The sequence below is a fragment of the Lycium barbarum genome, chromosome 6, assembly GCF_019175385.1.
Source record: "Lycium barbarum isolate Lr01 chromosome 6, ASM1917538v2, whole genome shotgun sequence".
Lineage (NCBI taxonomy): Eukaryota > Viridiplantae > Streptophyta > Magnoliopsida > Solanales > Solanaceae > Lycium > Lycium barbarum.
This window is the reverse complement of record NC_083342.1, coordinates 94,683,646-94,755,275: the sequence shown is the minus strand read 5'-3', so window position 1 is coordinate 94,755,275 and position 71,630 is coordinate 94,683,646. Positions and strand designations below refer to the sequence as shown.

General features: G+C 37.9%; 4 protein-coding genes across 8 annotated transcripts; 1 reads left to right on the top strand and 3 right to left on the bottom strand.

The window, feature by feature from the left end:
• The first annotated feature begins 21,183 nt into the window (after nt 1–21,183).
• Nucleotides 21,184–38,148, top strand: LOC132644885 (protein translocase subunit SECA1, chloroplastic). The gene is made up of 20 exons (XM_060361542.1): nt 21,184–21,719; nt 22,451–22,523; nt 23,014–23,220; nt 25,507–25,610; nt 25,731–25,910; nt 26,119–26,337; nt 27,119–27,232; nt 27,351–27,464; nt 30,162–30,329; nt 30,495–30,670; nt 30,986–31,052; nt 31,143–31,289; nt 32,177–32,272; nt 33,316–33,384; nt 33,500–33,601; nt 34,916–35,167; nt 35,262–35,329; nt 35,564–35,681; nt 37,213–37,452; nt 37,576–38,148. The coding sequence occupies exons 1-20, from the start codon at nt 21,318–21,320 to the stop codon at nt 37,708–37,710; spliced, it is 3,051 nt and encodes a 1,016-aa protein (XP_060217525.1). The 5' UTR covers nt 21,184–21,317; the 3' UTR covers nt 37,711–38,148.
• On the bottom strand, nt 37,871–39,991 carry LOC132644886 (uncharacterized). 4 transcript variants are annotated; one of them, XM_060361544.1, is made up of 6 exons: nt 39,804–39,991; nt 39,631–39,696; nt 39,491–39,548; nt 38,584–38,694; nt 38,254–38,421; nt 37,871–38,163 (listed from the first exon to the last, which is right to left on the bottom strand). In XM_060361544.1, exons 1-6 carry the CDS (start codon nt 39,833–39,835, stop codon nt 38,113–38,115), a joined length of 486 nt encoding a protein of 161 aa, XP_060217527.1. In that variant the 5' UTR covers nt 39,836–39,991; the 3' UTR covers nt 37,871–38,112. The 4 variants fall into 4 exon arrangements, with proteins under 4 accessions (XP_060217527.1, XP_060217529.1, XP_060217526.1 ...); XM_060361546.1 differs by having other exon boundaries at nt 39,631–39,678; nt 39,804–39,990; XM_060361543.1 differs by having other exon boundaries at nt 38,584–38,697; nt 39,804–39,988.
• A 9,345-nt stretch (nt 39,992–49,336) lies between these two features.
• Nucleotides 49,337–58,567, bottom strand: LOC132644222 (uncharacterized). The gene is made up of 3 exons (XM_060360800.1): nt 58,503–58,567; nt 58,253–58,461; nt 49,337–50,221 (listed from the first exon to the last, which is right to left on the bottom strand). Exons 1-3 carry the CDS (start codon nt 58,565–58,567, stop codon nt 49,512–49,514), a joined length of 984 nt encoding a protein of 327 aa, XP_060216783.1. The 3' UTR covers nt 49,337–49,511.
• Nucleotides 58,568–61,057: 2,490 nt separating this feature from the next.
• On the bottom strand, nt 61,058–65,036 carry LOC132644884 (protein S-acyltransferase 18). Of its 2 annotated transcripts, none has more exons than XM_060361539.1 (9): nt 64,851–65,036; nt 64,612–64,725; nt 64,195–64,521; nt 63,473–63,541; nt 63,309–63,380; nt 63,081–63,233; nt 62,921–63,001; nt 61,996–62,169; nt 61,058–61,864 (listed from the first exon to the last, which is right to left on the bottom strand). In XM_060361539.1, exons 1-9 carry the CDS (start codon nt 64,890–64,892, stop codon nt 61,301–61,303), a joined length of 1,596 nt encoding a protein of 531 aa, XP_060217522.1. In that variant the 5' UTR covers nt 64,893–65,036; the 3' UTR covers nt 61,058–61,300. The 2 variants fall into 2 exon arrangements, with proteins under 2 accessions (XP_060217522.1, XP_060217523.1); XM_060361540.1 differs by having other exon boundaries at nt 63,081–63,209; nt 64,851–65,034.
• Between the last annotated feature and the right edge of the window lie 6,594 nt (nt 65,037–71,630).

Sequence of the window (71,630 nt, the reverse complement as noted above, 5' to 3'; positions counted from 1 at the left end):
TTGTCATCTACCGGTTGAACTTGAACACAAAGCTTTGTGGGCATTAAAAAAATTGAACATGGATTGGGACGAAGCAGCCAAGTTGCGGTTGTTTCAAATTAATGAAATGGATGAGTTTCGGTATCATGCCTATGAGAGTGCGACTTTGTATAAAGAAAAGATGAAGCACTATCATGATGTCAAACTTCTGAAGAAAGATTTTCAACCGGGTGATTCGGTGTTGCTCTTCAATTCAAAGGTGAAGCTCTTTCCTGGCAAGTTGAAATCCAAGTGGTCCGGCCCTTTTACTTTGGTGAGTGTGTCACCCAATGGGTCGATGGAGTTAAAGTCCGACGATGGGACTCGTACTTTCAGGGTAAATGGCCATCGGGTAAAGCACTACCATTGGATAGTTGATGGAGACAAAATTGTCGATGCTCACCGGTTGAAACATGGCACCGGACCTTGACACCAAAAGTGGTATTACGTCGTGCCGCGACGTTAAATTGTGTGCTTCTTGGGAGGCAACCCATGTTCATTTTCGCAATATGTTTTTCCATTTCGTTGATTTTTGTTGTTGTGTTGTTTTGATATTTGTTGATATGTCGAGGAACCTAAGTGTTGAACCCTGAAATTGCCAGGAAAGCAGATCCACGACGCGCATTCGACGGACCGTCGATCTGTTTGACGAGACGTCAAATGCACCGTCGGAGTGGACCACCTGAAGATTCATCACTGGAAATAATGGCAGTTCGACGACAGGTTTGACGCTCCGTCGAACTGATCGACGGTCAGTTCGACGGGGCGTTCTTCTCTCTTTTTTATTTAGTAAAAAAAAAAAGAGACGACGTTTTCACTCGACGGAACGTCGAACCAATCGACGCTCTGTCCTTTTGACTCATCGGTTCGGGTGAGATCGATATAACCCCGCGTCGTCTCTCTCTCTCCCCATTCACTTCCATTGAAATTCTCTCCCTCTCTCTCTCTCTCTCCACCTCCCCCTCTCCCATAACCGTTACCCACGTCCCCCTCTCTTCACCACCCCAAAACCACCGTTCCCATCCTGCCCCATTACTCTGTCCCTCTGTGTGTGTGTCACCCTAGTAGTGACTATTTGTGTGTTTTTCCTTCCTTAAAGGCTGAAACCCAATCTTCTTTCCATTTTAAGGTATGTGAGTTCATGGATTGTTTGCTACCTTGTTCTTGCTAGTTGTTTGCTCGCATTCTATGACTTGTTTTGACTATTTTGCTTGCCTCCCAAATTGCTTCATGTTTTTATATTATTTCGCCTGGGATGCTCAATTTTTTGCTGGGGGTGGTTTGTTTTGGATGTTGATTTATTAGTCTTAAGCCGAGTCGGAGGGCATTACGACAAATACACCTCATTTATGAGATTGTTGTTGTTTTGCCCGCCACCTATTTGATGAAATGCCAAAATGTGGTGTTGTGTGTAACGATGGCTTGAAGGGCATTACTACCACAGAGTTGTTTTGCCCGCCAATTGTTTCCCCTATTCTAACCCAAGCCAACGTGGGGTGAAGTCTGAGTAACCCTAAACTACGTGAAGATTTACACCACGGCCTAAGGATTGTATTGAATTCGTTAGTGGAAGCTTGCAAAATCATTCGACGCTCAGTTCGATGGTCCGTCGATTCATTCGACGGACCGTCCTTCTCAACGTCGAATGAGCCCTCTTAGAAGTCGTAACCAAAACAAACTCGACGGTGGACTCAACGACCCGTCGAGTCAATCGACGGGGCGTCTTTCCCACCATCTTTAAGTTGCAAATTCCAGTGGCTAACAAGAGATCGACGATGAAAACGACGGCTCGTCGATCGATTCGACGAACACTTCGACGCTCTGTCGATTTGTTCGATGACTCTTGTAGAAAATCGACGGACCGCTGGCAGCCTTAACATTATCACATGTTTTGCACTTTTTTCTGGTTTTGCTATAGTTCTATGGTTGTCTCAACAACGAAGGGTGTTCTTTTTGCAGATATGCCTCCAAAGAATTCAGTTAAGCGGGGTGGTAGTCCCAGAAAAGACCGAGGTCGGGGACAGACAACTCTTACTCTTAGGGCTGAACCCTCCGATTCTGAACGTCAAGCGGGGGTCCCAACGACTAGAATGAGGGCACAGGCCACCACTCCCCGCACAACATCACCTGCCCCATACTCCTCCCAATCTGAAGAGTGGGCTTCATCCTCCATATCTGCTAGTGCTAGCGAGGCAGCAACAGAGCAACCTGCTGCCCCTGAGCGAAACTCAGATGAGGAACAAGAGCGGCTGCGGCTGTAAAAGAAAGAGGTAGCTGAAATCTGATTCCCTTATGAGGGGTGCCGAAAGTACTATATAAAGGGGGCGACTACAGTCAGCGGGCGTAATCCGAGGAGGAATATTCAGGAAGAAGAACAAATCAGTATGAGCGGATTGGACAGTTACCCTCGGATTACTAATCTTATCCAACACTATCATCTTGAGGCATTTACACAACCTTCGGGGGATTATTGCTCGACCATAGTTTGGGAATTCTATGCTACCTACAGAGTAATGCTAGAGCAGCGGCACAAGAACAAGAGAGCTTTGAAAGCTGCCCCTCTATTAGGCACAGTGTATGTTCAGGGTGTACATGTTGATATCTCAGCCCACACAATCAACAGGTTTTATTTTGGGGATGACTTCGTGGCACCGACCACAGTGTAATATGATGATAAGTTTGAAAGAAGAGCTGAGCAATCTGTGAGGGAATGGTTTGCGACGGCGATGGCTAGAAGGCCGGTGGACCAGGCCCCATGGGTGAGAAACTTGGTTGCCAAAATACATAAGGCGGATATCAGCTTGGAAGCTAAATTTTAGTGGAATTTCATAATATATCGGGTTCTACCCACGGGAGCAGATAACATAGTCACGCCGGACAGAGCAGTGGTTGTGGCTGCCATTCTATCCAGGTACCCAATGAACTTGGGTGAATTGATCAGTAGAGCTATTCGGGCACGCGTACCACAGGAGGCGACAACCTTGATATTCCCGTGCCTTATCACACAGTTGTGTAGGTTGGCCCAGGTGAGGCATATTGATACATTCACAGCCACTCTCCCTGCCACAAAGGTGTGTGACATCACACGGAGTAAGGATGATACCCTCCGTACATCTCAGGCCACCAGTACTTCATTGCTAGATCTCACGGATGAGCAGACTGCGCATGTTATGGATTCAGTGCCACAGGGCACAGTTGATATGGGGACGGAGGGACTGTCCACAACAGAGGCCTCCACACCATCTGTAGCTGATGCTACCCTTCCTTCAGAGGCACCACCTCGGCGTGCTGTCGCATCTTCATCTGCTATTCCTCCTTCAGTCGCAACATCGGCCTCTGAGGATCTTTTTTTCCTCAAAAGAGCCAACTTCAGAGAGTTTGCCATCAAGGCAGAGCGAGCTGATCAGCAGGTAAGCCGAATATTATTGCAGTTGGGTAGGTTTGTGCGCAAAGAGATTGCACCAGAGTTGGAGCCTCTTCAGGAGGCTATGGAGAGGCATCACGCTAGGGTGAATGCGCGACTTGACAGTTTAGAGATGTAGATACTCACTATTGAGAAGAAGAGTGAGAGTGGCACTTCGGGAGATTTGAAGACCGAGCTTTACCAGCTCCGAGCTGAGATTAAGGACCTTCGTGCCAGAGAGCAGGTTATTGTGGATGAGCCGACACTACCTGCGCCAGTCGCCAGCATTGCAGATTTGATCAGAGTGGTTGACTTAGTGACTGAGGATGAGCCTAGGGAAAGTCGCAAGAGAAAGCGGCCTGACACATTGGCTGATGATGATGCTGATGAGGGGGAGGATGACGAGGATGAGGACCCCGAGCTTCAGGAGGGTATTCGACGGTCGTTCCTGGACACGAGGTTTACCGGAGCATCTTCCAGCACTAGTGCTATTCCAGCACCAGTCGGGCCGATTACGATAGCTCCTCAGGACCTGCAGCCACAGGGCCAGTCAGCTCCACCTCTTGAGTCCACTGAACCAGCAGTAGAGAGGGTTTCCATTCACACTGATGCGGAGGAGGCACCTCAGCAGCAACAACAAGATTAGAGCATCTCAGGTCGGCCCCTCCACCATGGGGTGATGGTATGATTTTTGATGCATTGGGGATAATGCATCCTGTTTTTGCTGGGGGTGGGGTAATCTGATGTATCTTGTAGTGTATATATGTGTTAAATCTTGTTTAAAGTAATTGTGACTTTCATGGTTGTTGCATTTTGAACTTATGGCATGAATTTTGAATGAAAAAGGATATTGTGAACTTGAAAATGGATTGATTCGAAATTGACCTCTCCGAAAGTTTATTGCGTATCGTACGTTGTAATGAGTTGACATGTATGGTTCTTTTTGTGACATCATAGATATTAGAGTGTGTATGAGTTGAGTGTTCAAATCCTTATGTCATTGTGCGTGCGAGAACTTCTTGTGTTCATTGTTAGCATATGTGGATCTAGAACTTGCCTGGTAGGTTGTGCTGTATTGCTTAGGATAGTTGGTTGTGAAGTGATCATAAGCTTTCTTTGTAAATAGCCACGTTAACCTTAAAAATCCCAAAACCCGTTCTATATGAATATCACTAGTTCCCCATTTTTGAGCCTTTGACTTTTTTCTTGATTAGCCGTAACAAACCTTTTACCCGCTTCATGAATTCATTCCATCTTTACACCCGTTACCTCCTTGACACTACTAGAGAAAAGAGGCAAATCGCCTAAGCTGGGGGTGGTATATGTGTGAAGTAGAGGCCAAGAGCCTAAAGCTGGGGGTGTGTGAGTTGCATAGTCGAGAACTGGATGTGATAGCGGATCAAATATGAGAAAAGTGTTTAAAATATATATATATATATATATATAGATAGATAGATAGATATTTCTATATAATAATAATAATAATAATAATGTTGTCTCATAAAAAGATTGTAAATTCTAATAAGAATAAAATCACATCTTAGTCATGAGTTGAAGAATGAATAGAATGGGCATGAAAAGAAAGGTGAAAATCTGTAGTGTCGAGGAGGATGAGCCACTAATTCCCAAATGAATATCCTACCCATCCCCAAGCCTACATTGCAACCCAAGAACAAGTCCTATAGTGATCACAACTGAACCATCCGAAAGTGTTAGGCATTAAAATTAAAGGCAAGCATATGGTATCTGCACTTGTAAATCATGAACTTCTTTGTGAGCGAGAGTGCTTTCTATTCTCATCCATCCTTGTCCCGGTTCTTATCGTAAAATTGTGTGTGGGACATTCTCTAATCTAAGTGAGGGCATAATGGTGAATACTCGCACGCATAAATGCTTCTGATAATGTGATGTCATTGATTTAAGCGTCATGGTCAATTCTAATAAGTTATTATTGTTGACACCCAATTTTGTCCCGCCTTTCCTCCGAAATACCTATTTACGCTTCCAATATTTTTGGCAAATTAAAAAATATATTTTACTCTTATCAATACTGGCGTTTCATTAATCTATTACAGTTACTAGCTACTACTATTATTATTATTATTGCTATTATTATTATTATTATTATTATTATTAGTTCAAATACGAGCCCAATTCACCCCCAATATTTTCGGATTAACCCAAAAACAATTTTCATAGGCCACTACCCATTTTAATTCACCCCAACCCAATTTTCAAACCAGCCCACATCTTCAAACCACCATCTCAGCATTTTAAAACAATTAGCCCAACATTTAAAATAACCCAGTCCATATTAATTCAGCCCATATTTTCCCATTACCAGTCCATATTTTTGACTCACCAGCCCAAACAACAACACAACGACCAGCCCAACTAAAACTACCCAGCCTCACCCGTCCAACCCAAATAATTACCCACGACCCGGCCCAACTGCTACATCAGCTAAACAAAATCCCTAAACCTAAAATAATCAACAACGCCGTTTTCTCTTCCTCTTTCCCTACTCTCTCTCTCTCTCTCTCTTCGCTCCTTCCTCTCTCTTCTCTCCTCTCCACCACGCCGCTCCCCCCCACTTCCGTTTGTCGCTCCCACTTCCCTATGTTCCCCACTTTCCTCTGTCCCCCGCTCCTCTCTCTCTCCCGCTCCTCCTTCTCTCTTCCTTCAAACAAAGCGAAAAACCTATAAAGAGGGGGAGGTTGAATTAGTTAAGGGGACCAGATTTTTGAATGAGAAATCCCTTGAAGGAGATCGGATGGACTGGAAAATCCCCTAAAAACAACAGGTTTTTCCAGTGGTCAAAAATCCCCTGAAAAATTAAAGTTCTGGGAACAGATCGGAAACCCGAGGATTCTGGCTGGTCGAAAAAAAAAAAAACAAGTTTAAAACCCCAAATTCACCCTGCAAAAAATACAAGTTTTAGTTGCTTCAAATTTCCCAGAAATAACAATCTTCATCAATTTTTTTTTTTTTATATTTCTTGAGATTCAGTCAAAAAATACAAAAAAAAAGAATCATTTGTTTCTTTTTGGCCCCTATTATCGTTTCGGGTCTCAGTAAATTCAAACTCGGAGATTTGAAGTGGTCGAGGTATATCAGAGGCTCGCATCTCACTTCGCTGCACCCGAAGAAGGTAATTCTCCCTTTTTTTATTTCTGTTTTCGTGATCGATGTGTTGGCTTTAAAACAGACGGATTAGTTAGATTAGTTTAGCTCAATGGATAAACCTGTTTATACGTTGATATTAATCCAGATTTAATCAGTTTGTGCGATGGTTTAGTTGTTGAGTTAATTCGGTTTGTGCAATTACGTATGTTGGAGTAATGTGTAGTATAAAAGAGCATGTTGTTTCTACCCAGGTCCGAGCATACTATCCATTAGAAATTTGCCTATTCACAGTATGATTATATTATGCTAGCTAGGATATCTGTTTTGATTAAATTGTTAAAATACTTATATAGCATGTTTGATAGCTTACCAGATCTCTATAGGATGTTGTAAAGGGTTGTTGGGTATTTGGGTAGCATAAACTCATTTCAAGCATATATAAGCCAGTATGTTATCCAATAGAGATTGTATTTCAAAGTGGTGTTTGGCAGCCTTGATGATACACATATATTTAGTTCAAATTTGTTAAGTATAATCCAGTAACTAATCCTCGCTCACTGCTTGGTATGGCTGTTAGTATGCCTTAGTTTCATGTTTTACTATGCATTGGTTTGTATTAGGTGTATAAATTCGATTGGAACTATAAAGACTGTTTTGGCTTGAAATCCTTTAAGAGTGGTTAACCAAGATTGTGACCCCCCCATGACATTATCTGTGTGACTATGTGCTGGCCTAGGTTGTTCTGCCACATTAAGTGTAGTAAGGATAAGAGACAATAATAATTTTGAACTTGAGACCTGTTCCAGTTTGAGGGGATGTTATTGTTCTCAACAGATTATGAGTTTAAAAGCTTAAGTGTTTGCTTGGTCTTAGTAAGTATAAAAAGGGAAAGTTATGGGTGTTTACCTGTTAAAATGGAACTTGGAAAGTCTAAATGCAAGGCTAGTGAATGCAGTTGTGCAAGTTTTCCTGTCTTCTAGTGTTTGTGTTGCCTCTTATTCCGTGTTAGATTAATCCAGTTAGGTGTTTAATAGTTATGCTTGGCTTAACAGACTAGTATTGTTCAATTCGCATTGTCTATGTTTAGCTGTTAATTTCAGTCTACCATGCTGGAATGTCTAACTAGGATTATCTTGCTTTTAAGTTTCGATATGCTGAGTCATAGTGTAAGTTTAGGCTGTCCCTTCTAACTCCCATGGTTAGAAGGTTGATAGATGCCCTGTTTCCCTTTATGTGAGTTTTACACAATCAAGTTTTGAAGGCTTTGTCTTGTATGCACCCTTATTGGTTTGACCTTATTGTTTCTTTGACAACTGATTCATACCCACCTATTAAGAAAAAATAGTATGACTACTTGATAGAAAGATTACCAGATAGCAACATGATAAATCAGATTAGTTTAAGAATGACACTGGCATGTTACTAGCAGTTTTTAGGCTTTGTGTGGCCATTGTTTTGTCTGTTTCAGACTGGTTTAGATTCTCAGTGTGTTTGTAACTTATTTATATGCGCGCAATGTACTCTATGAACTGTTGAAAACATGTTTAGCGAGATCGAAGATTAGTTTAAGTTAAGTATTGGCCTGTGTCCTGTTGCCATTATTGTAATCCAAACCTAGTCCAGTTGTTAGCATGTGAGGGAACTCCAATGTGATTTAGCCTATGGTTCATTGATAAATTACAAGTTGGTAAAGTATGTAAAGAATTTCTGTCCATTACAGGTCTGTTAGGTTATCACTAGATTTATTTGTTGTCTAGGCCTAAGTCAATCTGAGCTGTAGGTTTGTTAATTTAATCACCATGAGTCATGTGCAAAGTCGTCAAATCTGCCTAAGTGTCAACGTGTTCAGTAGTATGCTCTTGGGTTTCCCTCTGTTGGATTTGAATCTATTCTCCCTCATTGCATATAGCTGTTATTCTTAGAATGTTGTATGAACACGTCAAATGCCTATTTTTCCTTCCGAGATGTCCTGCACAAACTTACAACTTTAATATTTGCTAGTTGCTATGTGAAATCGCCTTTCTTTACTTCTACGTGAGAAATGCTATCTTTATTTTGTTTGACTCCTAGTAGAATAAAACAGTAGAACTGATGGATACCTTCCCTAGTTTAAAGGTTGCTGTTACTGTTACTGTTAAGACATGCAACTGTGAATGTGTAATCGTTGAAGATCACTACTAGTAGGTGCAAAACTAATCAACTATTGTAGTCATTTGATGAGTTAGAAAGATTAGTTCAGTCTCGATATTATTGGGAATTTAATAACTGTTCCTTTCTTCAGTCTCGTTTCATTTCAATGTGATCATATTTATTTCATAATTTATGGGCAGTAGGTATTCGTACATGTGAATTATATATATGCGTGCATATGACAAGTATGTTCATGAAAATACATGAGATATACTTAAATATACATAGTACATACATAATCTATCAGATTGTTTTTTATTTTACATGTTTAACCGTAATCATTGAGTAGATACTAATCCATTTCCTTTTATTTTATGCATGACCTTCGCATACGAGTCCGAGGGACTCGTCATCCGCATTCAGTGTTGGGCCAAGGCCCAACGAAAATACTCTTCCTCTGTCCAGTTCTGTCCGCAGCCTATATTCAAAAGAAAGAAACGAGTTTTGGGCCAAAGCCCAATAGCATGATTAATTCGCAGCAGTTGGGCCCTGAATAATGGACCAGATCCATTCAATTTTCTTCCCCTCTACCTTATTTTTTCTTGTTGTGTATTTTTGATTTGCTTTGTATGACTAACACCTTGTCTTATCTTATTTTCTTAACTTAGATGAATTCAAGTAAAATTAGTGGGTTAGTTTTTAGTATAAAGGGTAGTTAATTCCGTGGGCTTCATTATTATTTGCATTATCTATAACATTTATCCTAAAATTATTTACATCATTTATAACATTTACCTTTGCTAGAATCATTGATTTTCAATAATAAGAACCCATGCTTTGAATCAGAGAATTATTCTTTGTTTATTTATCACCTTAGGGATTTGCATATCGTGGATATGCACAAAAATATATAAATCTAAGTATTGCAAGTTTGGTTTAATTACACATTGTTCTAATTAAGCATAGTTAATAAAAATAATAAAAGGGAGACAAAAACACATTAACTATTCTCGTATTTTGTTATACTTCTAAACCACATTAATATTTCATCATTTGAGTTGTTGCAAATATTTACTAAAGCACTGCACGACTCACATTTTCTTCTACTTATATGCAATTATCATATTTTGCAAATCTTATTATGAATAGGATTATCATACTTCCATTTAAAGGCATTAGCAACATTTATGAGTTTTATTTTAAAGTTTTCTTTTATGCGAGATTATTATATTTTGTGCAAGTCTTATTCTAAATAGCATTTTTATTTAAAGCATTAGTAATGTTTATAAAGTATTGTTTTAAATAGCACAAATATATTTTCCTTTAAAACTTTAGCAATATTTTTAAATTATTTTCTAAAGTTTAAACATTATATTTAGCCTTAATTAATTAACCTAAGTTTGGTCGGATAACCGTAGTTAACGGATTCTAAAGGACGCCTAACACCTTCCCTTTAGGATAATATAGAACCCTTACCTAGAATCACACTGATTAAGCAGACTATTGACGAGGTCTAGTTAGCTTTACCTTAGTTAATAAATTAGGTGTCCTAATTCACCATTAAATTAATTAGGTGGCGACTCCTTAAAATAAGCAAAAATAGGAATCACCAATATGTTGTACTCCTAAATTAACCCCGGTTAAAATGGGGGTATAACAATTATGAAAGAACCTTGTTTGGGATGACAAAAGAGGGAGTTGATTTGAAAAATGCACATGCCGGTAATGATGAGCAAGCACCATTGTAGTCACTTTTACTTTATTTTTAGTGTAGTTGTAGTTTTATTTTGTAGTTGTTTTGTCTGACTTGCTTGAGGACAAGCAAAGATCCTAAGTTAGGGGTGTTGATGTGCCGCGGATTTGTGGCACATTCGACGCCTTTTTACTATGAATTTTGGTTGTTTTCAAGTAAGTCTGGTTCTTGTTAATACGTTTTTGTTATGTTTTAGGAAAACGATGGCCCAAAATCAAAAACAAAGAACAAAGGAAAAATTGGCCAGAAATGGAGAATCGATGTCCCGTCGATCAGCCGACGGACCGTCCTTCGAAGCATCGATAAGCTCGATTTTCCAGTGATGGCCTTAGTTAAAGGCAACAAAGGACAGATCCATCGACGAAGCGTCAAACTGATCGACACTTCGTCGTTTGTGCCGTCAATCAAGATCTGTCGACAAGAAGAGAGAAAGACGGACTACTCGACGGAGCGTTGAACTAGTCGGCGGCACTGTCGAATGGATCACATCGCTAAAGATATAAAGGACGGAGGAATCGACAGATCGTCGAACGATCGACGGTCCGTCGATCTTGCTATCAGGGGAAATTTTGTCAGTCGTTGCTTTGCGTTTTTGGAGCCTATTTAAAGAACATTTTAGGTTATTTTTTGCAGCCAGATTTTATTGTGCACGTGAACAAAGTTCCATTGGTGGGTGAGCATAGATTACTCCACTTTTGGAGCTTAGTGAAGACAATAAGATTCCATTTTCCATCATCTTTACTACACTTTTGTAAGCTTTATGTCTCATTTATTGCTTACTACTTTTGTGACCATTATGTGTGAGTAGTTTCTTTAATTAAAGTTGTGGACCCAAATGATGGGTGTTATGTAATGGGTGTCTAACATTGTATATATATATATATATATATATAATGGGTTGTGATGTGTTTTATTATTTCTCATATTCATTGTTAGTTAGTGGTTGCAAACACTTGCTTATGCACAAACCCTAGTTTGTTTGGAAAGATGAACTAGGGTGTGAGTTGAAATAATATAACAAGGACTCGGGGCGCTAACCCTCGTTTAATGAACTCACTTAGGGATAAGATGAGCTCTACTTGGCATATTTAATCGATCTTACTTGCAACTTTTCTACATTTGGAAAAATCATGAAAAGAAATACTTTCTAACTATTGGAAAATATTAGGAAGTGCATTAGAGATTAAGTGCATACAAAACCCCGACCCATTAGAAATATATCATATTGATACCCATAGCATAACATCTAATCACAGCGGGGATACAACTTTGGTTCTTCCAATCCAAACAAATTCCAAATACTTCAAAATAATGAATACAAACCAAATCTCTCCTCTATACTGTTCGGAATAAAATTAAAGTTTCTAGAGATTAGTTACATAAATAATTAGTACCTTTTTCTCTCCATATTCCCTGTGGGATTCGACCCCAACCTTGTTTGGGTTACTATATTTGACAACGTCCACTTTACGTCATAAATAGGTGTAATTTGAGCGTATCAGTTCCCATTTAATAGAAATGGTGATATTTGGGTTAGGAGGGATGGGGTTTAGGTCTATCCTATGGCCTGATTGTAGATATGGGTGAAGGAAGGATAATCCTGTTTGCAGTTGATGAGGTTTTGGTTTCTGTTAAGTCATATTCCTCAAAAACAAAAGGGCATCAAGTGAGCCCAATGGATTAAGTGATCAAAGCTTTGCTTTCTTAATCTATTCCAGGTGCTAATCCAATTTGCAGTGTTGTTGAAAGAGCAAGTGTCAATGGTAAGGTTACATTTTTTAGTCACACAACTCCAAATTTTTTTGCTAATGTAACACTCAAAAAATATGTGGTTGATGTCTTCCTGTGGGTGACCACGAGATGCACAAATAGGGCTGATATTAATCCCAATGGAGTGGAGACAGAATGTCGTTGGCAGTCTATTATGGTTTGGGACCCAAAAGAAGAACTTGATTTTCTTTGGAGCCTTGAGTTTCCAGATCCCATTAAAGTTCATAAAGGCTCCAGGAGCACTATCAGTTGTTCTAGTATCCAGCATTTTATAGGTTGAGCTAGAGCTAAACTTGCCATTACTAGTAAGCTTCCAGTGGTTATAGTCTTCTTCAATCTTATAAGGGTTGATATAGGTATTTGACAATTTCAGGCAGCTCAAACGAGAGATTATTAAGATGCCATGTCCCATTATGGTTTATGACAGATATTTTTTGTAAATCTTCATTTCTGTTTAGGGGTCCCTCAATTACTTCCCTTAAGCTAGGACTATAAGGAATCCAATTGTCATGCGACAGATTTACCTTAGTACCCTTATTAACAACCCATTGGGTGACTTTTCTACAGCGATTGTATCATTCTAAGATATTTTTCCAAGTCTTAGTAGGGTGCCTTGTGGGGTTTAGTCTGCAGTTCTTAGCTATGAGGGTAGAAGCCCAAAGTGAATCAGATTTATTTAACAGTCTCCAAGATAGATTGGTAAGGTTGGTTTTGTTTTTGACTTCAGCTTTTTAGATGCCTAAACCCCCTTCTATCTTGGGTTTGGTTATGGTTTGCCAACCTAGTAGATTTATTTTTTTCTTCTCAGCTGTGGTTCCCCAAATGAAGTTCCTTTGGGCCCTATTAATTTGTTGAGTTATCTTACTGGGAAGTTTGATGTATTGCATAACATGGTTAGGGATACTACTTAGGCAAGCCTTAGTGAGGACAGTCTTACCAGCTATGTTCAGGAAATTGGTTTTCCAACTAGCAAGTCTCACTCTGAGATTATCAAGGATAAATTGAAAATCAGGATTGCAAGGTCTCTTATGGAGAATTGGAAGCCTAAGTATTTTCCTAAGTGGTTACTGGCCTTTATGGAGAGATAATTTGATAAGTTTTCCTTGTCACTAGTGCCGCAATTCTTAGAAAAGACAACTTTTGACTTAGCAAAGTTAATTTTCTAGCCATACATAGAACTAAACTTATTAAGGGTGTTCATGATAGAGTGGTAGTCTTTATAATTTGCTCTAGAAAATAAGGTAAGGTCATCTGCAAAAAACAGGTGAGAAAGTTTTGGTCCAGTTCTACTAGTAGAGATAGGGTGCCAATTTATAATATCTACTTCATGGTTAATGCTCTTAGAAAGTCTTTTCATGCTAATAATAAACAAATAAGGAGATAGGGGGTCACCTTGTCTAATACCTCTGGTAGGTTTAAAGAAGTTTTGTCTTCTCTCCATTTACAAGAACAGATATGGAAGAGGTAGAGATGCATGAGAGGATAAGCTTTATAAGGTCAGGTGGGAAATCAAAGAAGGTTTGGGTATCCTTAATGAAAGACCATTCAATTCTGTCAAAAGCTTTTTCAAGATCAATTTTCAGAATCATATTAGCATGTTTACCCTTTATGTTATTGAAATAGCTAATGTATTCCTGAACAATGATAGCATTATCAGCAGCCCACTTACCAGCTAAAAAACTAGCTTGAGTAGGTGCTATAATCTTAGGAAGGAGGGGTTTAATTCTATGAACAATGATTTTAGTGATGATTTTATACTGGGTATTACAGAGGCCAAGCAGTCTGAATTTCTTTAAGGATGGTTGCATTGGCACATTTGGGGATTAACCAAAGGTACGTAGTGTTCACCTCTTCCTTTATAGTGTTGTTGTTGAATACTTTTTTACAAAACTTTTCTAAAGGTCAGTTTATATGGTCCCACAATTTTTGGTAGAAGAAAGGATGTATGTCATCAGGTCCTGGTGCCTTAAAGGGTTTAAAGGAGAAGATAGCTTGCTTAATCACATCAGTCATAAGAGGTCTGCTAAGAAGGTTCCTTTCATCATCTGTTAGGCTATCTCTAATTGAAGGATTTGAGTTAAGGTGTCTGGTAGTTTGGTAATGTTCAGTGGTATAGAGTTTTTGGTAGAACATGGATATGGTATCTTTAATGGCTCTAGTTTTATATATCCAATTACCTGCATCATCTTTAAGGGCATGGATCCTATTCTTCCTTCTTCTATTCAGGGTAGAGGTATGAAAAAATTAGTGTTGGAATCTCCCTCAGTTAACCAAGAGATTCTGGATTTAAGTTTCTAAAATTCAAACTCTTGTCTTAAAACATCATGGTAATCAGTTTGAAAAGTATTCTCAAGGTTTTGGAGAAAGGAGTTGTAGGGATAGTTCACAGATTTCTGAATGCCCTCTAATCTGGATAGAATGTGTCTTTTTTTTTTTTTTTTTATCGAAAATGTTTCCAAAAGTTTCTTTGTTCCGGTGGGTTACCCTATGTTTGAAGGATCTGGTATCCCTGGTAAGGTCTTGGGGATCTTCAAAACTTTCCCTAACTATATGTTTGAAATCCGGATGGTTGCAGCACATAGATTCTAGCCTAAAGGGTTTATCATCAGGATTTAGTTAGGGGTTTATAAGTTTTATAAGGAAAGGACAATGGTCGGAATGAGTTCTTAGGAGATGGGTAACTGTAGCATCAGGGTAAAGTTGAAGCCACTTATCATTGGCATGGCATCTGTCAAGTCTTTCAAGAATAAGATCATGTATATTTCTGTACCTCTTATTAGTCCAAATATATCTAATACTTTTGAATCCTAGGTCAACTAATTTACATTGATTGATGCATTTCCAAAGACAGTTGGCCCTACTATTATTAATATTATTACCACCAAATTTATCAGAAGCTCTTAAGACTTTATTAAAGTCACCTCCTACTAACCAGCTACCATTAATGTTATCAGATAAAGTACAAAGTTGACCCCATAACAACTTTCTTTCAGTAAAAGTATTACTAGCATAAATAGCACTAAAGTACTATTGATGAGAAGAGCTATTTACCTTGACAATAGCATGGATACTCTGGTTGGTGATGGTAAGATCCTCAATTTTAAGGTAGTCATCTTTCTATAAAATGACCAGATCCCCAGAGTTTCCCACAACAGGGCTTTGGATTACCGAGCTAAAGCCTAGTTGTTGAGAAATGTGCTTATGCTCAGTCATTTTTGTTTCAAGGAAAACAAGCATATCAGGTTTATGTAAACCTATCATGGCAGTGCAATGCCTTCTAAACTCAAGGTTGTTGGCTCCCCTAGCATTCCAAATGATAAAATTCGTAAGGTTCAATCTTTGTGATTTTGGGGTTTCCTGTCACACCCCAAAACCCACTCTAGACGGGACCGGCATCCGACGTCATGAACAACATCGGAAGAACCTAAAAGATGCACAATGACACTTGAACCCGCCAAGTTCAATAATCACCTCCAACAGTTTATAAAATAAATTTAAACTAGTCATGATATAAGAATAAAATCAGCGGAAGTCTTTATAATTTAAATAATTCAACCAAAACATGATAGTGTGCCTGAAAGAGTTAAATAACAACTCTTCTTCTACCCACATTCGAATGTATACTAAGGAGCTTCTAAGAATAAGGAATAAATGTCTAACTCATCGGGACGCAGCCCGGATGCATAAATAAATGGAATCAATAAATAGGGTGTCCCACGAACAAGCATGTGGGCTCAATAAATCAGCAGCATCAACAAGTTCTCCTAAACGTTCTGAATGTCACGAACCTGCTCTTCTTCGTTACCTAACATACTATAAAAAATAACAATGGTATGCCTGAGTACTTCGTACTCGGTGAATGCCTCGGGGACAACAAGTGATATGAAAATAAAGTGTAATAACATATAAAGAAATCAATTCTGAGGATAGTGTGACACAATATGTAAATAGTTATTCAGCTTGTTTATCTCAATGAAAGACAATTATCAAAACAGGTTATAATGTCCTTGTCAAGTTCCAACCTCCAAATATGCCATTTAAGTTGATCATGATTATTAACAACAGTTCTATTAAAAGGTAGGAATACCACACTTTCCAATACAGGCCCAAAGATCAATCATAACGAAGGGATGACCTTTGAGGCTCCTTAATCATAGCAGCGCATCACACCGGAATATGAAATTCAACGGTGGCTATCCTTCCTCCCGAATAGCTAGGCACAATCACACCCCAGCTAGCGAACCCGGAAGTGGCCACTCTTTCTCCCGAATGGCTAGGCATTATCACCCTAGGATCCATAGTGGCTACCCTACCTCCTGAGTAGCTAGGCAAAACACAACAACCAGTTTTCATAGCATAGAAGCCAATTCATAATTCATTTGTAATGTAGTCACATCATCAATTGTCATTAAGGTTCATTATGCCATATTGAAAGAATAAGTCATTTCAATCAATGTTTTGAAAATGTTTAACTTATTTACGAAAGATTTTCATGTCCTAATTCATCAATGAGAATATCATTACCAACCCTTAACCATCATTATTAAGCATCTCTTATAGAGGAAAACGTTCATAATATCATATACATATACAAGGTTTGTTACAATCTAGGCTTAATGTGGGGTTTTCCCCTCACACACATTAACCACCATTTAGACATGAATTAGAGTTCAAGAAACATAAAAAGATTACTTTTCTTTTTATCCATTAAAGAACCTTGAATGAAATTTATACTTCCAACAATAGTTTCAAAAAGTGATTTTCATTCAAAATAAGTTTTCAAAAGAGAGACATACCTTAATATGTTAAACGAAGTTCAATTCACTTTTCTAATGAAGAGCACCCAAAACCCTAGCTTGAATCACTTTAGGAAGAATTATGTTGCAAACCCTTGTTGTGGAAGGTTGATAGGAGAATAACACATTGTTCTAGGGTATAGAGAATGAGGAAAATCTGATTTTTCCAGGGTCCGTGCTTGGCACGAAAGTGGACGAGAAAAGCTGAAAGCTGATTTTTCCCGTCTCGCCACCATCCTCGCGAGGCACAGACTTGGGCGAGCCGAGAAAAATCACTCTCGCCTCATTTTCTCGCCTTGGCCTCACTTTACTGTTTGTGGCACTCAAAATAAGCTTAGCTCGTCCCATTTCTCGCGCAGCAAGACCTAGAAACGAGCCCGGAAGTCTACCAACTTGTCTGGCTCGCTAAGGTTCATGCTTGGCAAGACTTGAAGACGAGCCAGGACAAGCTTCCTTCATGAATTCCTATGCATGAGAAATCCTTAGTACAAACTCCATATCCACCATACGAATCAACATACTCTCGAATCATGGACGTGGCTTAGCTTAGAGGTACGAGGAGTTACAAACTACTTATCACCAAAATCATCCCGAAAGGCTTCACATAACAAAAATATAATATGCCAACCCTCATTTATTCATTCACACTTAACCCAAATCTACGGAATGTTACATTTCCCTTCTCACACCCTTCCCCTTCCCCTTTAGAGCTGGGTTGTTCCACAGATCTTCTTTGGTTAGCTTGTCCAGGGTTGGATTCAAGACCACAACAAAGTTTGCTATTTGAGAGTCTACTGGAAATTTTAACCCCATCCCAAAATTTAGTAACAGTCTGGGACATATTACTATCAGGAGCTCATTTGGAGGGCCATTGAACTCCACCATATGAAGCTCTTCCAGAGTTATTGCCGATGATTTCGGCACTTGCATGGAGGTCAGCATTGCCTCCAGGTCCTGGTTTTATGCTCTCAAAGCTTGTAAGGTTGTGGTTTGGGAGGAAGAAGCCTCTGAGGTCTGAGGGGTGGTGGTTACTATGATGAAGTCCGTTTACATGTTGTCTTGGGATAATGTAGGAGTCCATGGCACAAAGGTCGAAGGAAAGGGTGGTAGCAACTGGTCCACAGGTGGAAAGAAAGAGACTGAGTTACATTCTTCATAATATTCTATAGGAGATTTGCATGCACATCGGGGGTCGTTAGGTGCATGGTTTGTAACAGGGTTTGTATCCATACATTGTGGCCATTTTTGGCCATGCCAATGTTCAGCCCTTGCGTCACAATGTGGGCTAGAAACCCTGCATCTTTCACTATCAGAAGTACATCTCTCCCCTCTACCTGGATATGAGAGCTACAGAGTGTCCCTGCAGATCCATCTCTAGACATGAGGCTGAAGATGATCTGGAGGTGGTGGAGTTATGATGAACACAAGTGGTAGTGGGTTGTTTGCAAAGTTCTCTGCCATTGTTATTTTCAGAAGAAGGTTTACAAGAAAAGTGATTAGCAGAGATCTCGTTGATATTAGTGTAAAAGTTGTGCTTATGCAAACTAGGCATCTTTATAAATACAAGGAGAATTTTTTGAAAAAAACATGGTATTTAAATGTCAACTCCTCATTACTGGAGTTTATATTCATGTATGGCCCAGCGTAATGATTAGTTTGGGGTGGACGTGTGATATCTCTCATCAGATCTGGGAATTCCGGTGAGTTAGCTTTCAAATAAGTGGTTTTGGGGAAGTGAGGAAATATTTTAGAAGGAGGGAAAATATTTCTTACCTTGTTATTGTTAAGGTTTGGTTTTGATTGGCTGATAGGTCCAGCTGACTTAAAAGAATTATCCAGATTTCTTTTTTTTTCTGCTATGGCCCATTATTGTTTTGAAAAGTGGTTTAAAGAAAAACTGGTGTTGGGCCTTGGGCCATCTGCATTTGATCCTTCCTTGGCTGGTTTTCCCCCTGATTCCTTGGGCCCAGTTTTAACTTACCCAACTGGGCCTTTGAGGATTGGGCTTGGTCCGCTTTCATCTCCTGCCAAAATTAAAAATAGAGTTAGTAAGATTTGGGCTTTGTAAAAAAGGCTCATTTTTCTTTTGGGCCATGTCAGCTGGCCCAAATTCCTTTAAAGCCTAATTAGTTGGGTCATTTCCATTTGTGGCGTTTGGCTGGCCTCTAGGGTTTGCCGCCGCTCCCTTCCCCTTGCCAGAATTTGACCGGTTTTTGTAATGAAAATACTGAGAGTTTTGAAACTTACTGGTTATCCCATCGTAGGAATTTACCTGGACTTTGTTACCTTTCAGATGGTGACTTACCGACCCATCTTTTGCTTCTGGCTTTCTCTGAGGACTCTTCCTTCTTTCCCCAAAGTTTACTGTTTTCCATTCGCTTTTCTCAATCTTTATTGGTTCAGATAATTCTTCTCCTGGTTGATTTGGTGTAATGGCGGGTGGCTTAAAGGTGCAGGCTTCGACAGTATGACCTATCCTACCACAACCCATGCACATAATCCCCTCCCCCTCATACACCAAAATTTGTTTGTGGTTCCCAATCATGATGGAAGTCTTGATAGGAACATCAAGACTAACTTCAACACATATCGTAACATATCTTCCTCGCAAGGTAGCCGAGGTACATGCATCTATTTTAAGACCAATTTTTCTTCCAACTTTTTCAAGAATTCTTCTATCATAGAATTCTGTTAGTAGTTGTGGTAGACACACCCATATTGCAGCGATGTCAATTTTTGAATCTGCTGGTACGAAATTTGGTTCCCATCGTCTAACCTATAGGAATTGACCCGCTACAAACCATGGTCCCTCGTATAGCACAGTGTCTAGACTTGCCTCTTCTTTAAATTTTGCTACGTAGAAATCCGATCCCAGATCTATTAAGACCAATGGCTCATCGATATTCCAAAGGTCATCAAGTTTCCCTTTTAGATACTGATGGCTTAGGCGTTTGCCAAAAACTTTGACGATGACGGAGTATCTCCATGGTAGGTATAAACGATCTCATTCCTCTGAGGTGAGGGTTATAACATCTAGATCTAATGGGGGCTCGAGTGGATCTTCTATTTCTAGATTTTGGTACTGATTTGGTTCGTGGATGTAAGAGATTCCAAGCTCTTCATCTCTATCAAGAACAACGCTTTTGTAGGAAAGGGGTTGAGGGGGTGGAGGAGGGTTATCCTCTTCCATGACGGAATGGTGGGGATCTGGTGGTTTTGGGGGAATTTGGGGTAGGGGATCTGCCGATAGGCTTGTGGGGTGAGTCATATTTGGTCAAAGACGGTGGTTAAAGGTAGAGAGTTAGAGGGTTTGAGAAGGATCTAGAGAGAAAGGCTCTCAACTGTGGATTTAAGTTGTGGAAATGGTTTCCTCTCTCTCTAAGATTATCGTTTGATTTCGTCTTAGTTTTACTCTTCGAATAGGATCCATTTGAAGAAAAAAAATTGGGCAATGTGTGCTTCATTTTGTTTTTCCAAAAAGAAAGGAAAAAAAAAAATAGGACAACATTTGAGTCAATTTTCTCGAAATCTACCTTGGATTGGTTTTTGATTTTGGAAAATATTTAGTTCGACGTTTCGACATGAGTATGCTTTGGTTGAGATTGAAAAAAGTAGTATTTGGAAATCAGATATATTTGGAAGCTGAAATCCTATTTGGACATGAAAAAACATGTAAGTTTTGTGAGATGAAAACTTGAAAAACTCTTATAACTTATTCCGTCCGTCTCAAATTAATTGTCGTGATTACTAAAAGTAATTATTTTAAATTATTTGTCGTTTTAGAACTTTGAGGAAAAATTAATTAATTTTTTTTCATTTTACTCTAGTAAAATTTTGTCATTAATGGAGATGATGCATATAACTAAAATAAACATTTAATGGAGAGATTACAACTAGACATAAAAAATAAGGGTAAAGTAGTCAAAACTCTCTCCTAATTAATATTTCTTAAGAGGCGTGTAAAACAAAAAAACTTCAAATAATTTGAGACGGAGGGAGTATATTTTAAACTCTAAATCCTATATTTCAAGTTTGAAGCTGAAATAATGGACCTAGTTTGATAAACAACACTTACTTAAAATATATATATATTTTTTTTTAATATTTGAGCCAATATCCATGAATCTTATTTTTGGACATTAAAATCTAGTTATGAATTTAAACACTTTTGGTTCGTTCATTAGCAGTTAGTAGAGTATAAGTAGACCATTGGTGCCTTATCGGTTATCTCCTCATATAAATCCTCACCCCCCTGCTCTAATTCCAAATCATCACCTCCTCTTTCCTGTATATCTCTAAGTTAAACTTCCCACCGGAACTAATGGAGCTGGTGGTTTCACCACCGACCGCCGCCGTTAACCGCCCACCCTCCTTAGCCAACCGCCGTGGCACTGCTGACGACAAATTCCGAGGTTTAATTGGCACACGCAGTTGGCTACGTGGAGGAGAGAAACCCTTGTGTTTGCTTGATTTTGTGCAGAATAAAAGGAACCCAAGGAGAGTGATAAGTCCAGTTGCATCATTGGGAGGTTTATTGGGAGGCATTTTTTTTAAGTCTTCTGATTCAGGTGAGTCTACCAGGCAAACGTATGCTGCCACGGTGTCACTTATTAATGGGATGGAATCACAGATGGCTGCTCTATCTGATTCTCAACTGAGGGAAAAGACAGCTGCTCTGCAAGAAAGGGCTCGTCGTGGAGATTCCTTGGACTCACTTTTACCTGTGAGCTAATTGAACCAACTCACTGTTATATTTTCTACTTTCGTTTTGCTAATATTATGCCATGTCAGGTGTTCATCGTTTAGAAACATGGCTTCCTAAAAATGTTATCTTTGATCTTTCTCTACTAAATTTATGTCACACTCTTCATTTTTAAGTTGTTCAGAAAAGGATATCATTTTATATTTAGAAATAATTTAACTTTGAACTTGTCATTTTAGCATTAGGATGTGTTCCGAATGGAGGAAAACATCCAATTTTCCAATGTTCGGTTGGTGAAAATCTTTGGAAAACGTGGAAAAAGACTTCCCTAATGGAAGTAGGGAAAACAAGTTCCATTAGTGGCATTCCACATTGATTGTGTCCTCCCCACCCTGTAACTCCTATCGCCCCTACCCCCACCCGATCTCCCATAGTATTTGTCTAGATTATAGACAATTGCTTTTAGGATGCTATTTTTTGCTTACGTACCGAAGACAAGAAAATAAGTAAGAAACCCACTTATTTTTCTAGAAAACAATTTCCATGAAAAAACATTTTCCTTCATACCGAGCACACCCTTAATGAGATGATTTATAGCCATACAAATGTCTATGACTTTGATTTTAGAAGTTTCAAAAGCCTTTATTTCTTTCTTGAGGCAGGGACTGAGGGAGTATTGTTTTTCTGATTTTCTTTTACTGAAACTTGGACTGAGCTATTGTTTATGTGATTGAAGTACAATTTGTTTGCAGGAAGCATTTGCTGTAGTCAGAGAGGCTTCGAAAAGGGTTCTGGGCCTTCGTCCTTTTGATGTGCAACTTATAGGTAGAAGTATCCTGACTTTAATGATGTATAGGAGTATGAATTTGGATAATAGGAGCTTCTTCTAAGAAATAACTAAACATGAACGTGTCCACCATACTGTTAAATAGATTCTTCAAAGTGTTGCACTATTTGAAGGTAGCATATTTTTGTTTGCACATGATTTATATCTGTGAAAAAATAAGAATATGAAATGGTGGAAAATAGGAATAACATCGTGTGATTAAGGACATAAGCTCCTATTTTATGAAGTGACCTCTTAAACTTCTCCCGCAATATGGGTCAGTGAGATTAGTATTATGGAAAGAAAAATCTGACAAGGTTTCCTCAACAACCTTACTCTCCTTTACTTAGTGGAATAAATGGCATTTTCTTGTTCACGGCTTGCTTAGTTCATCATCAGTTATATAAGAAACAGTCTCATATAAAATGAAGCAGTTATTTGATAATCATGCAAGTGATATCACCTTTTTCCGTTTTATTTCTTGTATAGGTGGTATGGTTCTCCATAAGGGAGAAATAGCTGAAATGAGGACTGGTGAAGGAAAGACTCTCGTTGCCATATTACCTGCTTACTTGAATGCGTTGACTGGGAAAGGAGTTCATGTGGTAACAGTCAATGACTACTTGGCACGCCGAGATTGTGAATGGGTTGGTCAAGTTCCCCGTTTTTTAGGGTTAAAAGTTGGCCTCATCCAACGTATGTCTCGCTTTCTTACTCTATCTCAATTTTTTTTTTTTTAATTATTTCTATCTTAGCATTCTTATCTTTAAACTTGCAGCTCTTTCCATCACTTTTTATTAGCTACATCCAAGTTTTAAAGTTTCATCCATTTGTGTGTCGAGATCAAATTCGTCCATTGATGAGTACATAAGTACTCTCTAATAGGATCAGCCGAGGCCCCTAAGCAGAAGCCAGGGAGGCACCCTAATAGCAGAGAATTTGATCAGAAGAAGAATCTACGCTAGTTGAGTGCAAGAAAGCAGGGTCAAATGTCAACCGTTTGTGGCTGTAATCCTGATTTTGTGGAAGTTTTGGTCATATCATGGAATATGTTGGAGTTAAATGAATGATGTCAAAAACAATCAGAGAATGCTCTAGGGGGGGAGTTCAGAAGGAAAAAAAAAAAAAAAAAAACATAGAAAGAGAGCAGTGAAGTGGGTCCTTTGTGCTCATATAGATAATACCATAAGGGAGGATTAGAACATTGTCCGAAGGAGGAAAAGAAAGTTTTTCCAGTAGCGATACCACTTCTATTCCTAAACAGAATTTGGATTTTGAATCGATGAGGGAGACTCCTGTGAGTAGGGTATAAGAGCAGGGTTCACCATATTTGAACAAAAATGAATTAGGTTGTAGGAACTAAAAGTTTTTGTTTTTTTGTATATATTTGGAGCATATACAATCCAGCTGATATTGACAAATTGTTTAAAATTCTCTAGCTTTTGTATACGTCTTGTATACCAGAGATGAAATTAGTTGGGTGGGTTTTTTTTTTTGGGGGGGGGGGGGGGGGGGGAGGGATCGATCCAGAGTATAATCCTGTGGATCAAACTATTGTTAAGGGATTTATAGAAAGACATGCTAACTAGACGCTCTGCCAATTAACTATGAAATACAAAATTAACAAGATATCATTGACTTAAGTTTTAGTAATAAAAACTGACCGCTTGCTGAGATAAAAAGAAAAAGAGAAAGAGAAACCTATACTTAGAACCCACTAAAACATACCTCCAAGCATGCATATAAATATAGAAAGATCCTATTCTTAACGCTCTGGTGTTACATTTTAGCCTTTATCAGTATCTCAATTGTCTGAACATTTGAAGTTGAATGACTGTTTGTGCTCATATTTTCTGGTAAGAAGTCAATATACTTTTGAACATGACAGTCATATTGGAGTTATTCCAAATTTAAAAAAAAATAAAAAAATGAAGGAATAGCTAGTCTAAGATGTTGCAAATTGTCTCATTTTCTGCCATTCTGGCATATTTTTCTTATCGGTAAGCCACTTATAGGTCATAACTTTTTATTTCACATATTTTTTCTGACATTTGACTTACATCATGGACAATAATCAGTTCATACCATGGTCAATGAAACTATGTATGTTCTATATGTTTCATGTTTTATTATCTAACAGTTGCTCCAACAAAAGATTCCTTAGAGTTAATTTCCAGTTTAAATTCTGCCCTAATTTATTCTAAATATTTCTGGGCTAATTTCTATCTAAAAAAAGTCCATCCATGCTAATTTACGTGACACAATTTGTCGGGGCATGAAATTTGAGATGTTAACTGATTTGTAGATTGGATGAAAGAAAATATTGAAGTATTACTTGAAAAGTTACTTTTATAAATTTTAATATTTATGTGAATTTTAATTTTAAAGACTTTTGAATGTTGCTAAATAATCTAAAAGTAGAATGATATTAAACATGATTGGGACATTCCAAAATGGAAGGAGTGCAGATGAAATGGAACGAAAGGAGTAGCATTTCTTTTTTTTTGGTTAATAAATATTGGGAAATTATGATTTTAGTTAGTCAAAGAATAAGTTAGCTTACCGAGACATTGCATCATTCAATTATTGTGATGGTGATTGTTTGATTCTTTTAGCTTTTGTTCTTCTTTTCCTTTCTTTCCCTCCAACGTGTCATTTCCATAAAACTTAAAAGGTTGGATATATTTCACATCACTATTTTTAAATCTTATATTATTGTTATTGTCGTTATATTTTTGGATAGTCCATGAGTTTACTTTTTCTTCTTGTTAAGATCATCAAGTAGTATAGCAAACAAAATTTTCCCTTGCAAGGAGTCGAGGGTCATCTTTGTCCATTGTAGTTTCTAGTATCTTGTTAGCTTTGAATGCTCAGTTTTTGATCGCTAGCTTTTAATGCTAATTTGAAGTATCTGTAGTGTTCCATTTTCTAATTTTCTGAGGAGGGTTTTCAGTAATCTAACTTAAATTTTCACTGGAACAGAGAACATGACAAGTGAGCAAAGGAGGGAGAATTACTTGTGTGACATCACTTACGTGACAAATAGCGAGTTGGGTTTTGATTACCTGAGAGATAATCTTGCCACGGAAAGTAAATCTTTTACTTTGTTATAGTTTGGCATGTTTTGCTTCACGTTCTATGTGCTTTGAAGTTACCAGGATTTCCCACCTATTACTGGCCAAGTGATTGTGTCTTCTACTCTGCAGAGTGTGGATGAGCTTGTCATAAGAAATTTCAATTTCTGTGTGATTGACGAGGTTGACTCAATTCTGATTGATGAAGCCAGGACTCCCCTAATCATATCTGGACCTGCTGAAAAACCTAGCGATCAGTATTATAAAGCTGCTAAGGTAGCAGCTGCCTTTGAGCGAGATATTCATTATACGGTGAGAATTGAATTCTGCCGGATGATCTATCCATCTACAAACAGGATGAAAATTCTCATTTAGATAGTGATTTGACTAGGGATATTTTGCTATGACTTCATATTCTTGGTTATCTCTCTAGAAACAAAAGTTGCATACTAGAACATAATATTGTTGCTTGCTGTGTTTTGCAAATCAGTGTAGTTACATACTCCCATTGCAATTGCAGGTTGACGAGAAACAAAAAAATGTCTTACTGACGGAGCAGGGTTATGCAGATGCTGAGGAAATTCTGGATGTGAAAGACTTGTATGATCCACGGCAACAGTGGGCATCATATATTTTGAATGCCATAAAAGCCAAAGAACTTTTTCTTAAAGATGTGAATTATATCATTCGTGGGAAGGAGGTTCTTATAGTAGATGAGTTCACTGGCCGAGTCATGCAGGTGACTTTATTTGCTTCAAGTGTTTTAGCTAGACTAGGATAAGTAATTGAAGAAATTAAAAGAAGTTTTATGTCTAATTTATAGCATAATGTTTAGGTGCTATTGTGTCAATTCCTATTTTGAAACGCATTGATTAAGCTGTTAGATGTAAGTCTTATAAAGACCCATCTCCCACTATTCTGGTACATGACCATGCCATGGTATGTCTTAGGGTGAGCGACAGCTAACCCTCACGCTCCTTTTTCATGGGATGTTTGGTGGGGGTTGGGGGTGGGGGGAGATGTGCTAATGTAAAATAGAAGATGACAGGAGTTTGTAGGGTACACAAACTCAGAAGTTCCTCTCCTTTATTTTAACATGAGCTCTGCTAATCAATTGCTCATAATGCATGTTTTTGACCTTGGTTGTTTCATGTCATTACACCAATGAATGCCATCAGATTCATTGCCCTGGATTTAAGTTTTTTCGGCATTCTGTCTATTAGGTTATTGTTATTATTATTTTTTGAAGTTGCACTACAATAAAAGGTACAAATCTGCATGTATTGAAGTCACATGATTCTACTTTTGTCTTACCATTGCATGTGAAATTGCCCATCTTAGCAGAGATAATTCCCATAGCTTAACGTCAGTGTATTGTCAATATCTGTAATAGTATAGGCTTATGTTTTCCTCTAACCTGCACACCCTGCTCTTCAAGTTCATCTGGCATTTGCTGGACTGAAGGCTGGTGGTTAGCCTCTTAACGACATATGTAGTTACAGTCAATTATATGTTTTCAGGGGAGACGTTGGAGCGATGGACTTCACCAAGCAGTGGAAGCGAAGGAAGGCGTACCCATTCAAAATGAAACTGTAACCTTAGCATCAATTAGCTACCAAAACTTCTTTCTCCAGGTTGGGTTCCCTTGGCAGATATAGTACATTCCCATTTTGTGAAGTTTGTCTAGGGTTTTAATGATATCTGTCATTTTCGGAGCTAAAACTTGTGATATTTTGTTTAATGAGCTTATAGTTTCCAAAGCTTTGTGGGATGACTGGCACTGCCGCAACAGAAAGTGCAGAATTTGAAAGCATTTACAAACTCAAAGTAACAATGGTGCCTACAAACAAGCCAATGATAAGAAAGGTAAGTCTTATTATGGCTTCCGCTTTATTGATTTTTCTTCATTCGATGCTTTCCTTCTTATTATGCGAACATGAAGCTCAGAGGTAATAGCTGCAACATCCGTCAACTCTCCATGTAAAATATGTCTATGTATCATGAGTAAGAACGTGTCGATCGTAACATAATTGGCACGTTAAAATTAGTGCTCTTGTTATGTACATAATTGCCTGAAATGTAGCTTCTAAGGTAAATAGCTGTTGGACTAGGCCACAAAGCAGTCCAGTTGGCCCTGTGAATAATTGGCTGAGCATTGAAAAGTGGTCAATTGGGCTCAGGGCCTAAAAAGCATCCAATGTTTATGTAATAGTGTTAGCATTGTACCTTTCTCTAAACTCTGGCATCAGCACTAACCTGTCCCCAGTCCAACCAGTAAAAGTGACTTTGCAGTGAAACGAATTCTGAATCAACACCAGTCATGATATTTCTCGTAAGGACGCTGTATGCAATTTTTTTATTTTTTTTTGTGTGTGTGTATATATATTAAAGACTACACAAAACTGTGTAGCCCTCCTAATTACAGATTACAAAAGTGTAAGCATCTGATCCTGTGTCATCTCACAAAGTTTCTAAAACATCAGAGATTGATTCATTATCTTCTAAACCTATTCCTTTACACCAAAAGTAGAACAATCCTAAACACTTCATTTAATCTTCTGGAAATGGTTGGCTTTGTCTTCAAAACATCTTTGGGTTCTCTCTTCCCAAATGTCCGCCAAATGCAAGCTGGAATAATCTTCCATCTCATTTTCTGAATTGCATTACTGCCTTCTCTGTTCCAGCATACTAGCACATCAACTATCTTACTTGGCATGGTCCAGAGAATCCCCCTATAATTGAGGAACATCCTCCATAGTTGTTCTGTCTGTTTACAGTGCAAGAACAGATGATTAATTGTCTCAGGTTCCTCACCACATGCAGGGAATATTTTTCAACCAAGTATGTTGAAATGAGAGTGGATGTCTAATGAGTGATAGATTGATGTTAATGGGAAAAGGGGGAAAACAAGGAGGTAATGGAAAATGTGCTGTTTATTGAGCTAAAGACAGATGGTAGGAGAAACATTGTGGTTCGGAGCTTCCAATGTATAAGAGGCGATAGCAAATAGCCTGTGCATTTCGATGGTCCTGGAGATGATATAAAAAGAAAAATAGTGATGTGAAATAGTATTTTTTTTTTCTGAGGCTGTGGAATAGTATTTTTGTTCTGTACTTAATAGACTGTGCTGGAAATTTGTGTATTCATATGTTCCTTAAAATTTCATTATGCAATTACCAGGCTGTGCAATAAATCTGTATATTCGTTCGCTGCTTTAGATACTGAGAAGCGCAGCACATTATAACCACTGCTTCAGAGTGCAAATAGAGGTGAATTGGGAGGGAGAAAAAGACTACAGGAATAGGATAACAGTAGCGATGTCTCAAAGTGTTTTAGTTGTTGGGAAGGACCTCAAAAGGGTTAAGAGCATTTAGACCTATGTTGTGGTAGGTGAACATTAGAGTATTCCAGTTCTTTAAGAACAATGTATGACCTGAAGGAATTAGGTTGACTATAGATGTGCCATTAGAAACCCCAAGCATTCATTTAGTGTGTGCAAAAACAGAGTTTAATCTGCGTGCAGGTATAGTGTATGCTAAATGTCTAGCGTGAAGTCTATTAATTAATCCAAGTAGCTCTAGTATGCAAGGGAAAGTTAGTACAACAAGCCTAACAGAATAGGCAAAATGAAAAAAATTCATTGATGACAGGTGCAAATTAGGTAGACTGTTGATGTGCAATTAGAACCCAAAAGTTTAATGCACATGCAGGTAAAACGAATGCCACATAGCTTGAAATCTATTAACAGATTATTCTAAGTAGCTGTTATATCCTAAAAGAAGTACATTAATTTCAACAGAATAGGTGAATGAGACGAGTCATCCACCATCTCAACTATACTGGATAGTGGGTATTGGCACTTTTATTTGCATTTAGGACAAGTAGTCGAAACCTTTAGGGTTTTATATAACTTCTATGGCACAACTTTCGAGCAACTCTTGATTTTGTGTTTTTCTCAAGATAACATAAGAGACAAGTTTGACATTTAAATTGTTTTTAATGAGGCAATCTAGCAAACATGTAATGTGCCAAGTATGGACTTTCTAAGGTACATAAAATCGAGATGAGATGAAAACAAGTGTATAATAATCTTAAGGTGTTTTGTGCTACAAAAGAATTAATGCACCACCGAAGGCCTTCAACTTCAAAAATTTTGGGGCTTCTGTCTGCTATTGACTTTCCACAGATCATGGTGATGCTTCTATGCTGTGCAAGCTCCGTACTTCACCTTTTTTATGTGGAGGGGAGTTCTTCCTGAAGATTGATGGGGAGCAGTTGCCCATATTGTGTTGATAGTGGATAACCAATACTGAGGTTTTGGTCTGATTCTGTTGGCAACCATCTGGATAGATTTTACAATATGGCTTCTTCTCACTCTTAGTAGAAAAGTCTCTTAATGATTGCGAAGAGTAGATATTGAACTGTTAACTTTTTCATGAATGGCATGAATATTAACATGATAATCTGTGTGCTCTTAGTGTTGCTAGTTCATTTCCAAAAAAATTCCAAACGTGAAATTTTCATCTGTGAATAATTTTGTCTTCTTCTTTTCCCTTTTTCCAGGATGATTCCGATGTAGTCTTTCGCGCAACTTCTGGCAAATGGAGAGCAGTTGTTGTAGAGATCTCTAGAATGCATAAAATAGGGCGACCTGTGCTGGTTGGTACAACTAGTGTTGAGCAGAGTGATGCACTGTCCGAGCAGTTGCGTGAAGCTGGGATCCCCCATGAGGTGAGCTCTAAAGTTCGAATATGACTTGAAAGCAAGGATCTTGAAAATTACGGTCTCCTTTTCATGCTGATTTTTCATATATCTTTTGAACTTCTATTGGGTACTATCAAGTGCCCCAAGTTAGTTATCCTCTAAAGATTTTTGAATAGACATTGTTTATCCAAGGTTCTGAATGCTAAACCAGAAAATGTGGAAAGAGAAGCTGAGATTGTGACACAGAGTGGGCGTCTTGGTGCAGTTACCATTGCAACTAACATGGCAGGTCGTGGGACAGATATAATTCTTGGTGGTAATGCAGAATTCATGGCAAGACTGAAGTTGCGAGAAATATTAATGCCAAGGTTGTTGCTCCATGGATAATTTTATGTTCTCATGAATTGTCAATAGATGCACCGTTGAATGCTATTGCATAAGAATTAGACATCTTTTCTCCTAAGAGGAACAAATTAGTATTCCTTATAGCAGTTGGTGGCATACGGAATTGGTGTTGTCCCTTAATTAATTTGTCATTTAGGAAAATCAATACTAGTGTATACTGATGATAAAGTTGATCATTAGACAGAGAATTAAAGCACTGGCTAGTGTGAACTATTTTCTTACAATATGCCATTGCGTCAAAGTATTACAATGTTTTATGAATAATACGATTGCTGCAGAGTTGCCAGACCAGCTGAAGGAGTTTTTGTCTCTGTAAAGAAACCTCCTCCAAAGAGGACATGGAAGGTTAGTCTTGAGTCTGATCTTGTAAAGCAACTTCAGAAATATTCTTTGATTGTGATTTACTATGAGGTTGATATCCACATAATCATTCAGGTAAATGAAAGTCTATTCCCATGCACACTATCCAAAGAAAAGACCAAGCTGGCTGAGGAAGCTGTAGAGGTTGCTGTAAAAATGTGGGGTTCGAGATCGTTAACAGAACTAGAAGCGGAGGAACGATTGTCTTATTGTTGTGAAAAGGTGAAGATAAAATACGAATTATTTATACCGTGATTATCTTTGTCTTGACAAGGATAAAGAATTAGGAGTAGATATCTACTAGCACTCATGGGCTGGAGATATACCCTGTTGGTATTCTAAACCTTGTAACAAGCAGAGTGATTTTAATGTCCAATGAGGATAGCTAGCCCATAGCAATTTCTGCCTTTACAGAGGAAAATCCTAAATTGAAATCATGAATAAGCTGATTGTAGCATATTAATTATTCCAAGCTCTTGAAAATCCAACTTGATAAAATGCCTTCCAAATATTTCAAACTATAGAATATATTCTTACTTTTTCCTTCTACTGTTTGGAGCTAAGTTGCTTGGACTCTGGTGCGGATGTCCGATACGGGTGCGGATCTAGAGGTCGGATCCTTCATGATCTAAATTTTATAATTCAGGTGTACGGATCCAGGTATCGATACGGGTACTGGGATTCAGCTAAAAATAATTCAAATATCTAAAAATAGAGTTACAAAAATATGCCCAAATTATAGTGGACTATTTAGAAGGAAAATAATGCAGGAATTTTTGAGAGCAAGTTTGAATCTGTATATTATTAAGTACAGATGCATCTTTACTATTTTGGTATGACATGGCTATTGCAATAGGTCTAGCTTTTGTTTTGATTTCAGAAATCATTGTCTGTCACAAATTTCTCTATTGATTTTGGTCAAAGTACCCAAAATCATTTGACCAAATCGGGTACGGATCCCACACCCACGTCGTGTTGACATGGGTGCGGCACCAAAGGAAGATCCAAGCAAAGGTTTGGAGAGATACAATGAACTCAAGCATATTTGCGATAACAAATACATAGAATCTATTGTTTTTGATTACTCGAATGCATAATATATGTCGCAGGGTCCTGTTCAAGATGAAGTAATTGCGAAGCTACGCAGTGCTTTTCTAGAAATTGTTGGAGAATATAAAGTCTACACTGAGGAAGAAAAAAAGCAGGTAATTTCTGCTCTTTTAAATTATCTTGGGTATTCCTCTTTCATTTCGTACTGTATGTAAACTTATGAAATTTCCATTTCATAAATTACCAGCCTTCAGTTCAGCATGAACATCTCTTTGTTTCTGCTGCTCGAATATGCTGAACATGTATATGATTCTGTGGTGCAATATATCTGATTGAGACTGAAAATATGAGGCAGTGTGCGGGTTTTTTTTTTTTTTTTTTTTTTTTTTTTTTTTTTATCAAGTAAAAGTATTTTCATTCATAAACGTGGCCAAACTGACGGTATACAAGGGATATACCGTGCACCAAAAAGTAAAGAATCTACACAATATGATTCTCTACAAACTCCATCCAATCATCCATAGTTCTATACAGCAAGTGACTTTCTGATTACACCAGAAGAAAAAAAGGGAATGTAGACTACTCCTCAGCTGAGAGAAACTCGAGTCTACTCCTTCAAAAGCTCTCCTATTCTCTCTCCCCAAACTACCCATGTTAGCGCAAACGGCACCACATTCCAAGCCCTTTGTCTTCTCCTCCTCCTCCCCCTCTTCCAACTGGACATCAACTCTTTCATGGTTTTTGGCATTGCCCAAGGAGTGTCAAACCACCTAAACATATCCCTCTATAATCTCATGGTTAGCCCACAATGTAGCAGAAGATGATTCACGTCCTCGCTCGCCTCCTTACACAATAAGAAATATGATAAATATTAGTATGTAACTTCATCCTCAAATATAAATATACTTTTTGATCTTCTAACTTCATTTAGGAAACAAAACTTAATAAGGTGATGGCGCTAGAAAAAAAAAAAAAAAAAAAAAGAGAATACTGGAATTTTCGGGACAAGTTCTCCTCAACTTCCATTTGCGCCCACCCCCCACCCCCCAAAACTAACTCACTCCAATATAAAAGAACCCCTTCCTCTAAAAAGTAGCTCTAGCCTCCAAGTTTGACTCAATTTGTGCCCTAGAAAGTGTCTTCTCCTTTTTCCCTTTGATTGTATATTCTTCCGACTTATTTATTTCGACGTGCAAAGGTTATTTCAGCTGGTGGGCTCCATGTGATCGGGACTGAGCGACATGAGTCACGGCGAATTGACAATCAGGTACGATTTTGATATTGCTATTGCAGTATATCGGCACAAACCCGATAGTACTTTTCATCCCGTTGTTCATAGCTATTCTGTTGGAGTTCTGATTATAATATTTATATGGGCAAAGTTGCGTGGTCGAAGTGGTAGACAAGGAGATCCTGGAAGTTCCCGCTTCTTCCTTAGTCTTGAAGACAACATATTCCGCATATTTGGCGGGGATCGGATTCAGGTAAGTAATTGTGTGCTCTAGATACGGAAAAGGTCCAAAAATACCCCTGAACTATTGAAAAAGGCTCATAAATACCCTCCTTCCACCTTTTGGTCTAAAAATACCCTTCCATCCACCTTTTAGGTCTAAAAATACCCTTAAGGTTTGTTTTTGGCTCAAATATACCCCTCAAACTAACAAGTTAAAATTAACTCTTTTAAAAAGCCAAATGGCAATTTGTAATTGGTCAATAATAAAATTCCGTAATTTAAAAAAAAAAAATCCAAATTTAAAAAAAAAATTGCCAATAATAAATTTCCAGTAATTTAAAATTCCAGATTTAAAAAAAAAATTGTCAATAATAAAATTCCGTAATTTACATATTTGTTTTAAAAAAAATTGTGTGGAAACTTAAAAATTAAAAACTAAAAAATTTAAAAATATGAACGAAACTGTTTTTTTTTTTTTTTGCATTTCGTGAATTAATCAACGAAATATGTTTTTTTTTGCATTTCGTGAATAAAAAAACGAAATAGGAAATTATAATTTTTTTTGCATTTCGTGTATTAAAAAACGAAATAGGATAAAAAAAAATTTCGTTCATATAAAAACGAAATAGGATAATTTCTTTTTTTTTTCCTTCATATAAAAACAAAATTGGAAAATATATTTTGTCCAATTTTTCAATTTCGTTTTTATATGAACAAAATTATTTTTTTTATCCTATTTCATTTTTCAATACACGAAATGCAAAAAAAAATTATAATTTCCTATTTCATTTTTTTATTCACGAAATGCAAAAAAAAATAAAAAAATTTCGTTGATTAATTCACGAAATGCAAAAAAAAAAAATCAGTTTTGTTCATATTTTTTAATTTTTAAATTAAATAATATATGTGTCCAATCACAAAATGCCATTTGGCTTTTTAAAAGAGTTAACTTTAACTTTGTTAGTTTGAGGGGTATATTTGAGCCAAAAACAAACCTTAAGGGTATTTTTAGACCAAAAGGTGGAAGGAGGGTATTTATGAGCCTTTTTCAATAGTTCAGGGGTATTTTTGGACCTTTTCCGCTCTAGATATTATGTTCTCTCTTTTTTTTTTTTTTAATAACCTTGGTGTTCGGGCCAGCTTTCGCCCACATCAACTAATTTCACAGAGTACCTGCTACCTCCCACCAGCTTAGGTACTGGGTAACTCTGTCCGCTAAGGTTTGGACAGATGGGAAGCAATCTCCTAGTGTTTTACCTCCGTTGGGACTTGAACGGTTGAACCTGCAACCATTGACCACTTCATGGTTCTTCTTGTAAGGAATTATTATATTTATAACATTCAGGGGATGATGAGAGCTTTTAGAGTGGAGGACCTACCAATTGAATCAAAGATGTTGACAAAAGCACTAGATGAAGCTCAACGGAAAGTAGAAAATTACTTTTTTGATATCAGAAAGCAATTATTTGAGTATGATGAGGTATTGAATAGCCAAAGAGATCGGATATACACCGAGAGAAGAAGGGCCCTGGAAGCAGATGACCTCCAAGCTCTCCTTATTGAATATGCTGAATTAACAATGAATGACATCCTGCAGGTACATGGATTTATTAATTTCCGAACTCTAAAAGTCAGTTCTTTTAAATTTGAACTTGTGACATCCTTTTTTCTTTTCTGTTCAAATGTAACAGGCAAATATTGGTGCTGATGCTCCAAGAGAAAGTTGGGATCTCGAGAAGCTTATTTCAAAGCTCCAACAGTAATAATCTCGTGAAGAATCTTTACTGTGTCTTTTTGTTTATGACTTCATGCATTTTTCAGTATTTGTGAATCAAAGGAAAGGCTTTGGCATCTAAAGAGCATTGTAGCCAGTTGTGGGCTTGGTGTTCTCATATTTATTGTTATCTATCCTCCATTTCACCCAAATGTCCATCCAAATTCTGGATAGTACTGTCATATTACGGTTCTACTCTAAGCTGCTTGACCTTTACAGGTATTGCTATCTGCTGAATGATTTGACACCTGATTTGTTGGCGACTAATGGTTCAACTTATGAGGAATTGCAGCAGTATCTTCAGCTACGTGGACGCGAAGCATATCTCCAGAAGAGGGTCAGTTTTCTTTGATTTTACTTGCCAAAGCATTTCCTAAGTTTCTTTGCAGCTCTATTTCCACCGTTAGGTTGAGTATAGCTGATGCTTGCAAGATGAACGTAATAAATGGATTCTATAAGTATTTAAAACACCAAGCATTTGAAAAGAAAAGGTTGGTTGGAAGAGATGGAGTAATGCCTACCGGCAGAGTAGGGGTCAGATGATCAGACATGGACAGCTATTCTCTTGCACTTTCTCCATGTTTTACCTAATTAAGGTGAGATGAAAATTCTCATCCCTAAAATAAAGGTCATTTCACATAATCTGTTAGATCTGCTTGTAATGAGAGGATCTTGTTAATTTTAAATCAGAGGGCAGGTCAACTTAACATAAATTCGAAGGAACATGAAAGTAATTTTCATTTCTCGCAAAAACTAGTATTCTGTTGTGGATCTAAACACAAAAAAGGTCCTTTCTAACAATTTGCGATTTCAGATGACGCGGTTCACCCTACTCAATGAGTACCATTACTGGCAAAGATCCTAAGTTTTAAGTCCAGCTGCACCCTTCCAACAGAATATTTTCAAGTGGGTCAAACAGTTGACCTAAGAAAGAGAATCAGGACCTAAATTAAATTAATACAACGCCTAGCCTTTAGATGAGCCGGTTTACACAATTCTAAAATTCATTTGTTGGTAAGGTATAATCTTCATACTCCACATCATGTTGAAATGTGGAGTAGCCTTAAAATTCTTTTTAGTTGTTTATAGAAAAGTCCTTCATGTGCCTCAACTCTTACAATGATTAGATAGTTTGGGCCATCTCATAGGGTGCATGTTGTCGAGATGAAAATGGAACAAAAGAGAAGGGTGGCCTGAAAGTCCAAATGCTATCTCAAATTATTTCCCCCTTTTTCTTGCACATACACTCTGTGTGATAAGAGTGGTTACTATAGGCTGATGCTTAACGTGAAATGGTCTAATTACAATGAGTCTTTTGAGAAATACCGATGATTCACATGGCCAACCTAGACTATTTTGGGAAGAGGTCTAGTTGATTGATTTTTTAGGGCATCAAACAGACACTGCTCTGGGAACTGGCCAAGATAAGTACCTTATTGGTTCAGATTATTTCACATATTTTGATCAATATCTTTTCATCAGATTATTATATCACAAAAGTCTATGGTCAATACATTTTTGATAAAGTTAAATGCATTAAAAGTTTCCATTTTGTTAACTATAGACAGACTGCTGCAACCACACTTATCATGTTTTATTTAACTTAAATAGTAATCCTTCTACATAGATTAGATTTTGGTAATCAACACCGAAAAATGCACCGAGAACAGAAAAAGAGAAACCATTCACAGAAAAGGCATATGGCTAGAAATAGAATTACTAGGACATTTGTGAGCTCTATACTCCTCAATTTTCGAAGATTCTGAAAGGGGAATATCTCAGTTTCTCTTGATAATTCGGGGCATTGAATTGTTTCTTCATTTGCTTCCTTTTCCTCTTACTGTTGGATATTCATTGCTATCATTTAGGATATTGTGGAGAAAGAAGCTCCAGGTTTGATGAAAGAAGCAGAGAAGTTTCTAATATTGAACAATATTGATCGTCTGTGGAAAGAACACTTGCAAGCACTCAAGTTTGTTCAGCAAGCAGTGGGGTTACGAGGCTATGCACAAAGGGATCCACTAATTGAATACAAACTTGAAGGATACAACCTTTTCATTGAGATGATGGCCCAGATCAGGAGGAATGTCATATATGCTGTCTATCAGGTTAGTATTCTGACATTGAGATCTACTGATCTTCAAGGATTGTAGAGAATGCAATCTTTTGGTTCGCTCCTCCCAATTAACCAAGTCTGTACCTGATTTTTATTACTTGTTTCCTTTTGTCAGTTTAAACCAGTCATGGTGAAGCCAGAAGACCAGAAAAAGAGTGACAAGGCGGACAAACTCAACACAAATGGGAGGGGTAGTAATGGTGCTACCAATCCGTCTCCATCAGCTGTTGGCTCACAGTCTAGCACATAAGACATTGTTCTGGAATTGACTCTTTTGGAGAAAGCAGAAGCCATGTGTGGTTGGTTCTTTTACCAATACATAATTCTAGTGCGACGCAACCTAGATGTTACTTGCAATTGCAAAGAAAGTGCCCACAGGACTGATACATTGTGAATCAAGCAGCCATAACTTAGCTAACACTAAGATATATAATTCAGCAGGCCTCTGCAACATGTTATATAGTTCGGCACCAATACCATGTAAGTAGTCTTCCTTGATGTACATGTCATTGTAAAGATGATAAAAGCTTCTTGGAACTACATATTACTTCACTTTCACAAGGTTTGTAATAAAAATATCAGTTGCATCTCCACAATACACAATAGATCAAAGTCTCTGTATGAAGCCTCGGTTGCAATACGACATTCAGAGTTATGAAAGCATTTCGGTGCTGACAAATTGATTGAACTGGTTTCCTTTATCCTGCATGGAGCCATACCATATCACACATTTGAAGTTGGAAAATTCCAGTTCAATATGCACACACACAAAAAAAGAGTAGAATTCCCCTACCTTAACGCCAATGGCAATTGCAGTTTTAAGTTTAATCAGTTCACCCAATCTCAAAGAACCTCTTTTCTTGTCTTTGACAAATACAACTGGTACCTTTTTTGAATTAGCCAAGCTTTCCAGATGCTTGGTCAGCAACCGCGGATAACAATCAGATGCTATTAGTATTACCTAAATACCCACACTCAGCAATGTCAAAAAGTGTAACAAATTAATGCAGCATACAAAAGAACTTGCAATACCTGTAGGCATTGAATTGGGAGAATACACAAGTACAAGGAGGAACAGGAACTTTTAAGGCAAGGTTAAAATCACGAGTAGGCGAATTAAAACCTGAAGTCGAGTAGAATGCAATTTGGCCGATAGTGATGAGCGTTCATTTGTAGGAATTGGGGGCATTCTCTCAAGCACTCGCGTAACTTCATTCACCCCTACTGAGAACTGCTGCTGCATAAATATCAAATCGGTAACTTGAGTATGAGATGAAGAGAGCATATCATTTTAGCATCCTATATAATGGAAAACCTAATAAAGCTTTCCATTAAATAAATAAAAAAGTAAATTGTGAGTAATATTTGTTGGTGGATAAAGAGTCGTCCTTTCTACCCTTCTTCGCTTACATACCCAGTTTATGTTTGTGTCATGTGATGTACATATAGCCTACACATCACACGATTGCACTTATCAGTAGAGAAAATTATTGGGGCAAAATTAAGTTTAATTAAGCACTCAAGGCGCATTTTTGGTGTTGGGAGTGAAAGCCACTTGACTGTAAGGAGAGGAGAGATTAAAAGACGGAACATATAAAAGAGAATTCAAGGGCAAGGACGAGATGGTTTTCTTTCACAGTACCACTCCCAACAAGCTTTAGCTTACCCAATGATGTTGATGGATTAAGTGAAGAGAAAATGGTACTCATACCAGAGTTGTGATCAATAGCACCGCTATCAATGATACACCGTCCACTACTCGAGGCTAGAAGGCGGAATCTTTTCTACCTCTTTTCTACCTCTTTGGTGGTCAATTAAGTGGATTGAAAATGATGAGGCTTTAATTTAAATCTTACGGAGACAAAAATACTAGGACTATCCTGTATGGGAGGTAGCAGCGTCCAAACTGGCAATCCTTTTAAATTTAATTGGTAATATTTCCTTCCTAGTCATCTTCTTTTTAATAGAAGGCTGGATGGTGGACAACAAGTATACGAAAAGATAAAAATAAAAAGAGAGTGGGAACCAACCTTAAACCAAATTTTCTCAGGTATAGCTATGCCTGAGTTTCTAGCTATCTCTATCTCCCTGCGGCGAGCGTCGTTAATATCTTTCGGCAAAATAAAAAAGCGACAACTTGAGAAACAGGGAAAAGGATGAATAAATTTACCTTTTAATCGCTGTGAGGAGACGGTCCAGAACTTCACCTTCATAGCAACTGGGATTATATTTATTGCTACATTAGAAACCGCAGCCATCAACAATGCTTAATTACTACAACTAGTTTGACTACTCTATTAAAATCAATCAAAAGGAAAAGGGAACAATAAAAACGAGGTTTACATTGTTGTAGAAGCAGCAATTGGCATACTCATCTTTCACTTCTAGTCCTTTGCCCCCTCAATTGCCTATGGAAATTTCAGAATCTAACTAACAACTATTATGTTTTACCGTAAATTTATGAACGACTACGTTTTACCGTAACTAAATATAAGCTGGTGTGAACAACTATTATGTTTTACCGTAAATTTATGAACGACTACGTTTTACCGTAACTAAATATAAGCTGGTGTGTTGGAACATGGGCTCTGCCTTTCGGTCCATTGCCTGTGGTGAATCATAAGGGAAAGTTACACATTAGGCCTCACGCTCGGAAATATGGACAATTCGCAGTAATGGCCTTATTTTGGGGTGGTCTTTAATTTTTGGCCATCAAAATGAAAGTATTTAACTTTTGTGTTTCGCCTAAAACCTCAAGATTCCGGATTCGAACTCCTACTCAGACGAAAATTAAGAAAAATTCGCTATGCAGAGGTAGCCTACAAACTCTGCCCCATCGGGCATAGTTTGCCTGCAAAAATCTACCTTAAGGCAAAGTTTGTAGGCAAATTATGCTTGATGGGGTAGGGTTTGCCTGCAAACTATGCCTTAAGGTAGAGTTTTGCAGGCAAACTATGCCTTTGCAAACTCTACCTTAAGGTAGATTTCTGGCCAAAATTCTGCCTTACGAATCCAAGTTCTACTTGGAATTTTTTTAAAATTTTTTTGACTGAGCAGGGGTTCAAACCCGGAAACTAGGAGTTTTAGGCGAAGGAAAAAAAATTAAAGACCAACAATTTGAGGGGAAATAATTAAAGACCAGTGCATTTGAAAGGCACTCCGCACAAAAAAATGCGGAAATATATCCTTTATAGGGATAAAAACACAAATAGCCTAGCCCAATAGTAAAGTTTACTTTTAATTGGCCTTACAAACTTTAGCCATAAATTATATAAGCCAACAAGTAAACAAAAATGGAAAAATAAAACACTCCCTCTGAGACTATAGCTATAATCAGGGAGGTTTCCTGCATTATCTCCAAGAAAATTAATTCCTAAAATTTCTCCAACAATTGCTTAATTCATATCTCCAAAAGATTTGTTCCCAACGTTTGAAAAACTTAAGGTGATAGAAGGTATTTTTTTTTTTACCACATCTTCACCAAAAATTCAGAAAATTTATGTGTATAATAAATGTATAAATCAATGTATAATTAATATATAATGTATAAAACAATGTATAATCAGTACATAATGTATACACACTAATTATATACATATTATACAATGATTATATATGAATTACACAACGTATAAATGACTTCAAGTGTATAAATCAATCAGTATATAATGTATATATACACTAAATACGCACACACACACACACTGATTATACACGAATTACACAATGCATAAATGACTTATTTTCTCCGTCTCTTATCCTGTCTTAAAATATATATTTTATACAATGATAATATAAGGAATAACAGTGAAGAAAGACCGACAAATCTTGATGGACAAAATCACCAATCTTCCATTTTTTCATCTTCGTACAATTAAAATCAGTAGAGCAGAAAATATGAAAACACAACTAGAGGTTAGCGACAGTGACACAAATTATCAAAGAGAGAGCTTGTAGGGAATGGATGAAGTGAGAAGTGTAATCTAATCGAAGAGAGAGAAATATGGTATATGCTTAATGGAAAATAAATCCCTAAATTAAATGATGGAAGATTGTTTGGCTGATAGAGAAAACGTAGGTTTGTTTTTGGCTAAGAAAAGTTAGTCAAGTACTTAGAAAAGTTAAAGTTGGATGGTTTCTAAAAAGAAGGGTTATTTTGAGTTTATTTTTAATATGGGCTTTTAATCTAGTTAATCATCCATATTGTGGCTTTTATTTTCATTACCCAATATATATATATATATATATATATATATATATATATTATACACCAGGCATATATTTGTGACCGTTTATTTGAGTGAGCGGTTACTGAAGGTAATTTACCTTTCACCCATTACAAAGTTGCACAATATAAATTTGTTCGTTATATATCTTTTGGGTATACAATTTACATAATTGTATATCCGATTGGAGGGTATACAACAATTAAAAAAGTTGAATCACATTTTTATATACTCCAACTATTAAGGTATACTAATGAGAACTGTATACCCTGAATGTATAGATATCTTTTGGGTTTGAGAATTTCACTATATATCACTTGGCCTAAGGAGGCATGCCCAGAGTGTGGCGGCAACAGTGTGGTTCCAGATGTCATCTCTAGACAAGTACTTCGACTGCCCTGTAGCAGGTAAAGGCACAGAAAATTTGTCAACAATGTATGATCAAACAATTTCAAAAGAAAAGTTGAAAAGAGTAAAATTTGCTCATGTCCAAACGGGTCCTTAGAAAGATAGCTAGAGAAAAAATGAGGAGAAAAAAATTCTAACTAATTGATTTCACATATTTATTTGACTCCTACAGTTACAACTATTGTTTTGGTACAATCACAAAATTGTTTTGTGCGTAAAGTTTCAGTTGAGGTCCAAGATAAGGTTAGGCCTCGGAAAATTTTACTCCCTAGCAAGATAAGGTTAGGCCTGGGAAATTTTACTCCCTAGCTTGGTTTATTTCTGCATTCCATCAATATCGTCTTTAGCAAATACAAATTCAAGATTTAAATTTTATATATTCAATTTTTAATGCTCTTAGTACTGACTCAATATATTTTTAAAATTATGTGTTTAAATTTGATATTTATTGAAATATTAGTGTGTTTTCACATTATCTTCACATTATATCTCTACATCATGTCAAAAATATTAGATTTGTATGATCGTATTAGCGAGAGTTGTATCTGGCAATGAATCTTGAGTCCAACTAAAACTTCTTTTTTTGCGCGGATTGTCCTTCATATGGACTGGTCTTTAATTTTTGTCCCTCAAATCGTTGGTCTTTAATTTTTGCCCCTACTTCTCATTCAATGAAAATTTGTGGGCCAAAATAGCCTTATTCCTGGTCTACAACACCAGCAACAAAAAATAATTTCGCAAGGCAAGATTTCATAGAAACTATGCCTATTCGGGAAAATTTACATAGAAACTATGCCTTGTCCGACATAGTTCTGTAGAAATTAAGTCATCCGGCATAAGTTTATAGAAACATGCCTATTGGGGCAAAGTACATAGAAACTATGCCTTATCCGGCATAGTTCTATAGAAATTAAGTTAGGCCTACAGAACTATGCCGGACAAGGGATAGTTTCTATGCAACTTTGCCCGAATAGGCATAGTTCTATAAAACCTTACCTTGCAAAATTAGGTCATAGATCCAAAAAAAAAATATTGTTTTTCCAGTGTCAAGGTATTTTCGGCCACTTTTTTATTACTTAAAGTGCCGAAGGATAAAAATTAAAGATCAGCGATTTGAGGGCCAAAAATTAAAGACCACCCCAACACAGGGGCAATCGTGCGAATTGCCCGTCTGCAACTGGTGCTTCTGCATCAGGATCTGGTGAAACTGCATCAGGAGCATCATCTGCAGCACCTAGAGTTTGAGGCTCTAGATAAGGTGTGACACCAGTGATCAAATCAGTATTGACATTCTTTAATGTGATAGGATTTGCATCATTAGTTGGAGCAATGTTGTCATGAATCATGACTGAGGTCTCAAACATGTCATGTGAGGCAGAATCATGAGATTGTGCATAAGGGAACTGATATTCTCTGAAGCTAACATCTCTACTTACAAAGAACACATGATCAATCAGGTCATATAGCTTGTAGCCTTTCTGAGTCTCTGAGTAGCCTATGAACACAGATTTCCTAGCCATTGGTGCAAATTTATCCCCCTTTGGCAACTTACAAACTAAAAACATAGTATAGGTGTAAATTTTGTCGAATCTAGTTTTAGGCCCGTTTCCATTTGAGGTCCAGATTTCTTAAACTTGGTCTAAAAATAGTACTACAGTTACAACATAGGCCAATTTATTACTGTTAGTGAAGCAACACAGCCATCGATAATAGAGTTAAGGTTATGGACTCTGGACCACTTATAGTTGTTTATGTCAAGCAGGTCGGAGGAAAAATGCTGTTTGATGGTAGTAATAAAAAGAATACTAGGGCAATCCACGCTGCAAGCATGGCTGTGACAAGAAAGTGTGTTGCTACAATTATTTTACTACTACCATTTAGTAAAAGCTTTTTTTTTTCTTTTGCCATAAGATCGATATCATTCAACGAAGTCAAACAATTTTGTAGGTTGCACTCATTTTTTCTTGGCTAGTCGAGCCACAGGATTACTTAAAACATAAGTAGAGCCAAGAAAACTGATCACCTATTTAAGCAACAAACAATTAGAAAGTAAAGGGTCTTTCTAAGCTGATGCGTAGAAACTACTCTAGGCACTTAGATGAGTAGTCTCCTAATTAAAATGGACTTCCTTTGGCCATTGCTCTAGCAGATGTTGTAAATCAAGCAATTTCCAAGCTTAAGAAAATGGAGCAAACAAATAGCAAGCAAAAGCATTACTATAAATTCAAAACTTAACAGCATAAGAAAGTCAATTAGGAATATTTTTAAAGGACTTGCCAAAACTAAAAGCTCACAGAAGCTGGTTCATGTTAAGCTGATACAGTGTACAAATAGTTAAGCACCATTAAGATACAGGATTACAAGAAAAAACCAGGCATACTTCATATCATAGTATGGTTAAACTTAGTTTAAACATATATATTGAAGTTTGGCGGCAATACTGTATAATTCAGAAGTTTGTGTAAGTTCTATCTACAGCATAAAAGGTAATTAGCCCCTAAAACAAGATGAAATACTGACCTGCGGATGAAGATTTTACTTTGATGGCATGTTCCAAGGTCAAGTCAACGCCACATTATTAGTGAATATATACAAGATTCCATATGGGAAATCAAACTAAATTGAGTTTCTTGCTTGATATGCAGACTGATGTCCTGGTTCAACATGTGTTAAATTCAATATAAAAGGATCAAAAAGATAAAATGATGGCACAAAAACTTACTAATTTTCATAATTTTTCAGCAGTCAAGTAGCAATACCAAAATGAACTTAACTTGAAGAATGAATGAAATAAGGTTTGTTACAAATTCCCTGCTTAGATTATGCAGTTACTAGTTGAGGCTACAATTCGTTGCTTTTCTTCAGCTTTAAATTTACCTTCTTTATCTTTTAGTCCAAGACTTAGTTGACAATTCAGAATTTGATTGTTGTATATTGATCATCTTAGCTGAACTCTTGGTTTACTCCTGTTTCCCTACCCTGGTACTTATACAATGAGGATGGTGTTTGAGTCTTTGGCCTCATCATCTACTAACCTACCTAAGTTTAAGTTCCAACCTTGAACATACAGAAAGCTACTCAATTTGCAACTACTTTAAGGCACACCATCTATTTAGAAGATGTTGATATCCACAAGTAGAGTTTCAGGTCAGGTAGAGAATCTTGAAGATTTGGAGCGAGTACACTACTTATCCAATAGACTAAGTTGACTTGTTCCAGCACTATGCTGACATATGCATGCAGCAGCAGTCACATTGCTAGAAGCGAAAACAAAACTTACCTTATTAATAATGAGAAAAGGAACCCACTGATGAAACCATTTGCAGTCTACTATGCATAAACTGAGTAACACAGACCAACAACCTTAGGCAAGACAAAGGGACCGGCTTATTCAACACCTTAAAGAAACATAGAGAGAAAAGGCAATTCCAAATAGATGAAACCATTTGCTTTCCAACTTGTATCAGCAACAATTGTGGATATTATACAGTTTCAAACTTGAATTGATGCAAGTTAGTTAATGGAACACAAAAAGATAAACACAAGAACTTCTATATTTGCATAGAATTACAGCTCATAAATGCTTTCCGTGAAATGTTATGCTTATCATATTTGTTTTATAGCTTTCACCCCCGGCAAGAAGATAACATGAATGTAAGAAAATCGGCAAAAACATTGAGCACTAGAAACCTTATTTCCAGTAGACTAATCAATCTATTAGCATAGAAGATTTCTTCCAGTCACAGAACAAAAAAGAAAAGGAAGGAAGACAAAGGAATCAAAGCAAAAGTTAGCCATTTAGTAAAATCAAAAGGAAACAAGAGAAGTTAAATTGAGATCCCTCTAATTATGTATCATAATAGCACGTCGCATTGATGATAATTTAAGGTCACAGAGGCATATAGATAACAAAGTTTTGCATGGACAACTCACGACTTAAAAGTAAGAACAAAGATAATAAAACAGGCAAGCAGAGACTCTTATTTCAAGATCACAAATTCCAAATGACAAAAACGCACGCAGTAAAAAGTTGATCCATACTATAATTAAAAGTGGTAGAGAATACCCCTGGCACTTTGATGGGTAGTACTCGGCTTTCCTTGACCCTTTTTTTTTTCCTAGAAGTTGTACATTGAGTCAACTTCCAAGCTTAAGGAAAGAGAGTAGCAAAGTAGCAGGAAGCAATAGCACCTATTTAAAAAAGTTGAAACGCTGAATATGCGAGGAAGTATGAATTTTTCTAAAGGACTTACCGAAACTAAAAGCTCACGAAGCAGGTCCCATATTTAAGATACATGCAAACAGAGTCCTTGTTTAAATTGGAACTAGTATGCTCGCTTCCAAACATAACTTAATTTTCTGATTATCAGAGTTAGTATAAGAAGTCCACAAAATCTGTAGCGCTCTGGTACCAAGTATACTTTAGCATACTTCCACATCATAATAGTATCTTAAAGCCACAAAAGTCTAAAACTTGTGCTGATCTTATATAATGACTCTTGGCCAACAAAGTATACAATTCGGAAGCTTGTACGAGCTCTAGCTCAGGCACAAAAAGACATTATCTATTGACATCAACTGAAAAACTTACCTGAGGATGAATATTTTGCGAGCTTGAAAAAAGATAGAAAAGATAGCATGGCACAAGGTTATGTTCTGCATCCCATTCCAACCAAGTTAAAACTTAAAACGTAGCATCTCCAGATTGCAAAGGCAAATTGATAATAAATATATTTTCTTATTTGATGTGCCCAACAACTATCAAGGTTCAAAATGTGTTAAGGAAATATTGAAGAATTATATATATACAAACTCGAATCATAAAATGATAGACTATCTTTTAGTTTATGTCTTAGTTATTTGGCAAAACAGTAGTAAAGTAGCAATATCAAAATGAGCTTCAGTAGAAGCAAATAAATGAAAGTTTTTGAACCGTGTACTGCTATTTGTTGCAGGTAAATCAAGTCAAAATGCTTAGGTTAGCTAGAAATTAGATGCCTCAAAATAGACCATCTCATTCAGTTCAAACCACAACCAGTTGCAGCACCGCAGATCATTTTACCCGAAGCTAAAGTGAAAAAGAAAGTCCTTCAAAACGGCTACCACTTCAAATGCATCCAAACTCAACATGTGATGTGTTTGGTTAAAAAAATTAAAAAAAAAATACACTAGCATCTGGATAACAAGCCCAAATCAACTCAGTTTCAGACAATTGATAAACAGAAAACGAAGCTTGTAAAATGATGATGCCATATCGTGGGGACTTTTTAAGTCAAAGTTGAATTACGAGTACCTCAAATATTGGGAACTGCAAAGTAATGGGGTTCCCTTTTTCCTACTCGTACATAAACAAAATCCATTCCGTTATCTGGATTAGTTCCCATATATTGCACAAACATAACAAATGTCAAAGTCAAGTAGTTCTTTGACATGGTATTTTGGGATCTAGAGGAATTTATTCCTCCCCAAAATACATGGCAACAGCAAGCAGTGAAGAAGTTCCATTTAAGTTCCATAAATGGGACCTCTTCATACTCAAAAATCACAAGGTAAAAAAATCAAAGATTTACACCAAATCAGAAAGAAAGATTTCCAAATTCCTCATCACAAAATAGTGTTTCAGTCTTCAATTGTTGGCAAATTTATCACACGAGTATGTACACGCAACCTTCCATTTCAAACGATACGAACTAGTGGGTTCACTAAGATTTCAAATGCTAATAAACCAGCAGTCTACACATACTTCCTTTGAAATGAGTCATCAGATTTACACTAGTAACCCTAACACTAATTGGTGTTCCCTCCTAAGACCTTCCTCCGTGAATCAATTCAGATTGACATTCTTATCAATCAGATCACTATGCCTAATGGCGAACTTCAGTTTAAGCACAAGTTCAGGTCAAGAATCATTTCTCTAGCAAAAGTTGAATATTGATCCAATAATCAAGCTTAAGATAACCAATTCACAAAGTAACAGCATGCAAAAGTATTAATCAACTGCGTGAAATAGACGTAGCAAGAAAGTCATCTCTTTTAGAGGACTCGCCAAAACAAAAGCAGGTATCTTTAGCATACTTGTCACACCATACAATGTCGTGTAGCCACAGAAGTTTTAAACTTATTATAAACATATATGTAATTTGCCCGAAGCAGTGTAGTAGTCAGAATACGTACAAATTCTAGCTCTGGCACAAAAGGTCATTCACCACTTGAATCAAGGTGAAATGCTGACCTGAACATTTTGCGACCTTGCACATCTTAGATAGCACTTCCAAAGGTTAAGTTTAGCACCCCACCACAAGTCACGTACATTATATGTCAAGATTCCACTAGAAAACTGAAAACAAATTTGTAGTCTTACTTGATATGGCAACTAATGTTGACATTCAACATATGTTAAACAAAATAGTGAAGGGTTCACAACATAATGATAATATTGTGACTGTCTTTTATTCGCTTTCCTCAAATTATTTGGCAGCATTAGAAAAGAGCAGAGTGCCAAATGAGTTTAAGTTAAAGCAGATGACAAAAAGCACATTGTGCTTCTATCACGAGCAAGTTCTTCGTAAGTGCATACCACTGAAAAATTGATACCTAAAAGCTCCATTTTACAATAATTTCCATCTAGTTCACTCAACAAAGTTGTACAAACTGTAGTTTTAAGTAGTTGCTAAGAGTATCAGCACCAAAAATCAACCCACCCCCCACCCCGCCAAAAAAAAAAATAAATAATAGATTCAGCTACGCATGTACAACTCAAATTAGCAACGCTGAAAACTTACCTAAAACTTGCGGGAGATTAGATTCCTCATAATTGACCAATCATCTCAGTTTAAATACAACAGCTGCAGCACCACAAAAACAATTAAATGGCTACCATGTCAAATACAGCAAAGTTCAATCTATGATAACTAACCTGAAAAAATAACAGATTTAAACAAAAACGTCAAACTAATTGACACAATATGAAGGAACCAATACTTTTGTTCCTCTAAATACCTATACACAGCACCAATAAGTAGCCAAAAAAAAAAAAAACTAAATGAAAAATACTACAACAAAAACATAATTTGTTGAAAAGTCTTAGTATGCAACACCAGAAAGCCATAGCTACACAAGTATAAGGACAGCACACCATATCAATATTACAATACATAATATTTATATTAAACCCACACCAAATAGTGCATCAACCTTTAAATTTGGGCAACTAGCAAGGAGATGTAAGGGCTAGATCCTTAATTGAACAAAAAGAAGTACAACAAATTTCATTGATAAGATCCAGAATACAAGTAAACCAACAGTTTACACATACTGAAATCAGTTACTCAATTGGATTTACACCACCTAACCCTAGAATTCCAACAACAGATGCAAATAAGAAACATCGAACAGATAAACACTAACAAGCTTGTTCCTAAGCCCTTTCTCCACGAATCCTCCTAGCAAGCTGAATATCCTTTGGCATAATTGTAACCCTCTTAGCATGAATTGCACAGAGATTCGTATCTTCAAAGAGCCCAACGAGATACGCCTCAGCAGCCTCTTGTAGAGCAGCAACAGCACTACTCTGAAACCTCAGATCTGTCTTGAAATCCTGTGCTATTTCCCTTACAAGCCTCTGGAATGGAAGCTTCCTTATCAACAACTCAGTTGACTTCTGGTACTTCCTGATTTCTCTTAGAGCAACAGTTCCTGGCCTGAAACGGTGAGGCTTCTTCACTCCTCCGGTCGCTGGAGCAGATTTTCTGGCAGCCTTGGTAGCTAGCTGCTTCCTTGGAGCCTTTCCACCTGTGGATTTGCGAGCTGTTTGCTTAGTGCGGGCCATTTTAGCGAATAAGAAGGAATTGAATGTATATTGAGAGAAAATTGAAGTTCTGCTAGAATGGTGAATTAAAGAAATGGGTAATGGAGGATATATAGAGAGATATGGAGAGCGGGAAGGTTGAAAATTTTGGAAAAGAGATTTGAACCTTTTGGGCTTGAGGTGATTGAGAGTGAATTCTGCTCGTTGATTGAGATTTTGAATTGACGATGGAGATTGGATAAGAGAGGATTGCTCGGATTGGATCCATGTGCTACTAAAGTAACAATGAGTATTTGACACGTGGATATCAAAGCTAGTTACTCAGTACAGTAATTGTTTTCTTTGTTAGTACTGGCATCTTTTAGGATTACTGTAGTATTTTTCTTGATTCTTCCTCTATTTTTTTTTTTTTAGTTTTTCATCCGGTGTTTGGTATCGGCATTGGAGTCTGACTATATCCGGATTCGCATCATGTAGGGCCAATTTTTGGGAAAAAGCTTCCTACCAAAGATTTTTCCATACTCAGGACTCGAACCAGAGACTTCTAGTTAAGAGAAAGCAGCCACATCCACCTTGGACAACTTTAACGGAAGAGGATATATTTGAACCAATAGTATAACGGCAGAAGTATATTTGGACCTAAAGTATAACGAGGGGTATATTTGGCCTTTTTCCAATAGTACAGGATTATATTTGGCCCGTTTCCTTTATTTTATTCGCTTGAAGAAATGATTAGTATTAGTCTGGGCCAATTTCTGGGGAAGTACTCCCTATCAAGGATTCTTCCATACTCAGAGCCTGAACCCGAGACTTCTGGTTAAGGGAACGCAATCACATCCACCTTGGACAACTTTTATGGAGGAAGATATATTTGAACCTATAGTATAATGGCAGGAGTATATTTAGACCTAAACTATAAGAAGGGGTATATTTGGCCCTTTTCCTTTATTTTATTCGCTTGAAGAAATGATTAGTACTATTAGTTTGTGAATAATTTGTTGAAACCGTCTAAAAAGAGTTAATAATGGGTTCTTTAACTTTTAGCATTACATTTGAATTATAGTAAAACTTTACTATAATAGATTTTTTCAATTCATATATTTCATCAAAAACTCTGCCATTCAAAATTTAATTTTTTGAATCCGTGATTTATAAGAGATAACATTGGCCTACTCGGTGAATTTACGTTTATCTGAGTATAGGTAAATGGAAATCGGATTGATAGGTGAACTAAATTGGGATTGATGGAAGAAACATGTTCGTTATGGGTTCAATTTTGGGTGATTTGCACAAATAGAATTTTTCGAGGGGTCACTGTTTAAATTTGGATCCCATTAAAAAAATTGCAAGAATAAACTTGCGGTTAGCATTACGTAGCAAAACCCTGATTAATCGTTACGATATCAAATTGATGGGAACATTTCGCACTCTCGCTTCGACTACGACTCCTAATGTAGCTAGAAATCCTACGGACAATGGATAGCTTGTTTAATGTACCTACATCTCCTAGTTACAATATAACTTGTATTAATATGTGTGTGTATAAATATGGTGTAATAGGGACTGCAATATGTAAGAACAAACAGAATAAATAAACGGCAGCAGCTATAGCCTCTTAGCTTCAGTTCTTCACGACTTCTTTGGTTTCAAATATTCAGCTCTTTGTGTTCTATTATGGTATTAGAGCATAACAAGGACTCATCGTCCACCTCTCAGACGTCCATGGCTCAAGCGGGCAACTCGTCTCCCTCCCCTCTCAACAACGCCCATCACTTTATCTCAATAAAACTAACCTCCACAAACTACTTTTTCTGGAAAACACAAATTTCTCTATTTCTTCGAGGACAAGACCTTTATGGCTATGTTGATGGTAGTATCATCTGCCCAGCGTCTCATATCGCAGGAAAAGATGGTGAAAAAGGTGTCGCTAACCCGGAATATATTTGTTGGATGAAACAGGATCAATTAATTATGAGCCTTATCATCTCGTCTCTCTCGGAAGAAACGATTCCAGTAATTATCGGGCTATCCACGTCAAAGGCTGTTTGGGATGCTCTTGCGGCTGCCTTCTCGTCGCCATCAAATACTAGAATCCTGAACCTTTATATGCAACTTCAAAACCTAAAACAAGATGATTTGAGTGTCACTCAATATCTTCACAAAACCAAACTCCTTATCGATGAATTGGCTGCTGCTGATCTGTCTCCCCGATCAGAATATTTACATGTTCAAAGGTCTCCGGAGTGAATTCAAAGACATCATAACCATCCTTTCGGCTCGTCAAGAACCCGTCACTTTTAGCGAATTGCATAGCATTCTATTGAACTATGAATTTATTCAGGGCCAGGCCCTATCGTCGCTATCAATTTCACCCTCGCCTATGTCGGACTCAACTGTAAATCTCTCTGCGAATTTCAGCCAGCGCTTCACTCAAAACGAGCGTCAATCCAACAATAATAATTATAGAGGACGAGTCGTAACTGTTAGGATTTGAATCACAAATCCGACCTTTGTAAGCAGGTTCCCAGGAAAGATTGGAGGGTCACAGCTGGACCACTTAAATACCAACCTCCTTAGACAGAACCTACTTACGCCGTGATGTAAGCGAAGAATAAATAGCACACACAGATTTATAGTGGTTCACCCTCAATGTGAGAGCTACGTCCACGTTGCTGCTGCAGATCTTATTAAAGAAAAAATATTACAAGTGTTTACAACACTCAACCTCACAACCCCAATCCCAATTACACTCAAGAATTTTTACCACAAAAAAATTCTCTCAAAGACCTTCTCTTACTTAGGCCTTTCACTAAGAGTATTTCTCTTAGATTTTTCTCTCTTTGGGATGTGTTTAGCAAATGATCTTGATGATATCTTACAAATGAACCATAAGCTACCTATTTATAGGAATGAATTTCCTATGATGAGGTAAGCGCTTACATCACGACTATCATGAGGTAAGCGCTTACATCACGACTATGTGAACAAAATAATTGACTTGTTTGGCCAATTCCACACCTAACAAATCTCCCACTTGAAGACTAATTTTAATTTGTCTTCACACTTTGATCGATGCAGCAGCTCTTTCCTACTTTCATACTTCGTGCAGGCCAACTGAAGTTGAGCATAGCTTCAGTTTGTCTATCGTCACTGCCTTTGTCAGCATGTCTGCTGGATTCTGACTCCCTGCGATCTTCTCAAGCACCAGCGCTCCATCTTCCAAAGCTGATCTAATGAAATGGTACCGGAGTTGTATGTGCTTCGTTCGAGCATGGTAAACCGGGTTCTTTGCCAAATGAATGGCGCTTTGGCTATCACAATATAGCACACTTCCCTCGTGGTCCTGATCCAATTCCCGCAGAAAAGATTGTAGCCACATCATTTCCTTTGTGGCCTCCGTCACAGCAACGTACTCAGCTTCACAACTAGAGAGAGCTACTATCTTTTGCAACTTGGAAACCCAAGAGATTGCAGTACCTCCGAAGGTGTAAACATACCCGGATGTGCTCTTTCTGCTATCAATATCACCACCGTTGTCAACATCAACATACCCTTGCAATCCTGTTTTTGATTTTCGGAAATACAGAGCTGAACTCGAGCTGCCTTTCCGATATCTGAATATCCACTTCACAGCCTCCCAGTGTTGCTTTCCCGGATTGCTCATAAATCGGCTGACAACTCCCACTGCATGTGCAATGTCTGGCCTTGTACATATCATTGCATACATAAGACTACCGATTGCAGATGCATAAGGTATCTTGTCCATCTGCTTCTTCTCATCCTCGGTTGTCGGCGACTGATCCTTTGACAACCGAAAGTGTCCAGCCAAGGGAGTGCTGACTGGCTTGGTTCCATTGGGTTCTTCCTTTATCCGATAAACCCATTTGTTTTGCAATGCCTTCTTATCCTTTGGCAACTCGGCTAATTCCCATGTATGATTTGCCGATAGTGAATCCATCTCATCCTTCATTGCCAGCTCCCACTTAGTCGATTCATCGACTTGCATTGCTTCTTCATAACATTCCGGCTCCCCTCTATCAGTGAGTAGAATGTAGTTGAGGGATGGAGAGTACCTGTAAAGCGGCTTCCTGATCCTGGATGATCTACGCAGCTCTGTGATTGGCGTCTGTTCATTTGTTTCAGAATCAGCACTTTCATCAGCACCTTCTCGGATTGTTTGTTCCTCTGCCTCGGTTGTACCTGGCTGCGGCTCAGGTGCCGGAAAGTCCCTCAAATCGACTATTTCCGATTCCTTGTCCTGACATTCTGAATTCTTTTGCAGCTTGTCTTTGTACAGTACCTCTTCGTTAAAGACAACATTCCTGCTTCGGATGATCTTCCGATTTTGTTCATCCCAAAATCGGTACCCAAGCTCGGTGTCACCATAGCCAATAAAGTAACACTTCTTTGATTTTGGATCAAGCTTGCTTCTAGCCGTATCATCATTATGAACATATGATAAGCAACCGAACACTTTCAGAAATGAAAGACTTACCTTCTTGCCACTCCAGACTTCTTCTGGAATTCTGAAATCCAAGGGAACTGACGGTCCTCGGTTAATTAAGAAGGCCGCGGTATTGACTGCATCTGCCCAGAATGTCTTGGGCAGTCCAGAGTGTATTCTCATACTCCGAGCACGCTCGTTCAACGTTCGGTTCATTCTTTCGGCTACTCCATTCTGTTGCGGCGTTCCAGGAATAGTCTTCATCATCTTGATCCCATTATCGGCACAGTACCGTTTGAAATCACCATCAGTGTATTCTCCGCCGTTGTCGAACCTCAAACACTTCAACTTGAGGTTTGTTTCATTCTCGACCATGGCTTTCCATCTTTTGAATACACTAAACACATCGGATTTATTTTTCATAAAATAAACCCATACCTTCCTTGTTGAATCATCAATGAAGGTCACGTAGTAGTGTGATCCTCCAAGGGAGGGTACAGTGGTAGGTCCCCACACGTCTGTGTGCACCAATTCCAGCTTTTCGACCTTCAACTCTCTGCCTGCACTTGAGAAGCTTACTCGCTTTTGTTTTCCGAGAATGCAGCTCTCACACGTATGAAGGTCCACCGTCTTCAGCTCCGGAATTAAACCATTTGTCACCAACAGCTTCATCCCCTTCTGGCTGATATGCCCCAGCCGACAATGCCACAAATCTGTCTTCTTTGTGTTGTCAATCACAGCAACAGTATCACGACAGCTAGCCGTCATGTAGAGAGTGTCAATCTTCTTTCCTCGGCCAACTACCATAGCACCTTTCGCCACCTTCCAAGACCCATTACCAAAGTTGAGATCATATCCCTCATCATCAAGCTGACCTACTGAAATCAGGTTTCGCATCAGCTTTGGAACATGTCTAACTTTTGTAATCTTCCACGAGGATCCATTTGACATCTTCAAATTAATGTCTCCCGTGCCAACAACGTCTAGCGGCTCTCCATCGGCTAAATAAACTTTGCCGAGATTCCCAGCCACGTAGTTTGTCATTATATCATGATGTGGGGTGGTATGAAAGGACGCTCCTGAGTCAAGCACCCAAGAGTCTATCGGGCTGTCAACCGATAGCAACAACGCATCGCCAATGTCTTCCGTAGCAGCGTTGATTCCAGCCCCCTTGTTGTCCTCCTTCTTTGGCGCCCTGCAGTTCTTCTTGAAGTGACCTGGTTTTCCACAGTTCCAACGCTCATGTGTTCGTCCTGGTCTGGATTGACCCCTGCCATTCCTTGACTTCGATCTGCCCCTATTTCGGTTGTAGTTTCTGTCATAATTTCTGCTTCTGTTTTCAACATTAAAAGCAGAATTCGTCGATGCCTCTCCCGAATCTGTCCTGCGCACCTCCTCAGCAAGGATACGATCCCTAACATCGTTGAACTTTAGTTTGTCACTGCCGACAGAATTACTAACCGCTGCTCTCATTGGCTCCCAGCTATTTGGTAGGGATGCCAACAAAATTAGAGCTTGCACTTCATCATCGAAGTCAATTTTTACCGATGACAATTGATTTACAATGGTATTGAATTCATTTATGTGTGCAGCAACATGAGCATTTTCCATCATCTTTAGATGAAATAGTTTCTTCATGAGAAATACCTTATTATTTGCCGAAGGTTTCTCATACATGTCAGACAATACCTTCATCATATCTGCAGTGGTCTTCTCCTTTGCCACATTGTGAGCAACGTTCTTTGACAGCGTCAGCCGAATGACTCCCAGAACTTGTCTGTCGAGGAGATTCCAATCTGCTTGCTTCATCTCCTCTGGTTTCGGACTCAGAGGTTCATGAAGCTTTCTGCCATATAAATAATCTTCAATTTGCATTCTCCAGAACGCAAAGTCTGTACCATCGAATTTACCGATGCCGTGCGTCGTACCATCTTCGCCTCCCATCGTTTCTAAATCACAACACAACCTGTTGCTCTGATACCAGTTGTTAGGATTTGAATCACAAATCCGACCTTTGTAAGCAGGTTCCCAGGAAAGATTGGAGGGTCACAGCTGGACCACTTAAATACCAACCTCCTTAGACAGAACCTACTTACGCCGTGATGTAAGCGAAGAATAAATAGCACACACAGATTTATAGTGGTTCACCCTCAATGTGAGAGCTACGTCCACGTTGCTGCTGCAGATCTTATTAAAGAAAAAATATTACAAGTGTTTACAACACTCAACCTCACAACCCCAATCCCAATTACACTCAAGAATTTTTACCACAAAAAAATTCTCTCAAAGACCTTCTCTTACTTAGGCCTTTCACTAAGAGTATTTCTCTTAGATTTTTCTCTCTTTGGGATGTGTTTAGCAAATGATCTTGATGATATCTTACAAATGAACCATAAGCTACCTATTTATAGGAATGAATTTCCTATGATGAGGTAAGCGCTTACATCACGACTATCATGAGGTAAGCGCTTACATCACGACTATGTGAACAAAATAATTGACTTGTTTGGCCAATTCCACACCTAACAGTAACAACAATAGGGGTCGAGGTAGAAATCGCGGTGGGAGACAAGGATACCGAGGAGGCTTATCTACTGGAAATTCATGGCCCTCCACCGACTCTCGCTCGCGATGTCAAATATGTAATGGTGTGAATCATCTCACACCAAATTGCTTTCAGCGATACAATCACACAATTAACCCAGTTGCCTCGGCTTATTTCTCTCACTAGTCGCCTCCTATTACCCATCAGAACTGGTATCCGGACAGCTGCGCAACATATCACATCACCCCTGATCTTGCTAGTTTGCATCATGTGGAAGATTACAAAGGTATGGATCAAGTTCACGTTGGAAACGAACAGGGGCTTCCCAATCATCACACTGGTAACTCTACAATATCTCTCCCTTCCAAATCCCTTGCTCTCAATAATATTCTCCATGTCCCTTCAATCACAACATGTTTACTCTCCATTCAAAGATCTGCTCGCGATAATAACGCCTTTTTTGAATTTCATCCCTATCATTTTCTTGTTAAAGATCGAGCAACCAGGAAACTTCTTCTTTCAGGTCGGAGTAATGACAGGCTTTACTCACTCAATCTCCAGTCGTCCTATCCGAGACAGCCTTCCAGGTCACCGTCGGCTTTCCTTTCTGCCAGGACATCGTCTGCGTGCTGGCATCTTCGCCTAGGCCATCCCCACAAATGAATGCTCAATAAATTCCTACAGCAGCATAGTTTACCTTGTTCTAGTTTTAATTTTAATCATATTTGTAGTGCTTGCCAACTCGGCAAGTCACAAAAGTTGCTTCAATTTTCTGTCAACTCAAGCTACTTGTTGAAAATCACTACACTACGATTAAGTCAATCCAATCGGACTGGGGTGGTGAATTTCGTGCTCTATCTCCCATCCTCTCTCAATTCGGCATCTCTCATAGAGTTTCCTGTCCTCACACCCACGAACAACAAGGCAGGGTTGAACGCAAACATCGTCATATAGTTCAAACAACCTTAAGTCTCTTGGCTCATAGTGCAACTCTTTCGTGTTATTGGCACTTCGCCTTTGATACAGCCATATATCTAATCAATCGTCTCCCTTCACCCTCGAATAACGCCAGATCCCCATTTGAACTTGCATTCCACAGATCCCCCGATTACACTCTCCTAAAAGCCTTTGGATGCCTTTGCTTCCCTTACATTCGTCTTTACAATAAACATAAATTTGACTTTCGAAGTGTGCCATGTGTTTTTCTCGGGTATTACTCTAAACACTATGGATATCTCTGCTTTGATAGAGCCTCCGGATGCCTTTATATAGCTAGGCATGTTCGCTTCGACGAAACCACATTCCCATTTTCTTCAAAGTCGATCCTGGGTCCTCATCTCTCAACGCTATCCAACTTGATACCTTGGGCATCCTCCCCGATATCCTTACCAAACAATCTCCCCACTACCACTCCAGATCCAACAGTAGTTGCATCAAATCTACCAGCCATGCCTCCCGCTGAGTCTTCGTCATCCATTTCTCCAAGTCTCGCAACCAGCACTTCATCCAGTAATCCGAGTACTTCATCATCATCTCCAGTAGTTCCTCTAGTTGTCAACCTTACTGGAAACCTATTGTTACCCCAGCCAGTTCCTCCATCTCTACGAGCTACCTCTCAACCCGAGAAACCACCTTAGTGGTCTCATCATATGCGGCTTCGCCATATGCCACCCTCATCTAATTTATCTACTGTCATAATTTCACACTCATCTTCTCCCCCTTTCCGCTGAGCCTACTAGCTTTATTGAAGCGAATAAACATAAGGTTTGGCGGGATGCTATGTCCTCTGAGATGAATGCCTATTACGCAACGGTACTTGGACCCTCGTTCCTTATAATTTATCCATGAATGTTCTAAGCAGCAAGTGGGGTTTTCGGATTAAGAAAAATTCTTTCGGCAAAATCGAGCGTTACAAAGATCGTTTAGTTGCCAAAGGATTTCATCAGATGGAGGATCACGACTATTTTGAAATATTTAGCCCGGTTGTCAAACCAGCCACTATTCAGGTTGTTCTCACCATTGCTGCTTCTCAAGGATGGCAACTACGCCAACTAGATGTTCATAATGCATTTTTACATGGTCACCTTCAGGAACGTGTGTTCATGGCTCAACCTGCTAGCTTCGTTCCCCCGTCATTTCCCAATCATGTCTGTCAACTGCGGAAATCACTCTATGGCCTTAAACAGGCGCCGAGAGCATGGTATATGCGCCTTCACCAATTTCCCATGGGTGTTGGTTTTTATCCTTCGAAAATAGATACGTCTCTATTTGTCTATCGTGATCATGGAGTCACAACATATCTGCTTGTCTATGTTGACGATATTATCGTCACCAGCAACCACCCCGCCTCTCTCGAATCGATCATCTCCAAGTTAGGAGCTGAATTCTCTATTCGTGATTTAGGATGCTTGAGCTTCTTTCTAGGTGTTGAAGTGAAGCACACTGCCAATGGCCTCTATCTTTCTCAATAACAATACATTGCGGATTTGCTAGCTAGGGCAGCAATGCAAAATTGCAAACCCGTGCGTACACCTATGGCACAAAATACTAAGCTCTATGCTGGTGATAGCTCTCTGTTCGATAATCCTACCTTGTATCGTACAATTGGTGGGGCTTTACAATACGTCACATTGACCCGGCCTGATCTTGCATTTGCCGTCAACAAGGCTTGCCAATTTATGCACTCTCCGAGTCAAAATCAGTGGGCTGCAGTTAAACGAATTCTTCGGTACCTCAAACTCACAATGAACCATCAATTCGTAATCCCCTGGTCTCCTAACTTGGCGCTACAGGCTTTCACTGATTCAGATTGGGCCGGCTCTTTGGACGATCGGAAGTCTAATAGTGGGTATGCTATTTTTTTCGGAAATGCGCTAATCTCTTGGTCTTCTAAGAAGCAACGTAATGTTGCTCGATCGTCCATAGAATCCGATTATAAAGCGCTTGCAGATGCAGCTGCTGAACTTACTGGTTACAATCACTATTATTTGAGCTCGGCATACCTCTCCGCTCTTCTCCTGTGCTTTGGTGTGACAAACTTGGTGCTGCCTATCTATCCATTAACCCCGTCTTTCATGCTCGTACCAAGCACGTGGAAATTGATTATCACTTTGTACGCGACAAAGTTGCTCGCAAGGATCTCGCTGTCCAATTTCTATCCACCAAAGAACAACTTACTGATGTTCTCACCAAGCCTCTTGCTTCGGCTAGATTTGAATTTCTATGCTCCAAGCTGAATGTTGTTCCTCCACCTTCAGCTTGCAAGGGGAATATTGGAACATGTCGCACTCCCGCTTCGACTACGACTCCTAATGTAGCTAGAAATCCTACAAACAATGGATAGCTTGTTTAATGCATCTATATCTTCTAGTTACAATATAACTTGTATTAATGTGTATTATATGGTGTAATAGGGACTGCAATATGTAAGAACAGACCGAATAAATAAACGACAACAGCTATAGCCTTTTAGCTTTATTTCTTCATGATTTCTTTGGTTTCAAACCTTCAGTTCGTTGTGTTCTATTATAAAAACTTGCCTTGTCACAATAATAGACAAGATTTATGGCCAAATATTTACGAATCATCAAAATTTAATCCCAAAACCCTGACGATGTTTAAATTAATGGCAAAACTTGCCTAGTTACAATTCCTAGTAGATCACAACAGAACTTGTCACATAATCTTAAAGGGTCACCACAACTTGCTATGTAAGAATTTCACCATAATGCTTTCGTTTCAAACAACTCCAAATTTGATATACCGTCTTCTAATATTAATCACAATAATTTTCAGTTGTTACCTTCAACATAAACCTTTAAAAACTAGTAATAAACTCACTTTATATTCTTCAACAAGTTTTTTCAAGCTCAAAAAAGTCCAACAAAAGTATTATTCAATCTGTCCTATCAACTCAATCCAAATCACTACGGATATGCAATACTGTATAAGCTCAGTGGAACATTAGCCGCACAATTACAATCACAAATTATGCACAATATTGGAATAGTAGGCAAAATCTTAAAAAAATGGTAAAACTTTCAGATTTTTTAAGAATAAAAAGCCGAAAAAGAAACGTTGTGGAAAAGGAGCATTTGACCAAAGCGAGTCAAGAACAATAAAAGGAGTTTTTGACCAAATACTGTACGAGTAACTTAAAAATGAGGGTGCCTCATTTAATAGAATTTTCTATTAATTCGAAGGGCAACAAATATTCCTCGAACAAGAGAGGAGCCTGTATGTTACAATCCCACTTTGTTGGGGAACATAAATAAATAAGGTATTGCAGGTAGCATTATCATACAACTGTTGTGTTCGTTAAGATGATGAAGTTAACCTGTGCAACAACTCCAGTAACATAAATCCTATAACAAGTGAACTACAAGAAGATAAATAATGTACCCAACCAAACTATCTCGGTGATGCTGCAATCTCGTTTTCTTTCTTCAAGGCAGAGAATAATACCTGCCTTGAAATGTAAGTCTCAAGTTCCCTGGAGACTTGTGTTAACTTCAAGTCGAAATTGCCTTTATATCTATGCTTTGGTGATGGGGAGGCTACAGTAGCATTACCACTACGAGGTGTAGGGACAACTGTAGGAGAATAGGAACGCCGTCGCCTTGGACTAGAAAGCTGCATTGGTGATCCCCCAGCACGGGCTACCCTCCCTTTTGTGATGATCATTTCTTTCGACAAAGCAAGTTCCCTATCGCTAGCTACAGCTAAAGGAACTCTATTAGTGTCCAAATTCGTCAGTGGTCCACTTCTTGTTTCTTGTGGTAGTGGCTTCAACGGGTCTAGTGTTTCCTTCTGCTTGATGAGCCGTTCCTTTGCCTTTTCAGCTGCTTGTAGTGCTTTCTCTCTACTCATACTTATAAGTTTCCAGGGGTCAATGTTAGCTCGAAAACCTCGCTTTTCCTTTAATGTGGATGATTCAGTTTCTCCATCAATTTTTATAGATACTGTCTGCAGATTCTGATAAAAAAAATAAAAAATTGCAAGACTCAACTGACAAGATCAAAAGAGAAATATCCAGTTTTGATTGGTTTTAGTACGCAAAAGAATTGAGGCCAAGATTCTCGACGAAAAAAATGTGTATGCTCGACCTGATTCATTCTTTTTTCTCTGCATGTAACTCTAGAAATAAGTGACGGCTTCTCAGGTGAATCAAAGTCGATGCTCTCATCTGAGGATGAGTCTGAATCTTCTGATGACTCTAAAAGCTCCATGGACTGGTTCTCCTCTCTCATTGCCAAAATGTAATCATAAGTTCTCATTCCCTGCCAAGAGAACCATAGTTTATTTTAACAGAGAATCTTGGACAATTTGTACTTCGAGTTTCTTCTGTTCTCGGTAATCTACAAGCCTAGAACATGTTTTCTATCACAAACTAGTTACAGCAGCTCTAATTACGAAGAGTTAAGCAGATGATGAACCTTACTTTAAGATTCCTACAGTGTAGGCTACACTTTGTAGCAAATTGTAGCTCTAAGATGAGCTACTTAAGGAGTCTTACACCAACATATAAGATGTTCTTATATCAACATACAAACTTATGTTCTTTTTTCTAAGATAAATTTTTTATACTGTCCTTCTTTAAAACTAATATGGCACCCAACCTATTTTTTTGTATTAGAAGTCTACACTATAAGCAATAGTAGCCCTGGTTCTATTGCAATCAAGTAGCTCATGTTTTATGCTTTTTTTAATTTCCCTTTCTTATTATTACATAGTACATAATAAGGCTACTTACTATCTTACATTCATTGAAAGGAAAAGAAAGAACGGGTGTGAATTTCGGACAAAACCCTCCAATGAATATTATTTTGTAAAAATGTGACGAGGTCTCCTTTCCGCTTACTTTTAAGTGAAAACCAGAACTTTTTTGATTGTGATGCTATTCCTGCTTTCTCTCCATAAAAACCAATCCAAAAGCAAACTCAGTCCTCTCCTCTCCTTCCTCTCAATCCAAAAGATCTATTATAGTTTTATGGTTGCACTAAATCATGGAGAAAAGGGGGACAGTCATACCTTTCGGATGAGAACTATATGAAAGAAGAAAAGCTGTCCCAGCGCTGCTGAACAATATGACGTCATAAGAAACAAAATTGCCTGTAAAAGTATAGACGAAAGATGAACAACTGATGAAATTGAGCGAGAAATAGTGGAGACAGTAAGCAAAAAATCATACACAAATTGTTGCCAGAACTCCTCTAGGGAACTTGGCACTGAATCTTCTCTGAATCTCTTGCTCTATGCTCCTTTTGTTGGCAAAGCACCTTACAAATATTGCAGCAGCTGTCCCTCCTTCAATAAGCAGCTGTTTCACCAAGAATTTTTTTAGCTGCGTCAGATGCAAACTCAATATGAATATCAGGAAAAAAAAAGGAGAGAGAGAGAAAGAGAAAGCAGGAGCAACCATTATCAAGAGGGATATCATTAGAAAAATGAAGGTGGTATAGTTCTTCTTCCCGACACAATTGTTTAACCACTGCAACAACTCAAAAACAAAGATTCTGTCAGTTTGAGTCCGGATGTACCTTAATGTACGACACAACAGAGAAAGAGACGCTATTTCCTTACTCTGCAGTGGTGGTCAAATCCCTCCACACATCGGTTGCAGGTCCTACAGTGTTTGCTACGCTTTTTAACCTGCAAACGTGATCAAGTAAGATAATTTCATATAGTTGTTTCTTCTTCTTTTTTTTTTTTTTTTTTTTTTTTTGCTTTTAATTTTATATAGTTGTCAACTATTAGAAACTGCATAATCTTGTTTCATCACATTCCCACTGTGCATACCAGATGTGGAGCTAGTAAGAGGGAAGGTGTTCAATTGAATTCCCTTTGAAAATTATTTGGGCAAGAATAATGTTTTCTTGGTTATGCATAAACTGTTGCATATCCTTGACATAATGGAAAATTCTAGTGTAATGGAAAAGAAGTTTAAAAGTTACTTTAGGGTCAAAACCACACCTGATCTATCATTTTATCGCGAGTTTCACACCCAACTATTAGTTGTTCCCTTTTCTTACATAAACTATTACCATCTATGTATTAAAAAACACACTTTGAAGCTGATTAGGCCAACTATCAGTTTTTCCCTTCTCTTACTTAAACTATCACCATCTACTCAACTAGGCGTGTTTTAATTCATAGATGGTGATAGTCAGGTAGGAAAAGGGAGCGACTAATAGTTGGAGTGTGAAACTCGCGAAAAAATGCATATGCCATAACTTGAACATAAATTCTGATGGGTTCAACACATTCAATTAGCAAAACATAAACGAGAGATGCAGCGAACAAACCTCAAAATCACAAAGCGAACAAAATGAAATGTCATCATCTTTCGTCTGTGGCGCGACTAAATCATCTTTAACGAGAAGGGGAAATGTGAGCAAAGGCTCTAAATGAAGATTACTTTTCAAAGGATCCAAGTACTTCCTCCTTATAAATGTCTTAAGTACTCTTCTCTCAATTCTCCTAAGAAATCTCACAACAATTTGACCCAACACAAATCCATAATTAACGTTCGAAAATCCACTGCGAGTGCTTTTCCTCTTCGTTCTAAGCCTCGTCTTGTCAGTTGGATCAATGGCCGCACACCTAATAAATAGAAATGCAGCAGAAATTGCCTGCATAAAAGGAAATCATAAAACATCTAGAATTTAATTTTGTGCCTCAAATGCAGTTACCTGAATTTACTGAGCTAAGGTTAAAATTACCACGAAGGAGAAAACAGAGGTGACAGTGATTTCGACAACCCGATTACCGAGGAGGAGACCGAGGAAGCAGTAAAAGGTAACTAAGAGGAAACAGAAGACTGATATGCCCACTATCTGCAGTTTTAAAACCAGTTGAGAAATAAAGACAAATGTTGTTTGTTTGATCTAACAAGTAAATTCAAAAAGAGAAAAAGGAACTAAAAGATTAGCAAAATCGTAAATGGAGAGAAACGAGGAACCTGTAATGTGTGAAGAGGACGTTGCCAGCCATGGCGTCTCATCCTGTGAGCGTTGTTCAATTCGTCTTTGTTTTTGTGTGAGCTTATTTGTTATGCGGTAGCTGAGTGTTGAGTCTTTCCAACGGTACACATGGCTCCGTGCTGTATTTCAAATTTTGAAAGCAGACCAGATGCCCTTTTTTCTTCTTCTTTTTTGGGCCGCTTTTTAACCCAAAATCAGCTACTAGGGTCCATTTGCACTTTTGCCTACAGCCAATTTTTTGCGCCGAGTGCCCTTCTTTTGGGCCGGTCTTTATATTTTGCCCTTCATTTATGTCTTCTTTAAATTTCGCCCTTGCCGCCTGTTTAATGAAAGTTTTTTGACAAATTACCCTTACCCCGTTAAAATTCTTTTTATTTCGTCATTTTCCCTTTTCTTTTCCTTTTTTGCTTCTTCTTTCCTCCTCTGTTTTGTGTTTGTCTCATCTGTTCTAAAACTTAGGTACGAATTTGGATCTTTTGCTCGTTTCAATATTTGTTTTTATGTTAAATTTTTATTTGTTGAATTGATATCCTTGTCTTCATTGTTTTTTATATTTAATTGATCGTTTTTTATTTAAAATTATAGTGTTTTGTTATAGTGTATGTATGATTTTTTGAACTTTAGTTTCATTCTCCATGTATATATTTTGGTTTTTTGAATGTCTTATTATGAATGTCGTAATATGTTTTAGTTGATTTTAATATGCGTTTTGGTTTTCTCTTTGTTGAATCGTTGAAGTTTTGCCTGTGAACAGTTATTTTATGTTGTTGCTGTTGTTTTTATTTAATAATCTGTTTTTTGTGAAGAATGTGTTTGTCTGAGGCAACATATGTCGGGTCCGGCAGAGTTCTTGGTTTTTGAAACTGAAGTTATGCAGGTTCCGGCATAAAGTTATGCTTGTTCCGGCATAACTTCATGAATTAAGTTAATTTATGTGTGCTTGATTTTTTGGTGTTGTCTTGTTAATAATTTTGGTTTTTATGTAATCTTATGTGTTTTTGGTGTTTTGTTAATAATGTTTTGTTTTGGTTATGAAAAATGAAAGTTTGCCTCTCACGGCATACTTTGTAATTTTGTAAACTGAAGTTATGCCGGTTTCGGCATAAAGTTATGCTTGTTCCGGCATAACTTCATGAATTAAGTTAATTTATGTGTGCTTGGTTTTTTGGTGTTGTCTTGTTAATAATTTTGGTTTTTATGCAATCTTATGTGTTTTTGGTGTTGTTTTGTTAATAATGTTTTTGTTTTGCTTATGAAAATGAAAGTTGCCTCTAATAGCATACTTTATTCTTTTGTAAAGTGAACTTCTGCCTCCTCCGGCATACTTTTCTAGTTCTTAACACTTGCGTAAATTTTTGTTTTGCTCATGAAAATAAAAGTTTGCCACTAACAACATATTTTGTTCTTTTGTAACGTGAACTTCTGCCCCCTCCGGCAGACTTGTCTAATTCTTAACACTTGTGTACTTTTTTATTTTACTTATGAAAATGAAAGTTGCCTCTAACAACATACTTTGTTCTTTTGTAAAGTAAACTTCTGCCTCATCCGGCATACTTTTCTAGTTCTTAACACTTGTATACTTGATGTTTTGCTTATGAAAATGAAAGTTTGCCTCTAACAGCATAATTTGTTCTTTTGTAAAGTGAACTTCTGCCTCCTCCGGCAGACTTGTCTAATTCTTAACACTTGTGTGCTTTTTTATTTTGCTTATGAAAATGAAAGTTGTCTCTAACAGCATACTTTGTTCTTTTGTAAAGTAAACTTCTGCCGCCTCCGGCATACTTTTCTAGTTCTTAACACTTGCGTAAATTTTTGTTTTGCTCATGAAAATAAAAATTGCCTCTAACAGCATACTTTGTTCTTTTGTAAAGTAAACTTCTGCCTCCTCCGGCATACTTTTCTAGTTCTTAACACTTGTATACTTGATGTTTTGCTTATGAAAATGAAAGTTTGACTCTAACGGCATACTTTGTTCTTTTGCAAGGTGAACTTCTGCCTCCTCTGGCATACTTGTTCAGAACTTTGCCTGATTATTTTTCGTCAACTGAAGTTACTATAATTTCAAGTCTAAGTCATTGAGCATTGTATACTAATCAAATGGAACATATAAACTAATCAAAATCAGAACAAAACAATAAATTTGATCAATTCTATGTTGTTGAGTAAAATTATGATTCGCAATGTTGAATCTCAACTGAATATCAGTTGTTTAGTTCATAGAAGATGATTTATTGTTATTTTCAAATATTAACAAATCTAAACTTAATAAAGCATCAAATTGAGTTGAATTACGTTCAATTGAAACGCTATATATTATGTATTTATCTTTTCCGATGTTGTAGCAGCAAAATCAATGGAGATTTCTCCGGTGAAATGTTGGAACGATGGAACGATTGAAAGGTTTGTTGTTGGAATGATGGATAGGTTTAATTGGATGTTTGGGGTTCGTTACAGACTTTCAGGTTTTTATATGTGATGGGTAGGGGTAGTAACGTCTTTTCTTATTATTTTTTAGCTTAGAAGGGCAAATATTAAAGACCACACATTACGGGGGCAAAAATTAAAGACCAACGCATTTGAAGGGCATTCGCGCGAATTGCCCGCCTACAGCTCATAAATTCGAAGCAAAAAATTCATTTTTTTTTTTTTTGCACGAATTGTCCTTCAAAAGCGTTGGTCTTTCATTTTTGTCCCTCAAATTGTTGGTCTTTAATTTTTGTCCTTCGTTTAAAAAAGTGGCCGAAAATATCTCGAGGTTCTGGGTTCGAACCCCCGCTCAGTCAAAAAAAAATCACAAGGCAAGGCTTCGTGAAAAATCTGCTGGGCAGAATTCTTCCTTATAAGACATAATTTTAAGGAACATTCTGCCTTAAGGCAAAGGTTTTTGCAAGGTAATTTTTTTTTTTTACCCTGCTGGAATTAAAAGTTAGGCCTATCCAAATAAGCCTAATTTTGCTACAAAACTCTGTCTTGCGATTTTTTTTACTGGCCCGGGATTTGAACTCAAAACCTCTTATATTTAGGCGAAGAGAAAAAATTAAAGACCACCCCTGAATAAGCGCAATCGTGCAAGTTGACCTCAAAAAATTGTTTGGATTGGCCTTCTTATGAACTGGTCTTTAATTTTTTTCCCCTCAAATCGCGGGTCTTTAATTTTTGCCCCTATTTCTGATTTAATGCAAATTTGAGGCCAAAGTACTCTTATTTGCTGATCTATGAAATCAGAGACTCTGGGTTCGAACCCAGCAGAGTAAAAAATAAATAATTTTGCAGGGAAAGATTTTTATAAAAACTATGCCTAAGGGGTCGTTTGGTTCAGAGGCAAGTTATACATGGATTAGCAATGCAAGAATTAGTAATTTAAGGGTTAATAAAGCAGGAATTAATAATGTAAGGGGTTAATAATACATGAATTATATTTTATTGGGTGTTCCATTCATTGCACTAAATTTGGAAATAAAAGATACCATTTACATATTTATTTATTTTTAAAGCTAAAAAATAATTTGTTACAAGTACTCCTTGGATACTTGGCCTTTATAGATTTATAGGAACGAAACAAGGCTAGTTTTGTTATTTTAGTTTTTTATCCATGTATAAGCTATTCATAGATAAGTTATCCCATGGTGGTGGTATAACACCCTATGGTGCATTAAATAATCCCGATATTAATTATACATGTCCCAAAATGTCAACCAAACATGGTATAAAATAATACCACATATATACCATGACTATTTCATCTAAGGCCTCTTTCCAAACGAACTCAAGGCATATGTCACGTCCCAAATTACGGATCGTGTGGGCACCTACCTTATTGTTACCTGATAGGCGAACCCTTACCAACCAATCCCTTTATAAAGTTGTTTTGGAAGCAAATATAACCAAAAAATGAAAATTACAAAGACATTCTTTATTTATTTAAAACAATTTAACTTTCCCAAGAATCTAGTATAGACAGGTACAAGAGCTTCTAAATTACAGAGAGACAACACAATTAAAAAGACACAGCTTCCGCCTTCGGAATGAGATGTACAGAAGATGTAGGAAGATATTCGCCAGTTCAACTAATGAAACCTTCAAGCAACAACCTGAAACACATCTACACTCCAAATGATGTAGCAAGAGTAGTATCAGTACACCATACGTATTGGTAAGCATCATAGGCCGACTAAGATTAGTTCACGCAACACGATATAAAATCAAACAGAATAAATAGATGGGTACAGTTGTAACACCTTTTTAAATCCTACCTGTACTTAAACAGTTTTGACATAAACATACTCGTGTCCCATTAGCATGTCAATGCAACACTAGAAAGTAAGGACCGACAACAACAGTTACATTCAAGACAGACTCCTGGACCAATTAAACCCCGACAAATTAAAAAGGACATACTTCAACCTCCCTATCAACCGACATTTAGTGGGACTACTAATTCTTACCTTTTTCCTCCTTACTTTAACATACTTGTAATTTAACAATTAGACACGACACCACGACAACCCACATCAGACAACAACCAAAAGTCACTTATCAATAACAAATAAGCTAGGTAAAAGCAGTACTATCCACAACTGTATATTACTCGTACTTTCAACCTGGACCACGCTAAAAGAAATCACTCCAACATCACATCCTCTCATTAGTCACGATTCAATATAATACAACTAGGACGAGTATCACCTCTATCACACGCATGGAAGTAAGTAATGTAACCCGGTTAGTATCACATCCGTACACACATGCTAAATGATAATGTTTGCCCAAATAGTCATGACCCCTAGGGGAATCATGGTGTCCATGTACTACTCGCTCCGGAACTGACCTCGGATCACTAGCCCATAACTAGGCCACATCCTCACCCCTTGTCAAATGTGCCTTTTCATATTTATATGTTTCTTTCTCATATCAATGTATTTCCGTTCCAACAATCAATAAGGAATGTGAACAATCAATAATCAATATCAAGGAACATAAGTCACCATGTCACAAGTCATATCAAGACTTAAGAAATCAACTTCCCAACAATGTAGGTACTCCACGAAGATACATACAATAAGAATACAAGTCATCATACAAAAATCATACAAGACTCATAATCGACTCATCAATAGCATGAAGAAGGAATCACTCAGAATCAAGAAGAAAGTAAATACTGACGATTCCCGCATGCTTAGTACATAGAATAATGACAACATGAATACCTAATGAGGACAACTACAATTTAGCAACAAGTCGCCCCCACCCATGGTACAACAAGACTCTATTATAGCCAATTCAATAATTGCACATAAGCCTGTCAAGTGGGCCGAGCCAGCCCGAACCCGGCACGGTAAACCCGACCCACCACCGGCTCGGCCCAGACCCACCACTGGCTCGGCCCAGACCCACTAAGAGGTGTAAAGGGCTGGGCTAGGTGGGATTTATTAGGGGGATGGGCAGGACAAGGTGGATAGCTCACTAGTAGCCCCGGTGATGGCCCACTGGGGCACCGACCCACTTCAAATTAAAAAAAAAAAAAGATAAGTACTGCATTTATTACTAATAATAAGTATTTTAAAAACATTGCATCCCAATAAATTAGGAGTCTCATTTTACGGAGCACTTTAGTTTTCTTTAAAATTGTATTTTAAAGCCAGACAATCTTGTTTTCTCAACAAATATACCTTTGATACATTTCAGTATATAGTTTATATTAGATTGTGATAGTACTTATCTCAACAAATATACCTTTGATAAATCATTCAGTTCAATTTCATGCCTTTTCACAAGTATCTACGCAACACACCGGTACCCCCCTCCACCCCCCACCCCCCTAATAGGCTAATACCCGACGCTCCGGACTTGTGGAGATATATGTCACCACAATATTGACATTTAACATGTTCTTCATTTACTCGCTCAAAATGCATCCACACCGCACTTGAAGTTGATCTTCGAACTCGAGGAGAAGGTGGAGGTGAAGTAATGTACACTAGTTGAATAGCAAATTTAGATAAAGAGAGAATTGTGGAAGAATTGTGTGAATGGAGGGGTATTTATAGTTTGAAAATATGACCAAAGTGCAGTTATTCATAAATTTAGGGGTTCAAATAAAATTAGCAACGACTAGTTTTTTAAATTTACAACGACTAGCTTTTTGAATTTGACGACGACTAAACTTTTTTTAATTTAACAATTTTATCATTAGTTGTAAATGTTAATTTTATTATTAGTAGTAAATGTAAATGTCTATTTTTGTATTAGAACTTAAAAAAAAGGCCTGGCCCACTAACTAAAACCCGGCCGGCTCACTTAGCCCACTATGTACCCCTACCTGGGTAGGGGGCTAGGCCGGACACCCATTTCCCTCCTCCAACCCGGCCCACTAACTATGGCCCAGCCCGGCCCCATGTGACCCCCATTTGTATGGCCCAGCCCACTTGAAGGGCTACTTTTCCCTAGTCATCAAGTGTTTTACTCTGGGAATACCCTAATGACGGCTTAGAAGAGGGTTTTTGTGGATAAAAAGGGTTAAATCCCGAAATAAGGTCATTAAACACGTGTACTAATCCGTTTATACCGCTACAGCGAACTGCTTGTCCACTACAACGATCGCTCACCCGCTGCGGCGAAGACTTCCTCCCCGATCCCACAACTCTTTAACTCTCATCTAATTCAATTACGATAAAATATTACACTTAAAACTCCCCCATGGACTAATCTTATGACGATACACTTGTTTTTCATACACGGCTGCGGAAGGTCCAATAACG

Bases quoted from the DNA above. Each gene is read 5' to 3' on its own strand.
- LOC132644885 (XM_060361542.1), top strand. From the start codon at position 21,318: ATGGAGCTGGTGGTTTCACCACCGACCGCCGCCGTTAACCGCCCACCC. The intron at 25,911-26,118 runs GTGAGAATTGAA...TTGCAATTGCAG, and splicing joins AGCGAGATATTCATTATACG to GTTGACGAGAAACAAAAAAA. The intron at 33,385-33,499 runs GTACGATTTTGA...ATATGGGCAAAG, and splicing joins CACGGCGAATTGACAATCAG to TTGCGTGGTCGAAGTGGTAG.
- LOC132644886 (XM_060361543.1), bottom strand. From the start codon at position 39,835: ATGAGTATGCCAATTGCTGCTTCTACAACAAT. The intron at 39,697-39,803 runs GTAAACCTCGTT...TTTCTAATGTAG, and splicing joins ATTGCTGCTTCTACAACAAT to CAATAAATATAATCCCAGTT. The intron at 39,549-39,630 runs GTAAATTTATTC...CGCTCGCCGCAG, and splicing joins CTCCTCACAGCGATTAAAAG to GGAGATAGAGATAGCTAGAA.
- LOC132644222 (XM_060360800.1), bottom strand. From the start codon at position 58,567: ATGAGGGTGGCATATGGCGAAGCCGCATATGATGAGACCACTAAGGTG. The intron at 58,462-58,502 runs GTAGCTCGTAGA...GGGTAACAATAG, and splicing joins GTGGTTTCTCGGGTTGAGAG to GTTTCCAGTAAGGTTGACAA. The intron at 50,222-58,252 runs GTATCAAGTTGG...TACTGTACTGAG, and splicing joins TATCGGGGAGGATGCCCAAG to TAACTAGCTTTGATATCCAC.
- LOC132644884 (XM_060361539.1), bottom strand. From the start codon at position 64,892: ATGAGACGCCATGGCTGGCAACGTCCTCTTCACACATTACAG. The intron at 63,542-64,194 runs GTTTGTTCGCTG...TCACGTTTGCAG, and splicing joins GTTCGCTTTGTGATTTTGAG to GTTAAAAAGCGTAGCAAACA. The intron at 62,170-62,920 runs GTATGACTGTCC...TTCTCTTGGCAG, and splicing joins ATATAGTTCTCATCCGAAAG to GGAATGAGAACTTATGATTA.